Below are 72,089 nucleotides of genomic sequence, written 5' to 3'. Positions count from 1 at the left end.
TACTGTACATGTAATAGTGTGATGAAGAAGAGAGAAAAAAATACTTTTTATTTTGAAAATAGAAAGGTTAGCGACCGATTTTGCAATGACAAATTTAGTTTCTTAGATATACCAAGATAGGTCATTCGGATTTTAAATATTTTATTTTAAATAAATACTTATAATTTAGCAACCGATTTAGTGATGAATATTAGTCGACAGTTTGATCCCCATTAATGAAGGTAACCAATATGATAGCGATTGAATAATTGTATATTAGCGATCGAAGAGTTTAGTCACAACTTAGCTACAGAGATCATTTTGATTGTTAAAGGGCTTAGAGACTAGACTTTTAACGATTGATGAGTATTTGTTGCTAAGCCTTTTTGCGACTAATTTACTTAATTTAGCAACCAAATTTAATGGTTGCTAAATGATTTTTTTAGCGTTGTTAGGGAGAAGATTTGTGGTGTATTTCAATCAAAAGAGTTTGCGTCATTTACTATAGCAAATGATCACCACATCTGACCAACAATGTTGGATGGCCAATCTCTTTGGATACCACTTTGATATTGTTTACAAGCCTAGTCTTGAAAACAAAGCAGTCAATGCTTTGTCATGAATGTATAAGGAGGAACAACTGGGGGATATTAATTCAACCCCATTATGGGTTCAAGATCAAGAAGTGAAGAAGGAAGTGCAAAATAATTCCTTCTTAAATATGTCATTGTTGATTTACTCCAAGATCCCAATTCTAGACTGAATTTTGGTTGGTAGTAGGGCACTCTACTTTATAAGAATAGTTTGGTCTTGTCATTTAACTTTTTTTTACATTCCCTTGCTTTTAGAAGAATTTCACTCATCAACAATGGGGGACACTCTAGATTCTTGAGAACTTATAGAAAAATTGTTGCAATTTATATTGGTTGAGTATAAAGAGAACTATTCAAGATTTTGTGTGAGTATGTGATGTTTTCAAAATACAAAAAAAAATATTCAGCTTCTTCCCCTATTGGACTGTTATAACCTTTGTCGATTCTAAATCAAATTTGGGAAGACATTTTCTTAGATTTTATCACTAATTCACCTAAGTCAAAGAGGTACGAGGTTATTATGGTAGTGGTGGATCAATTGTCCAAATATGGTCATTTCATTTCCTTAAACAACCTTACACAACAAGGAAAATATCATAGGTGTTTTGTAACACCTTATTTTTTAATTATTTATCTATATAATTTATGTAAATTATTATATGTTTTATTGTAATAAATATGAAATAAATAATATGTGAGTTTATTATGAATAAAATATATGTAGTCAACATTTTTTTTTAATTTAGTAATATGTATTTTATTGTCAAATCTAACTGTTTTTCAGACAATGTTGTGAGCACGTTATAAAAAAATGGGAAATTAGGTTAAAAAAATTTAAGTAATTTGTAACCTAAATGATAATTTATTGAGTATGGATTAAGAATATATACAATTAAGGAAGGAAGTCTCTAAATTAGAATTTATAGAAATTTCATAAGAATTTAACTTAGGAAATTTATTTAACTAAAATAATAAGCTAGAAAATTATGGAAAAATGTTCAATAAGATCTAAAGAATTTTATCATAATTATTGTATGATTAGAATAATTAATAAAAATGTCTAGTCAGGTTAAACTAAAATACAAGTCTCAACCAATCAAATTATGATACATAAGAAAAATTTAATTAATTAACATAATATTAATTAACATAATCAAGTGATGATCAAGAGACCCAAATTATATATTATTGGTGGTGAAGATTCTAATGATGATATTAACTTCTCAAAATTATAATTTATTTGTAAGATACTTTAATAATTCTACAATGTTCTAGAAAGTTCTATAAAACTCTCGAAAATAGATATCTAATTACTAAATGATTAAATGGGCTGGAAGCTTGACTATTGAGATGCTTAAGTAATTTTAGAAATTTCTATAAAATTCTACAAATGAAAATCTAGAATAGATTGGTAGCTTAACCATTAAAATATTTAAATAATTTTACAAAATTTTAGGATGTTCTATAAAATTTAGAACAACTCCAATGGGAGTTGCTTGTCCCATGAAACAACTCAAGCTCCGGTTTCTTGCCATTGGAGGACTCTGATGTGGCAACATGAGTTGCTTAAAGAAGAGAGAGAGTTACTTCCTCAAGCAACCGTTCCTTACCAGATTTCAAGCAGATTTTATTGAATATATTTGGGAATATTTCAGAAATAATAATGATGAAAATTAATTTCGTATAATGTTTATGTATTTACTATTGCTTTATTTTATTTTTAATATCTACTTATTGTGTATTTTTTCTCGTAATTTATTTTCTTTCATTGTAATGCAATTATCCTTTTTAATAAAAATTTAAATTTGGTTCATAAATGATTAGAAAAATAATTCTAAAATTTGAATTTCTTAAAGTTTCTTACTATTGGAGTAAATTTGTGTTTGAGTTGCTTAATGCTGACATGACACACTAGGGACCACTTATTTCATTTTTCAATGCATGAAGCAACTCAAATGAGATGCTTCCATTGTAGATGCCCTAAAAAAAGGACACCTAATCACCATGTGATTAAAATTAATTCAAAGCTTAACAATTAAGATAACTAAATAACTCTAAAAAATTCTAGAAAGTGGACACCTTATCACTATGTGATTAAATAGATTGAAAGCTTAACCATTAAGATACTTAAATAATTTTTTAAAAAAATTATAGAAAGTCCTATAAATATCTACAACATAGACCTAATCACCATGTGATTAATATATCTTAAGAAATATCTACAAATTTAGAAGATTTGAGAATGGAGGTGGAGACTAGTATAAATAGGAGAAGCCACACCAAAAAAACCCACCAACAACCTTAAACAACAAGATATAAACCAAGCCAAAGAAACATTAAAAAAATACTCCTCTTTTCTAACACAAAGGAGGAAAACAAGGAGTAAACAACTAAAATTTCAAGAATAAAGGAAGAAGATAGGAGGAAGAAAAAGAAGTAAGAAAAAAAATAAATCAAGGAAATTGAAAGAAAACTAGCAAGCTTGGAGAAATAAGTATGAGTTGGATGTTTAATTTTATTCATGTCTATATAGTTGTAGAGTAAATCTTGATCATTATTTATAAATTTTGATGCATGTAACGGTAGGTTAGTTGATATGGGTTTTGATTGTACTAATCGATAAATTTGATGTTTTTAGGTTGAATCTTGAAGTGTTTGATTGTTTATGATTGGATGTTGCTATTGAAATTATTTGAATCGTATTTAAAAGTTTGATTGAGAATGATTTTTTAAGCAATAAATTAATAGTAATGCATGTTACATATTGCATAATGTGATTTTTGAGTCAAAAGATTTTTTGGAGAAAATTTTAAAAAAATATTCGAGAAATGACTTTTATATCAAAGATAGTTGATAGAAAAAAAAAAGAATTTTGAAATGATGCTTTTTACTATGAATTATTTTCTTTATATTTGTTATTTGAGACATTGGTGACAAGAGATTGATTGTGATAGTGAGTATTATATATCAAGGGTAGTCGACAGTACAAGATAGAAAAAGAAAAAGAAAATAGTGTGAGAGCTTGATATGGTTGTGAAAGTTTAACTAATGAATTAGTTTTATGTTACTAATGTCAAAAGATAGTAAATGAGACTTAAGTAGAATGGGTAAGACGAGACCTTAGGTCTAGGGAGTGTTTATGCATGTGTAACCTCATAGAAGACTAGTCTTTATTTAATTTTGTGTCGTGATAGCCTGTTGGATGCACCGATACTTTGACTATTGTCTACTTTTTCACGTTTAGTGGGATATTACCGAACCACTAGACATAATGATGTTAAGCTTTAGTTTCACTAAACACTCAAGAAAAAAAAAATCTCCATGGAGTATTGAGTCAAAATTTGCATATCATGAGCATATTGTATTATTTGGACTATTATTGATGAAATATCTAATTAAGTTGTTGTGTGTATTAATAATTGTATGAGCATTTTATATGATTGTATAATTTGTTTGTGAGAGACGTGGATGAAATTAAATGTCTAACTCATAAATACTTTTAAACTTAAATACTAGAGATCTCATGATGGAGAAAAATTGGATGTGCAATTAGAAGTTCAGATGCAAAAATTCAAAGCATAGGATAATGACTTATTTTATTAATTTATGATATTTGTATAAAAAAATGTTTTGTAATATTTAATGATTTTTATAATATAACTTTATTTATAAATTATTCGTTTATTTTAAGATATTTTCTACTTATTATCCATAATAATATAAATATTAGCATTTTACATAATTAGTTCAAATTAATATATGTAATTTAGAAAAAGGATTACATGTCTGATAAAGAGATAGTTCGTCTTAATGGAGTTCTTGCACCATTATTAGTGATTGCAACCTGCCTGCTTTTCATAGTCCTTTTTTGGAGAGAGTTATTTTGGTTACAAGGTACATTATCCTATCACCCAGAGATGAACCACCAAACTGAAGTCATTAATTACTATTTGGATTCGTACTTGAGATGTTTTCCTTCTAATCAGCCAAAAAATTGGTCATACTTGTATAATACCACTTTCCATATATAAATTCTTACAAGGTGAAACTAAAGTAAAGGCAATGGTGTTGGAGTTATTGGATTAGGATAGGGCTTTGAAGCAATTAAAGTATATCAGTCCAAGACTCGAGAACAAATGAAGGAATGTGGTGTTCTCAGTCGGAGAATGGGTTTTTTTTCTCAAACTTAAGCCTCATAAACAATAAACAATAGCAAAAAGGATCAATCAAAAGTTAGCTCCTCTTGGCCCTTTTCCAATCTTGGAGAAAATGTGAGTAGTATCTTACAAGTTAGACATTTCCAAGTCATCCAAAATTCATTTTGTGTTCCATGTATCCCAACTTAAAAAGGCTATTGACAATTGTTGTAAAATGTAATTAGGACAGATTTGTGACAGATTTGTTCTATAATAATTAGGAGATTTGTTCCAGATTTTTTCTATAATAATTAAGAGATTTGTTCCAGATTTGTTCTATAATAATTAGGAGATTTGTTCTGTAATTAGGACAGATTTGGCTGATTTGATTTGTACAGATTTTATTTGAATATTTCCTTAATTAGGAGACTAGTAGTCTATATAAATATATTTTGTACAGACTCTCAATAATCAAGCAATTCAAATATTATTCAAATAATATTCTGTTCATTTTTTCAAGTTGGTATCAGAGCTCCCGATCCAGGGGGCTCTGCTTCCGCATCGTCTAGGCAGCCTTCATTGCTGCAAATTGAATCTGTTCACTTTTAGCACCTTCCTAACCGCTGTTCTTTGACCGAGCCACCACAGACTTGGTCGTCGACTATTCCTGAATCGGTCCCAGGGGTAGCTTTAAACGCAGTTACTGTTCACCAGACTCCTATTTCTGCATTTTATCATTCTCCCAGTATGTCTGAAGACAAGACAGCCCCTGTTTTGAGTACCAACGATTTACAGGTTCTGCAAAGCCCTTATCGCCTTGATGGGCGAAATTATTTACAGTGGGCTCAATTGATTCGCACAACCCTCAAGGGACGAAAGAAGTTGAATCACATTGAAGGAGACCCTCCAGCCAAAACAAACCCAAAATATGAAGCTTGGGATGATGAAGACTCTCTAATCATGACCTGGCTGTGGCATTCTATGACACCGGAGATCAGCCAGAATTGCATGTTTTTCTCCAATGCGAAGGAAATTTGGGAGAACCTTAGAAAGACATATTCTATGAAGAAGGATACTGCAGCGTGTTATGAAATAGAGAGCGAGATCTTTAATACCAAGCAAGGGAGTCTTTCAGTAACAGATTACTACGGAACATTGAATGGTTTGTGGATTGAGTTGAATCAATATCAGAATTTGAAAATGAAGTGTACAGCTGATTCAGACACACTAACAGAATTCCTAGAAAGGGTGCGAGTCTTTAAGTTCCTACATGGACTAAACTCAGAGTTTGATCCGATTCGGGTTCAGATTTTGGGTAAGAATAAACTTCCTTCTCTCTCGGAGGTGTTCCACATTGTACGAGGTGAAGAAACTCGGAGGTCAGTTATGTTGGAAGAAGGCAGTTCCATTGATGGTTCAGCCTTGGCTACGAGTAAGGGTCCTCTAGATGGTTCAGCCTTAGCTAGTGGCAAGGGTCCTGTAAAAGGCTCTTCATCTGGAAGGCCACCAATAAAAGCTGGTCGTGATGATCGGTGGTGTAGTTATTGCAGGAAGATGGTCCATACTAAGGAGACATGTTATAGGCTCCATGGGAAGGAGAAGGTCCTTGAGCGAACTGGAGGGTTCAAAGGGCTTACACAACGACGTGCTAATCAAGTAACATCTGACCATGAAAGTGCCCCATCTATCCCACTAGCAGAAAATGAGGTACTAGCTCTCAGCAAAGCAGAGTTAGAACGCCTAAGGGCTCTTATGGACTCTCTTAGTAAGACATCTAGTTCTTGTTCCTTAACCATGAATGGTAAAAGTTCTAGCTTCTTATCCTTTAATGCTTCTAATACTGAGAATATATGGATTATAGACTCTGGTGCTACTGATCATATGACACCTCATTCTCCTTATTTTTCATCCTATACCACTTCATCTGGTAACCAACATATCACTGTTGCTAATGGTTCTCATACCCCTGTTATTGGTTGTGGCAACATTCAACTTCAATCTTCCCTCCTTTTAAAAAATGTGCTTCATGTTCCACAACTATCTAACAACCTCTTGTCTATTCATAAGATCACCCAAGACTTAAACTATGCAGTCACTTTTTTCCACTCCCATTGTGTTTTTCAGGATCTTGCCACGGGGAGGACGATTGGAATTGCTAAAGAGCAGGACGGGTTATATTACTTGCAACATGAAGATAGTAAAGAGTGCACCAAACAAAAGGGACTCACATCCAGTCATCAGATGAGTTCAGAATCTTGGTCTTCCTCCCAGATATGGCTTCAACACAAGCGTCTTGGGCATCCTCCTTTTAGTGTCCTTAAGTCATTATTCCCTTTTTTGTTTACAAAAGTGTCGATTGAGTCCTTTCATTGTGATGTCTGTCAATTTGCTAAACATCATCGAACAGTTTTTCTTCCCAGTAATAATAAAAGTTCAAAACCTTTTGATCTTGTTCATTCAGATGTGTGGGGGGCCTGCATCTACTTCTAATATTTCTGGTGCCAAGTGGTTTGTTTCTTTTATTGATGACTGTACACGAGTTACTTGGATTTTCCTCATGAAAGATAAGTCTGAAGTTTTCCAACTGTTTGTTAATTTTTACCAAATGGTCCAAATACAGTTTGGAAGTCCTATTAAGAGATTGCATTCTGATAATGGGAGAGAGTATGTAAATCAAAATCTCTCCAATTTCCTTAAATAAAAAGGAGTTATTCATGAGTTAACCTGTGTAGACACCCCCCAACAAAATGGGGTTGCAGAAAGGAAAAATTGTCATCTCCTTGAGGTTACTAGAGCATTACTCTTTCAAATGTCTGTCCCTAAGTCTTACTGGGGGGAAGCTGTTCTCACTGCCAAATATTTAATCAATAGATTGCCCTCTCGTGTTCTTGATGGTGTTAGCCTTGTTCAAGTCATGACCCCATTCTATCCTTCTATACCCATTATGACTAGCCTTCAAAGTCGTGTCTTTGGTTGCTCTGTTTTTGTCCATGTTCATAGCACTCATCGAGGAAAGTTAGATCCTCGGGCTATCAAATGTGTCTTCATAGGTTATGCCTCAAACAAAAAGGGATACAAATGTTATCACCCCCAAAGTCGTCGTTTCTATGTCTCCAAGGATGTCACATTTCATGAAACAGAATCTTTCTTCAGTAGTACTTAGCGTCAGGGGGAGAGTAATCTAGAAGAAGCTAAGTTCCTTGAGTTGTCATCTATTCCTTTGTTGCAAGATTCCACTCTTATGGAGGATGACAAAGACCCTGAACCAATGCAGAATAATGAAGTTAGACGTTTTGGGATTCAATATCAGCGAAGAGAAAAACCCGACTTGCTCGAACAGCAACTTCAATTGTCCGAACCAGAGGTAAGAACTCATGATCTTGAAGACACCTTAAATATCTCTTGTGATCTTAACCCAGATAATTTACCAATTGCCTTAAGAAAAGGAAAAAGATCTTGTGCTAGATATCCTATATCCCAATTTGTGTCTACTAAAAATCTTTCTATGCAGCACCAAAGTTTTATTTCAGCTATTGATTCTATCATAATCCCTACATCAATACAAGAAGCCTTAAAGGATAAGAACTGGGTTCAAGCCATGAACGATGAAATGGGTGCATTGGAAAGGAATGAGACTTGGGAGATTGTAGATAGACCAAAGGATAAGAAAGCAGTGGGTTGTCGGTGGATATACACAGTTAAGTATCGCTCTGATGGCTCACTAGACAGGTATAAAGCGAGGCTGGTTGCAAAATGATACACCCAAACCTATGGGATTGATTATGACGAGACTTTTGCTCCAGTGGCAAAAATGAATATAGTCAGAATTATCCTCTCCTTGGTAGCACACTTTGGTTGGGAGATGCATCAGTTTGATGTTAAAAATGCCTTCCTGCATGGAATCTTAGATGAAGAAGTATACATGAAACTTCCACCTGGATATGGTGTTGCTGGTGGAGGGAGTAAGGTTTGCAAATTAAAAAAAGCCTTGTATGGCCTTAAACAGTCACCTCGGGCCTAGTTTGGGAGGTTCACTCAGGCCATGGTATCTTTGGGGTACAAACAAAGCCAAGGTGACCATACTCTCTTCATAAAACATTCACAAGACGGAAAACTCACTCTACTTTTAGTCTATGTGGATGATATGATTATTGCAGGTGACAATGAGAAGGAAAAACAGAATCTGAGGGAGAAGTTGGTTGCTCAATTTGAAATGAAGGATCTCGGTAAGCTAAAGTACTTCCTTGGGATAGAAGTTGCATACTCCAAACAAGGTATCTTTATTTCTCAAAGGAAATACATTCTTGATCTTCTTAAAGAGACTGGTAAGTTGGGCTGTAAGACCACTAGAGCACCCATAGAGCAAAATCATAGGATTGGGAATGATGAGGAAAGCCCGAAGGTGGATAAGACACAGTACCAGAGACTTGTGGGAAAGCTCATCTATTTATCCCACACCAGACCAGACATAGCCTATGCGGTTAGTGTGGTTAGTCAGTTCATGCATGATCCAAAAGAAAGACACTTGCAAGCAGTAAATAGAATTATTCAGTACTTGAAGGCTTCTCCGGGGAAAGGATTGCTATTTAAAAAGGAGGGGAACTTATCCATGGAAGTGCATATTGATGCTGACTATGCAGGATCAGTTGTTGATAGGAGGTCCACCACAGGATATTGCATGTTCTTGGGTGGAAATTTGGTGACATGGAGGAGCAAGAAGCAAAATGTGGTTGCAAGATCAAGTGCAGAGGCAGAATTTAGAGCTATGGCACAAGGGGTTTGTGAAGTGTTATGGATGAAGATAATACTTGATGACCTCAAAATAAAGTATGAAGCTCCTATGAGATTGGTTTGTGATAATAAATCAGCCATCAGCATTGCGCACAATCCAGTTCAACATGATCGGACAAAGCACATAGAGATAGACCGACATTTCATTAAGTAAAAATTGGACAGCGGTCTTATAGCCACCGAGTACATTCCTTCAAGACTGCAGTTGGGAGACATGTTCACTAAGGGACTTCCAACAGAGCAGTTTAAAAATCTTACTTGCAAGCTGGGAATGATAGATATACATTCACCAGCTTGAGGGGGAGCGTTGTAAAATGTAATTAGGACAGATTTGTGACAGATTTGTTCTATAATAATTAGGAGATTTGTTCCAGATTTGTTCTATAATAATTAAGAGATTTGTTCCAGATTTGTTCTATAATAATTAGGAGATTTGTTCTGTAATTAGGACAGATTTGGCTGATTTGATTTATACAGATTTTATTTGAATATTTCCTTAATTAGGAGACTAGTAGTCTATATAAATATATTTTGTACAGACTCTCAATAATCAAGCAATTCAAATATTATTCAAATAATATTCTGTTCCTTTTTTCAAGTACAATTATTCTGCAAAAGTTTCATTACCTGAAAGAATCAAAGTAGAATTGATTGAAAATGAAGAACCAGAGATTGTTCTTGCTAGTAAAGAACTTACGAGGGTGAAGCATACCTTCAAGTAGTGTTTGATCAAATGACAGGACAGGACACTTGAAGACATTACTTGAAAATATGAGTTTGTGCTAAGATGTCAGTTTTCCTCACTTCAACCTTGAGGACAAAGGTTGCTATTACAGGAGAAGGCAATTATAGGATCCACAAATCAATATTGACCTCGAGAAGAATGAGAACAAGATGTTGGACTTGAATTCTAAGAAATCCATTGCGTAGAGAGTTTATTTTAGAAGAAAAAAAGTGGGTCAGGAGAGGACAATCAGTTAGTGAGCTAGCAATAATATCATAGTAGGAGAACTTTGTTAGAATCTCTGGAGGAGTCATAGACTCTAGTTATTTTCTTTGCTTATTATACAAGTTATTTTTAACTTCTTCCTTATTTCAATAATACAAATACACCAGATTTTTAAGAGTTTCTATCATTGAGTAATTAGAAGGGGAAGCATTTTTCTATTATTGGTTATCGACAAAGGGCATATTGGGTGTTTTACCTTCATATACAATGTAAACAATATGGTTCTTTACATGCCTTTGCGATGAGATTGACAAGAAATGTAGGGGACATCTTATGGGGAGATTTAGAGGAGCATCATAAAATGCATATGGTGTCCTGGGAAAATGTTTGCCAACCTAGAAAGGAAGGAGGATTAGGCATTAGACATGCAAAACAAGTAAACAAGTTATGTATGATGAAGAATTGTAGACAGGTTTGTACTAAGCCAAATAATTTGCAGGTCTAGATTGTTAAATCTAAATACAAGTGTGGACATGATTTCTTACCTCAAATTAATCCATGGCCAAACAACTCAAATTTTTGGCTTGGAGTTTGGACAGTTTCAAAGGACGTTTTCACCAATTTAAAATGGAATGTGGATAGTTTACAAACTAGGTTCTAGCTTGATTTCTGGTTGTCACTTGCCAAATTATCCACCTTTGCTGGATATAACGCTTCATCCGATTCCCATGGAAGAAATCTAGTAAACTGTTGCATAGTATAATACTTATGTTGAAACATGGGTCATTGACAATATCAGAAAGTTGCTACCTGCTGCAATTATTAATATTATTAGGAGAATTCCCACTCCGTCCAAATATATTATTAGAAAGTTGCAAAACTAATAGAGATTTTTCTATGAAAAGAGTGTATAATGTTATACGTCAGCATCCTATATGTTCTCATAGTTTTTTCATGTTTGACACCAGAAAGGGTTTAGAAGAATCAAAATGTTCATGTGGAGAGTGATTGTGATAGTGAATACTATCAAGGATAGTCGACAGTACGAGATAAAAAAAGAAAAAGAAAATAGTGTGAGAGCTTGATATGGTTGTGAAAGTTTAACTAATGAATTAGTTTTATGTTACTAATGTCAAAAGATAGTAAATGAGACTTAAGTAGAATGGGTAAGACGAGACCTTAGGTCTAGGGAGTGTTTAGGCATGTGTAACCTCATAGAAGACTAGTCTTTATTTAATTTTGTGTCGTGATAGCGTGTTGGATGCACCGATACTTTGACTATTGTCTACTTTTTCACGTTTAGTGGGATATTACCGAACCACTAGACATAATGATGTTAAGCTCTAGCTTCACTAAACACTCAAGAAAAAAATCTCCATGGAGTATTGAGTCAAAATTTGCATATCATGAGCATATTGTATTATTTGGACTATTATTGATGAAATATCTAATTAAGTTGTTGTGTGTATTAATAATTGTATGAACATTTTATGTGATTGTATAATTTGTTTGTGAGAGACGTGGATGAAATTAAATGTCTAGCTCATAAATATTTTTAAACTTAAATACTGGAGATCTCGTGATGGAGAAAAATTGGATGTGCAATTAGAAGTTCAGATGCAAAAATTCAAAGCATAGGATGATGAATTATTTTATTAAGTTATGATATTTGTATAAAAAAATGTTTTGTAATATTTAATGATTTTTATAATATAACTTTATTTATAAATTATTCGTTTATTTTAAGATATTTTCTACTTATTATCCATAATAATATAAATATTAGCATTTTACATAATTAGTTCAAATTAATATATGTAATTTAGAAAAGGGATTACATGTTTGATAAAGAGATAGTTCGTCTTAATGGAGGTCTAGCACCATTATTAGTGATTGCAACCTGCTTTTCATAGTCCTTTCTAGAGAGAGTTATTTTGGTTACAAGGTACATTATCCTATCACCCAGAGATGAACCACCAAACTGAAGTCATTAATTACTATTTGGATTCGTACTTGAGATGTTTTGCTTCCAATCAGCCAAAAAATTGGTCATACTTGTATAATACCACTTTCCATATATAAATTCTTACAAGGTGAAACTAAAGTAAAGGCAATGGTGTTGGAGTTATTGGATTAGGATAGGGCTTTGAAGCAAGTAAAGTATATCAGTCCAAGACTCGAGAACAAATGAAGGAATGTGGTGTTCTCAGTCGGAGAATGGGTTTTTTCTCAAACTTAAGCCTCATAAACAATAAACAATAGCAAAAAGGATCAATCAAAAGTTAGCTCCTCTTGGCCCTTTTCCAATCTTGGAGAAAATGTGAGTAGTATCTTACAAATTAGACATTTCCAAGTCATCCAAAATTCATTTTGTGTTCCATGTATCCCAACTTAAAAAAGCTATTAACAATTATTCTGCAAAAGTTTCATTACCTGAAAGAATCGAAGTAGAATTGATTGACAATGAAGAACCAGAGATTGTTCTTGCTAGTAAAGAACTTACGAAGGTGAAGCGTACCTTCAAGTAGTGATTGATCAAATGAAAGGACAGGAGACTTGAAGACATTACTTGAAAATATGAGTTTGTGCTAAGATGTTAGTTTTCCTCACTTCAACCTTGAGAACAAAGGTTTATATTACAGGAGAAGGCAATGATAGGATCCACAAATCAATATTGACCTCGAGAAGAATGAGAACAAGATGTTGGACTTGAATTCTAAGAAATCCATTACATGGAGAGTTTATTTTAGAAGAAAAAAAGTGGGTCAGGAAAGGACAATCAGTTAGTGAGCTAGCAGTAATATCATAGTAGGGGAATTTTGTTAGAATCTCTGGAGGAGTCATAGACTCTAGTTATTTTCTTTGCTTATTATACAAGTTGTTTTTAACTTCTTCCTTATCTCAATAATACAAATACACCATATTTTTAAGAGTTTCTATCATTGAGTAATTAGAAGGGGAAGCATTTTTCTATTATTGGTTATCGACAAAGGGCATATTGGGTGTTTTACCTTCATATACAATGTAAACAATATGTTTCTTTACATGCCTTTGCAATGAGATTGACAAGAAATGTAGGGGACATCTTATGGGGAGATTTAGAGGAGCATCATAAAATGCATATGGTGTCCTGGGAAAATGTTTGACAACCTAGAAAGGAAGGAGGATTAGGCATTAAGTAAACAAGTTATGTATGATGAAGAATTGCAGACAGGTTTGTACTAAGCCAAATACAAGTATGGACATGATCTCTTACCTCAAATTAATCCAAGGCCAAATAACTCAAATTTTTGGCTTGGAGTTTGGACAGTTTCAAAGGACATTTTCACAAATTTAAAATGGAATGTGGATAGTCTACAAACTAGGTTCTAGCTTGATTTCTGGTTGTCACTTGCCAAATTATCCACCTTTGTCGGATATAACGCTTCATCCAATTCCCATGGAAGAAATCTAGTAAACTGTTGCAGAGTATAATACTTATGTTGAAACATGGGTCATTGACAATATCATAAAGTTGCTACCTGCTGCAATTATTAATATTATTAGGAGAATTTCCACTCCGTCCAAATATATTATTAGAAAGTTGCAAAACTAATAGAGATTTTTCTATGAAAAGAGTGTATAATGTTATACGTCAATATCCTATATGTTCTCATAGTTTTTTCATATTTGACACCAGAAAGGGTTTAGAAGAATCAAAATGTTCATGTGGAGAGTGACGAGGAATAGTCTTTTAACAAATAAAGATAGGGTTATAATACACCTTCGTAATGATACTTGTTTATTATGCAAGCATAAGGATGATGAAATTTTGCATGCTCATATAGTAGTTTGATAATTGTTCTATTGTAAATGATACACGTTAAACTATATAATTAGTTGAAATTTTAATGTCACTTGTTAGAAGAAAAAAAATGAAAAATACAAAATTAAATAATTATTCTCTCCTCGACTAAAGAAGAAAATCCATGGAAATACACCAAATTTATGAGCTTAAGAGCATTGTTAGGATATCCATATAGCATATCTTATTTTGGTTCCTTGTGAAATACAACATACATATTTTTTTGATAAATAAGGTAATGAAATAATAAAACATTATTATTATTTTTTAAGAGTAAAGGAAAGTGTTGTGATTGGGTGGTGTAAGGTGTGTGAGATGGGACCCATTCAGCTAATGCACAGATCTCAAAACGACAATGAGAAGGAGACAGTATAAGTGCATTCCACCTTACGCAGCTAACACTTGCCGGCGTTAGACCTCTTCCCAATCACGTGTCTTCACCCCCACATTAACTTCATCTACAGCCCTCTGATCATGATCACACGCTCACAATTCAAGCACGCTTTCACCCCTTCAACTTTTTCCATTTCTGTTTGGGACTCAAACCCAGTTATTATCAACCCCAACTGGTTCAGAAGTAAGGGTTGATCCAAACTTAAGTAAGGTCAGAGATTCGAATTTTACCTTGTGTATGCAATCACGTTAAATCTTAGGACCAACTATCCTACAAAGAAAAAAATAAAATAAAAAACTCAGTTATTATCTTGGTTATTAAAATAGTAACATGTTACCCTTTTTCTTTAGTTATGCCCATATTATCATATTTATTCGTTGTTACTTTTTTTTTTTATAATTGATTTCCTATATTTCTTTCTTTTTCTTTGTCTTCTCCCCCCTTTACTGTTTTATTCTTCCTCCTTTATTTGTTTTTGTCAATATCACTAATTTTTTAAAGGAAGATAACTATAGCATATACGAGGAATGGTAGTTTAGGAAACAAGATGGAGGGGGTGGAGCTACTTTTTATATATTTTATATATGTATATAAAATAACTTAGAAGTCATTAAAAAAAACTTATATGTGATCTGGTTATTATGTAACTAAAAAAATTATATAGAACCATGGTAAAAAATTGTGTAAACAATTTTACTTTTTGGAAGAATGTAACTTTTCCTTTCATGTTTTTCAACATGAATGCAACTACAATAGAATAATGAAATAGTTACATTTCATTCTTGTAACTAGATAAGTAATTAGATAATATATGAGATAAATTTTTTAATCAACTCATAATATTATTAAGATATAATTTTAAAAAGTATATAATAATTACTATATATAAATACCATATAATATATCAGTAATGTTAAATTATCATATGAAAGGCAATCAAATTTTATTTTTGATTATTCAAAAAATAATGAAAGCCAGGATATACTACTTTTGTCTCTCACCACATAGATTATGAACTTAATCAACTAAAAAAAAAAAGAGAGAGAAAAAGTACTTCCAATAGTAGATGAATTAAACTAAAGTCAAATGTTAAATTATATACTATTTTGAAAAGGATGAAATGAAAGAAGAACAAATAAAAATGAAATTTGTCAAAAATAAAAAATAAAAAATAAAACAATGAGTAAAAAACATAAGCCTCAAGTTTACCTCTGTCAAGAAGGATAATATATAAGGCATAACATAAAAACCTGGTGATAAAATGGACAAAAGAAAAATGGAAAAAAAAATGAACAAAAAATTTGTTAACACAAACCCAAAAAACTAAAAGAAAAATGTTTTTAGGTAAGGAGAAAATATAGGAAGAGAATAATACTCATATATCTTCTCCTAGTCATGCATATTTCTTTAACACTTGATTAGTCTCATCATCATTAATCCACAACACAACAGATAAAAGGATTCAAATATTTTAGAGACTTAATTTCACAACAAAAAAAATGACAGAAATAGTAAAAAAAAAAATTATGAGATTAAACAAGAGAAATTTGACAACAAAAGAAAAAAAATGAATCAAAATTAATTTTTGAATTGATCCTAAAAACTCGTGTGTACACTAGATAAAATAGGAGGTCTTATGTGAATGACATATAAAGAGTTGTTTATGATTACTAAAAGTTGTTATTGAAAGGACAACAAATAAATTCTTTTCTCATTAGTGATGAGAAAATATCAAAAAGACAAATAAAAAAGTATATGATTGTTTTAGATTCAATAATAAATATATGATTTGTACGAGAAAAATTGTGGGAAAAAATTATTGCATAATCAATAAGGTTATACGATAAAACTTATTTAAAAAGTATATTAATATTAGAAAAATAATAATAATTTCAAACTAATAAATACAATACAATTATAAAATATATAGTTATGTGACAAACATGATTATATTAGCATACTAGTTTATAGTGAATAAAATATGATAAATAAAAATAAAATTATGTACTTATTTAAACTTTTATCTACATGTATTTTAAAACGGTCTAAAATTAATAATTAATATTTTATGTCTTTACGATTTTCTCTTAAGATAATTTTTAATATTAATTAATGTTCATTGTAATACTATTTATAATTAAAATATTTTTAAATTTTATAGAAATAGTATTTTTGTTGACAAATTTTGTCAGAATATTAAGATAACAATTTTTTACGTGAATTTTGTTTAAGTGGATTTAAAAAAAAAATAGTATAATTTTTTTGTTTATATTTATTTTAAAATTTTCTATAATTAATATTTTCTTATATAAGTTTCTATTTTCTATAATTAATGTTTTTTTTCCAAATAAATCTCAAAGGAAAATAATACTACTTTAAAAAATTATTTGTTTAGAGAGAAATAATACTTCAGAAGTTGTTTACATGGATTTTGTGAAAAACATTTTAATGTATTTTTTATATTTATTTGAAAATTTTCCATAGTGTTTTTTATACCAAAATTTTCATAGTTAATAATTATATAATTAATATTTTATTATATCATTGTAGCTTTAGTTTTCTATATTAATTTGTTTTTTGGAAAATCTCGAAGGAATATAATACTACTTCAAAAATTATTTGTTTGGAGGAAAATATTACTTCAAAAGTTTTTTTTTATTACAATATTACTTCAAAAGTTTTTTTTTTTGAAGAGCAATATTACTTCAAAAGTTAATCATTAATCTTGTTTATTTATTTTTATTTATTTTAAAACTTCACATAATTAATATAGTTAATGTTTTATTTTACTATATCGTTACGGTTTCGATTTTCTACGATCACTTTTTTATTGTAAAAATTCTCATGGAAAAATAATACGAAGCTACGTTACCCTTTTTTTATTATTCATATTTATATTAAAATTGACTATAATTAATAAAATTAATGTTTTATTATACTATTATTGTTTCAATTTCTCATAAATGAATTATTTTACGTGAATTTTCATTATAATTTCCTGTTAATTCTGTGAAATAAAATTTAGCATACTTTTTCTTATTTATATTACATAAAAAATTAGATGAATTTTTGTTACAATTTTCTATATGTGAAATATTCTTTACTGAAGTTTTGTAAAAGAATTTTTAGCGTAATTTTATTATTTATATTAATTTTAAAACTGTTCGTAATCAATAATTAATATAATTAATATTTTATCATGTCATTACAGTTTCAATTTGTTGTAACTAATTTTTTTTTTGTTTGAAAAATCTCCTTATTGCATAGAAAATTTATGGCGAAATTGTTTCGCTTCATTATACATGAATTTTGTGAAAGAAATTTTAGCATAATTTTTTTTATTTATACTTATTTTAAAATTGTTCATAATTAATAATTAATATTTTATTATGTGATTATAATTTCAATTTGTTAAATTAATGTTTTGTTGTGAGAAAGTTCGTGAGAAATAATATTATAAAAAATTATTTAACGTACATAATATAGAAAATGATAAATTATTACTTAAAAAAATTATAGAAAAATTGTTAGCTTTTGTTATAAATAGGATAAGATAAGATAAGATAAATAATTTTTCATGTTTTTTAAATAATAGACAAACTTTGTCTTAGAAAATACAAAAAAAAAAAAAGTTTGAAATTAAGAAATGGAGACACGTTTGTACAATAAGTAAAATAAAGGATCAGTTTCCTTAGATATATAGGAAATCAAGATTCAAGTGTCTCTTGGAAGAAGTGCTCAATATCTTATTATGTCTCAAATAAGATTATGTAAAAAAATAATAATTGTAAAAAACAAATAGATAATTAAAATAAACAATCTTGCAAATCATATGAAAGTTATAAACACTAATTTGTTTCATAATGAGTCTACTTGTGCATGTATAGAGAGATGGGGAGGAGATTGTTAAATTCTATAATAGCCAAATACGTAATGTGAAAAAAAAAATTAGAAAGACTTTGAGTCTTTGAGATCTTTTATTTTTAAAGTTAATTATTTATACAATGTCAATGTAAAATTTTTTTTTATACTAAAAATTAATTATATCTCTTAATTGTGTCATGTTATTGTTAAAAGTTTACAGTAACATAACACAATTAAGAGATATAATTGATTGTCACCTAAATTAACATGATAAATCATATTTATACAAAAGAACCACATATATATATATATATATATATATATATATATATATATATATATATATTAATTAATTACAAGAGAGGAAAAAAAAACAAGTAGTGTAATTGAGAGAAAAAAAAAAGTAAGTAGTTAAACCATAGTTTTAAAAATCGGACCGGTCATCGAACCGGTTAAGGTATTGGGTCAGTGGGTCAAAGGTTGAACCGGTGGGTCACTGGTTGAACCGCATGACTCGATTTTTATTTATTTTTATTAAAAAATATTCATATTAAATATATTTATACTTATAAATTTTAATAAATTCATATCTTATTTTAAATTTAAATTTTTCTCTTATTTAAATTTATTTTTATTTTTATTTTGTAAAAAAATACATAAAAAATTACATGTTAAACGGTATATTAATAAAAATTAAAAATATAAATAATATGTACATATATAATATGCTTGCAATTAATATCACAAAATAATATATGTAATATTTACATATATATTGAATTATTAAATATATAATTTAAAATTAATAATATATTATAAAAGTTATTTAAGTTGTATATATTGCAAACAAATATATTAGAACAAGTAGTCATTGTTATATTTAATAGAACAAGTAGTCATTGTTATATTTAATAAGACTCCTTACTTTTTCATTAAGAGATTCAATTTTCATTATTATTTTTGTGATTTATAGTCCCTTTAAATTTTTTTTTAAAAAAAAAAAAGTGGTTGAACCGGTTTGACCCACCGGTTCACCGGTTGAACCGGAAAATTGACCGGTTCAATCTAGTTTGAAACGAGTCGACTGCATAACCGATCCAACTTCAGATTCGGACCGGTTGGACCACCGGTTCCCAGTCCAACCAGTCCGACCGGCCGGGTCGGTCCGGGTTTTAAAACACTGAGTTAAACTCTTAACTTTTTTTTTTTGGTATTGTCAGCAATTATTGACGCATTATATGCTATTAAACCTACGCTATAAAAGCATTCAATTCGAGATTCTTTTATTCCAATGCTAAATTATGAAGGTCAAAAGCGTTTTAATGGGAAAAAGAATTTATACTTTCCGGATTGTGAAGCAATGAAATATGAAACCAATATATATAAATAACAAGCAATAAAAAATTTTATAAAAATGTAATAAAGAACCATAACCTCTAGAGAAATTAACCAAAAAATAAAAACAATAAATACTTGATTTAATATATGACTTACGTTACCAACCATTGATGAATGGGGATCTCACACTTTATTGCCATTTGAAAGAGACATAGTAATATGTTTTCTTTTTTCTTAAACATTTTTTAGACAAAAGCAACATAATAATAGGTTTGATAAGAGGGAAGGCCTACCAAATTATTTAGAAACAAGTCTATTACAGAAGCAAACAACACACTTTAGATAATTACAAATTTTAGAAACAAAAATATTAATAGCCTGCTACAAATACAATCTTAATAATTTAATAAATATTTTATGTTTTGTTTGGTTAATTTGTGAATTTTGTCGTTTAACATAGGACGGTGCCGGTGTGGCACTGTTACGAACCAAACAACTTTCCTAAAAATCACAAATTAAAAATCAAGCTTCGTAGGGGCAGTTTCGTCATTGCACTCGTCGCTCCAACTTCAACCATACATAAGAATATAAGATGCTATGTATGCATTGAATTTTCGTGTCAAAATTCAAAATCGGTTGGCACTTGATAAAAAGAAAAGGTCCACAAATTTTAAATGCCACAAAAATTCCTTAAATATAAGATAACATCTTTTATAATTCCTCAACTTGCCTTTTCCTCAATTCTTTTATTATAATTCTTCTAATATTTTATTTTCTTGTCATGCAAGGTAGATATATTTAATTAATTTTTTTCGTTTCTATTAGTCATTCAATTTCTCTTATGTTAAACTTGTATTATAGATAAGTTAGGTGGTTTATAATTTATTGAAAATTGTTAAAATTGTTGATTGATTCTAACTTTACATAAGAATGTGTCTTATTTTGATATAATTTTTTTTCTTAGCTAGTAGTTGTATTTTACATTCTACATTTTCTAGTACAAAAACTATTTCACTTAATTGTTTTGTTGCAAACTATTTTTTTTAGTTATATAATTGATTTTGTTAATTTTAGAACCACAATAAGAGATTAAACTCTTCTTTTAAATATTTACTATAATTATATATGGAAGATTTACGTTACATGTTATTTAAAACAATGTCTTGTGTCACAACTTAAATAATCCATATAATATGTAACAAAACTCCTCTAAAAAAATTACAAAAAAATATTCATATAAATTTAAAATATTTATTTATTATAAGATTTAATTAGAATATAATTTATATATTTAAAACTTTATCTTTTAATCTTTGTAGTTTTAATGCTTCATCTTATTCTTTATACATGTCATTTTTTGATTTTTCTTTAGTTTTTATCATCTATTCTTGTATAAGCTGAAAAGTAAGATTTATGAAATTATAAAAATTAAAAAACAAAAAAAATATACTTAGAAAGTAAAATGAAATATTTTTATCAATAGAAACTAAAAAATAAAATGTAAAGAATAAAAAGAATAATTAATTTTTTTATAAACCTAAATATCATTTACAATTAAGGTGTCGATTTCGAGTTTTTAAATTCGAAATAGAAATCCGAACAAGATTTTCCAATAAAAAATACTTCCTACTAAAAAACAATAATAAATTTAGAAAACTTAGTTACTATTTTAACCACACCACATTGGACTGTTTTTTATAGTCAAAAAGGAAAGTTCTATATTAATAATAATAATAATAAGTAGTTTATTTATTTATTCTTCTTACTTTATCCACTTTTTATTTATTTATAATATATAATCATGTATAATTAAAAAAAAACAAAATTTAAATATAATTATAATTATATATATATATATATATATATTATTCTTTAATGACAATTAAAATATTAATACATATTTAGACATCTATGAAGATAAAATAAAACTATAATTTTGGACGTATAAGAAAGTATAATTAAGTTGTATTATTTTCATTGAAAAAAGCAAAGCAAAGTGTAAAGAAAGCAGAAAAGCTGGTTCATCTCCACACGGCGTGGATGGTTGCCAAATAATTTTAGTTTTCTCGGAAACCAAAATATTAAAGACATCCCTTTTGTCAGACTCTTCTTTGCTCTTCTCCATTCCGCAAGATCTTCACTTCTCTTATTCACGCGCTTCTTTTGCTTTACTTAATCGCTTCCAGACCATCAAAATCCTTAAATCAATTCGCAATTGTTACGTTGAGTGAAGCATTTGAGTTCGTTTTCGATTTTCTGTGTTTTGCTGCTTTGGATTGTAAAAGTAAGCGTTCCGATTTTTGGTTTTTCTTTTTTTTTTTTTAATTTGTTTTTATCAGCGGTTCGTGTTTATGAAAATCGGAGGATCTGTTGGTGCAACTGTTGCAGCAGCATTTTTAGTTTTAAAATTTTGAATTTTTCATGTTTGAAGCATGGATGTGGTTTTGAAGTTTGAAAGGTGTTTGAGTGGCAGATCGGGAAGGTTTTAGGTTCGGTTAAATTGAAGGTTTAGCTTTATCAGATTGATGGTTTTGGATTTTACAGCTTAGGTGTTTGGATGAGGGTGAGAGTGTGAATGATAACTTTTAAGGGAGGAGCACAACACACCACAACACTAGAGAGTAGAGTCTGTGTCTTGAGCTATGGTCCCCTCCATTATGTTATGTATGTTTATGTGATATAGCCATTCAATGGGGCCTTGTTGAAAAGCTTCAGAGGCACTTTTGGTTGAAAAGGGAACCCTTCTTTATTTGAAAAAAAATTCTATCTATTTGTTTGCCCCGGCAATTGTTGTTGGTAACTAAGCTTGGTTGTGTTGTGGGCTTGTGGCAGAGCTGTTTCAGCGAAAATGTCTGTGACATCCAAGCTCCTTCCTGCTCTCCACTCTATCAAATCGTTGCCTCCTGAGTTCAAGCTTACTTCTGATCTAATGGATGACAGTGGAGAAGCGAAATCGAGAAGCGATGATGTGATTGGATCAGGTAGTCCAGAAAATGAAGTTCTGAATGGGGAGGTTTCTGAGGAGGCTCAGAACCGTGCTGGTGACATGGGTCTTTACGATGAGGACTTGGCATATAGCAGAAAAGGTGTATCCTTGGAAGACAGGTCATCAATTGCTGATGAAGACTTAGAATCTGTTCCTTTGCCCTTCCCATCAACTTCCATGTCCTCTAGGGAACGCAGGTGGAGTGATACAACACCTTATGCTACAAAAAAGGTACTTGTGGCTTCAACTTTCGATTTAATCTCATGTTGGAATTTATTTTTTGATTAGTTGAGATTACAACGGCACCAGAGTTCGAACTTTATATCCTATGCATACCACCCCAATTCTCTCACCTCATTTGGATTTTGAAAGTGCTTAAGCATATTTGTCATAATAACTTGATTGTCCTAGAAGAATGTTCAAGATGTTGATGTATTTCTCTAAAATCTTTGTATTTGGAAATTTGGACATTAAATTTTTTAATTTTGTCTGGGTTTGTGGTAGGTTGGTATTTATATCGTGTATTTTGGAAGTTCGGACATTAAATTTTTTAATTTTGTCTGGGTTTGTGGTAGGTTGTTATTTATAACGTTGTTTATTATTATTATTATTATTATTATTATTATTATTATTATTATTATTATTATTATTATTATTACATTGTCTTTTACAATTGCGTTCAGGAGCTTCAGAGTACCCATATCTTTGTGAAGTAATTTCTTTAGTATAGATGTACCTTTACCGCCACAGAGTGCGCTTGCAAAGTCATGAGTGTTGGCTCGCAACAATAGCAGAACATCTTACTGAAATTTGGGGTTAGTTTGTAAGAGATACTTTATATAGACTATCTAAGATGGAGAGACAATAATAGGAGAGTTCATATTCTGTAGTTCAAGTTTTGGTTGGGCCATGGGTGTAAGATTTGGAATTTTGGACCATGATCAAAATCAATTGAATTTTGAAATTACATCTTACAAAGGCAGGTCAAAAGGAAGGAATTAAAGATAGCGCTAGATATTGATCTAGGCGTCTAGCAGAGAACTGACAATCCATGGGTACCAGGAAACAAAAAAATCCTAATAACACACTAATCCTACTGGAGGCACCTTTATTTATAGTAAAACCTCTAAATAATTCCCTATGAAATCAAATCATATGAAGGTTCTATACAATAGTCTATAACTCAAAAGTATCGTTACTAAATTATTGTCTAATGCTAATTGTATCATTCTCTTCTCCCTTGTTATCATTGATTGGGAAAAAAGCAGTTTCAAAGTTTGGTTCATCAAGAGACAACTTGGCCAATTCAAGAAGTCTAACACAAACCTAGTCTCTCCTTTTTTTATACCCTTCATCTTTCATAGATGAAAGTTGAAGGTTGAAATGCACATAAACCAAATCTTCTACCCTTTTGGATCCATTTTATTTTTCTTCAAAGAATGAATAAAGGTGTATTTTCTGTGTATTTTGTTTCACTGAGGCATGCCATGTCTATCGGTGCTTTCACTAAATTAATTTTTTTTTTTCTCAAAACAGTGAATGGCATTCAAACAATTGAAGGCAATTTGAGTTATTGATGATTACTATATAGTTTAAAATTTGTTTTGTCTCTCCCTTACTGCTGAAGTTCACTATTTCAGAAGCTTCAGTCTTGGTTTCAACTTCCAAATGGGAATTGGGAGCTGGGGAAGATAATAAAAACTTCTGGAAATGAATCCATCATTTCACTCCCGGACGGGAAGGTAATATAAATTATAATATTTCTCAAGAGTGGTGCTCTCGTTTTTGACTTTACTAACTATGCTGTCTGCCCGCACTTGTTGGCCTAATTATAGGTTTTGAAAGTGAAAGAGGAAAGTTTAGTACCAGCAAATCCTGATATCCTTGATGGGGTGGATGACCTCATGCAACTTAGTTATTTAAACGAACCGTCAGTTTTGTACAACCTGCAATATAGATACAACCAAAACATGATTTATGTAAGTCTTATGTCTAAAGTTTTTCTAATCAATTTGTTTCTAGATCATAACTTCTAATGTCTTATGTGTATAACTATGTACAATTCAGACAAAAGCAGGGCCTGTTTTAGTTGCTATAAATCCCTTTAAGAAAGTTCCTCTATATGGTAATGATTATATTGAAGCCTACAAGCGTAAAGCAATTGAAAGCCCTCATGTATATGCAATAACAGACACAGCCATCCGAGAAATGATACGAGGTAACTTTTTATTTCCTTATATGTACATTTATGATTGAAGTTTTGGAGTTTAAAATCATTTCCATTTATTTGAAGCAAGAATTGCTTACTCTGACTCTTGCTCTGTTTTCCAGATGAAGTTAATCAATCCATAATTATAAGGTCAGTAATTTTTGTTGAATTCTTTTTTTTTGAGCAGCTGGTAAAACAAACTGACGCTATTTTTTTTCTTTTCCTTTTCTATAAGCTTCTGTAATTTTAACTTTTAAAATTACATCTATTGTATGAATACTGGTCTGAAGTTTCACTCTTATATTAAAATTGTGAACTGAAATTTGTCACATTAGTTGCATTTTTGTCTACAGTTCTTTTCTGGAGAATTAACCGGGTATATTCTTTTATAAAAGCTATTCTGAATCTTGGATTGATAATTTCCTGTTTCAAACTTAGAAAATGTGTGGGTAAACCTGTGCTCTCCTTTAGAAAATTCTCATTTAAATAGTATTGATACAATCTAATAACCTACAACTAGGCTAATTAATTACATAATTACAGCTATACAATCATGCAAGATATTTTGGTTTACAAAGACTAACACATTTGCTCAATTAATGATAAACTAGGAGTGCCCGTGCAGTGCATGGGACGATGTTGTCACGAAAATTATTTGAGCTTTTTTATAGTATAACAATTTCTAGAATGAGAATAAAATACCTGCACAATTAATTAAATGGAAACATTAATAATAGAATTTATGTTATAAAAAGTTGTGTTAGGTGTAAAATTTAGAAAATAAATGAATGTTATTAATAGGATTTATGTTATAAAATAGAAATGAAGAGTTTAGAAAAAAAAAAAAAAATTGGAAACACTATAGTGCAAAAATAATGTAGACAAACAAAAGAATAAACATTACAATTTATTTAGAAAAATACTAAATTAATCACTAAAGATTTATTTATATGAAATAAGTGTTCCAAAAATTAAAAAAAAAAAAGTTTTAAAAAAATTATTGAATATTTCAAAATTTTAAAATATTATTTTACTTATGCTTTATGATTATTAATTTTTATGTTATAATTCATTTGTCTAATTTTGATATTTCTTTTATGATTACAATGACATATATTTTTTTTCATCTTTTAGTAGCTTTACAATATACTTCATGTTAATATTGATAGTTTATTTTAAAATATTATAATATGATACTTGTATTAATATAATATTAGTATTAGTATTTAATTCTGAATATTTTTATATATAATATTAATTTATTACAATCTCTATAATTTTGTTTATAACTTTTTAATTATCATTTTTCTAGACTTGTGTTTTATTTTATTACATGATAAGAACAAAATATATTATAACATTTGTATTATAATTTATAAGAATGTTTATAATATTATGCAACAACTATTTTATTCAATTTTTTTGAGATATTGATTGTTATGTTATCGTGGTATTTAGTTTTCTTCCTGATGGCAATTGTTCTGTACACGGTATACCATGATCATATTTTTTTTTATTGACATTACTGTAAAATGATTTTCAGGCTTATATATACTATAGATAATCTGCCAACAAATATGCACAACTAAAGATAAATAATCTGCCAACAAATTTGCCCAATTAATGATAAATAATCTGCCAACAAATATGCACAAATAATGATAAATAATCTGCCAACAAATATGCACATGGGTGTGTTCGGAAAAACTGTGAAAAATTAGATTATCTCAATTATTGATTATATGTATAATTGATTATTGCTACAATCGATTATAAGCAAAATAAATTTTAGTTTGGTTAAATTTGTTGAAGAGTGATTGAGATATTAGATTTCATTTGAATACAACAAAAAAATCAGTTTTTATGTAGTAAATTAGCTTGAGAAGAAAACAAGTTTATCATCAGCTCCAAATTTTCAGATTCAAGAAAACAACTTTTTTTAAAAATAAGTTTGCAAATTTAAGCTGTTGTCCCAAACAATCAGCTTATTTCACAAACAACTTTTTTTTCTTCATTAAGACAGCTGAAATGGGTGGGAATAATATTTTCCAAACACACTATTAATGATAAATAATCTGCCTAATTTCATTGACACCCAGTAAGTTTTTCTGGACCAAGTAGGCCCCCAAATTTGTAGGGAACATGTAAAAAAGGAAATTTTTGTAAAAATATTTCCAACTCTTTAGCAACAATTAACTACCATGTCAGTTAGCAATGATTAAAGAGTGGTTAATAAGTAACCACTTGAGTAGTTAATTGTTTTATTTCCATTTTTTTAATCTTCATTTATCCCAAAAGTTTATCTGTCCATATTAAATAATATTCTAGTTTCCATGTAGAAAGAGAAGAAAACAAAAAGAAACAAGTGATGAGAACCTAACAATCCCTAGTTGTTCATAGATTGAATTTGACATTTATGGCATTCTCTCTTATTTTTCTTTTAACCTCTTGGTTTTCCTTAATTGTTTGTTGTGTTTGAATTGGACCTATAATAATGGTTATCATGTACATAATCAGTGGTGAGAGTGGAGCAGGGAAGACTGAGACAGCAAAAATAGCAATGCAGTACTTGGCTGCCCTTGGTGGTGGAAGTGGAATAGAGTATGAGATTTTAAAGACTAATCCAATACTAGAAGCCTTTGGTAATGCAAAAACATTGAGAAATGACAACTCAAGTCGTTTTGTAAGAATCCTGACTGATGTTATTAATTCTTGAAGTTGCCACTCTTTTGAACTGCTGATACACTCCCTCATTTTCAGTCACAAACAGTAAATATATGTGAATGTGTGTAGTATTATTCTAGTATGATAATGATAAAAGAGAGCATGGATAATCCTCAGAAGATAAAAATTCCCCCCAAAACCTAAGCTTCATGCAGAGACACTCTTTTGGCACGATTTAACAGAATGAATTCATACCCCATCCCTATCAGTTTTTCCCCTATAAATACCTCACCTCAATTCTATCTCCTACATGTCTAACTGGTTAGCACTCTCCCACATCCTTCACTTACTTCTGCCCCTTCTGTTTGGCCAAATACCTCTAGCACTTTTTACTCTTTCCCATACTTATACCGAGGCCAATTACCTACTTTGGTTGTTGATGTTTAATCCATTTAGTAATGTGGGTTGCTGACAGTTTCTAGTTGTGATTCTCTTATATTAACCTGTGATCCCATATTCTTTTGATGCTAAAAGTTCTCATAATTTGGTTGAATGTGTGACAGGGAAAGCTCATTGAGATTCACTTCAGTGAAACCGGAAAAATCTCTGGTGCAAATATTCAAACATGTAAGTTTTATTCTATTTAATGGTAGAAACCATGTGTTCTTGCTCCCACCAAAAGTTTGCAACTAACCAGAAAGTTAAATGTTTGCATCTGTGTTGAAACTACGTGATGCTCCTGGCACGACCGTAAACAGTTTTGCTTGAAAAGGTAATCATTCTTTTCCAGAGCTAATTTTTGTCATGCATCAACTATCCCAAAAGCCTAATATCTTAAGTGGAGGCACATGAATGATTTTATATTACATTTCTAACTGTTTTATGTAGATTGTGTTCATGACTTCATGTTATTGTTACATCAGTTGGCACTAATTTTATTTGGTATGTGAACAGTCTAGAGTAGTTCAATGCAATGAAGGGGAAAGATCGTATCATATATTTTATCAGCTATGTGCTGGTGCACCTCCATCTCTCAGGGGTAATTACTGGCTTATAACCTACTATTTCACTTCTGCCAGTATATTTGTTACATATTATGGATAATTGTTTTGTGACTTTAGTCTCTATATTGTCATTGGAGAAATCATGTATTTCTTTGGGGCTCATGCAACTAGCTTTTATGAACTCTGAAAATCTTCTAATTGCCTGCAATGGCAGATTTTAGTTACTATAAGGCTAACATCATTCGAAGCCCAAAAAAGTTCTCTTTTGCCATTAATTTGTTTGATAAGAATCATTTTATAATAAACTCTTTTACCACCAAACACAAACAGTACCTAGTTCCCTATTGCTTAATTGTTAATTCAATAACTTTTATGTTTTCAATTAGGGGTTATGATCTCTTAGTTATGAGAATACTGATAATGTAAACTAACAAATTAATCAAAATACTTGGAAATTAGAACATAGCTTTACATAAGCTTTGTATACTCGTGTTTGTTTACTCTGTAACATTTCAAGTTCCGTGTTCTTGTTTTTATTTGACTTTCTATTTCATTGTCTGTTTCATTTATAATTCAGGGAAGCTAAACCTACAAAATGCAGAAGACTATAAATATCTGAGGCAGAGCAATTGCTATTCAATTACTGGTGTTAACGATGCAGAAGAATTTCGCACAGTCATGGTACACTATCTTTGTAGTTTAAAGATGATCTGCCTCCATACACTCTTAATGATTTCTCTTGCTTCTGCCTGATCCATTTTGAAATGATAGTTTAACACAAATATGAAAATACTATTGCCGACTTCCAGGAAGCTCTTGATGTTGTCCACATTAGTAAAGAAGACCAGGAGAACGTATTTGCTATGCTTGCTGCAGTACTATGGTTAGGAAACATATCATTTGATGTGATTGATAATGAAAATCATGTTCAAGCCGTAGAAGATGAGGGTAAGATATTTCCAGAGCCTTTACTGAACACATCTACACTATAGCACTTTTGAAATGCAACAGGCTGCAGACTACAACAGGAACACCTGTTTTGACATTAGTAACTATGGATATTTTGGTGCAATTTACTGCATGCAAATTTAAATCTTATTCGTTTATGTTCTGAAATGCTTAAACTTATTCAAATCAGAGTACCAATAATGATAAATTGAAGTGTCAAGATCCAATTTTTCTAAAATATTACTTATCCCAGTTTTTAAGGATTTATAAACTAATCACTTTAATATGTGGAGAGAGGTAAAAGAAAAAGTGGGATAAAAAGAGATAAGCAGTGGGAATGACAATAATAATAAAGTTCTATCCCTCTAAGTATTAGAAAAAACCTAAGTCCTATGTCGATTAGAGATTAGATAAACAAAGAGTATATAGGTGAGGGGCAACTCTCACTTGCTATCAATTATAACTAAAACTAGAGTAGTTTTACTAGCTGTAACTTCTCCTGCACTGAGGCTTCTACTATAAAATATAAATACCCTGGCGTGTACAGCTCAGTGTCAATTGTAATTCTCACTTTTCAGTAATAACAAACATTTATTTTCTCTCTGTTTTCAATGTGGTATTAGAGCTATCATAAGTCCAATCTAAAAAGACCATCAACCATTTATACACGCACCAAGTCCAATGGTACTGGGCATGAGGGAGTGTATTGGAAAAAATCTAAGTCTCGCTTATCCTAGATCATTAAAAGATTCCGTACCATTTATCTATGCACCAAGCAGTATAGTATTAGGTGTGAGGAGAGTGTATTGGAAAAAGTCCAAGTCCCACATTGCCTAGAGATAAAGCAAACAAAGAGTATATAAGTGAGGGATAATCCTTATGTTAAAAGTCGATTTTGTAGAGTTGAGTTAAATTCAAATCCACAATCTAAGACTATATGAGTTTAGCTGCCAGAAATGATCACCACCTTGGGGCTTATTGAAAACCTTATTTTCAGAAAACCATTTAGAGCAAGGTGTTGTAATGGTTTTACCCATCATTTTCTTAGCTCTTCCCTCTAACCTCTAATCTCATTAGCATAATTTGCTAATTACTAACATTTTCCGTTCCAAAAAAAAAAAAAAACCTTCCATATCAGTGGAGTCTATTGGTCTTCTCGTCCATGTTATTTGTATGCTTCTCCTGTATGCAAGGTTGTCAATCTCGAGAGTTTACGTAATCTCGTGGAGGCTCCGTAAACTCGTATCGTAAACTCGTCTCGTAAACTCGTAAGAGATTACTCAATAATAAATAAATAAATAAATAAATAAAAATAACATAATAATTGAACATTTTAACTCCCAAATAGCAAATTACATTAATAATAAATGTTCTTAACACAAATTTAAGATCAAAAGTTGACACAAATGGCAAAACACAAGTTCTTAAAAATAGACAAATAAAAAACTAAGACATCACATGAGTAATATCTTCAAATATCCATGTCTAATCCTCTAATAATATCATCTCCAACTCCAAGGTCTTCATCATCATTTCCATCATCACCATCAACATTTTCCTCGGATGAATGTTCACTAAGATCATCATCAAAAACCAATTTGTCAAGATGAAATTCATCCAAAGTTGGATTACTTGAGCTTGAACCTCCACCATCCAATTGCACATTAACACCATCACCTCCACCTTCACCTTCACCTTGAGGTTGCTCAACATCAACATTCTCTTCACCACCATCAACATTGTCTCTTTCTTCAACTATCCATTCATCATCTGATTGAATATCATCAAATGGAAGAGTAATTGCTTTTCTTATTACTTTACTTTTTAACTTCAAGTTGTACATCACATACACCAAGTCATTCATCTTTTTTTGATGCAAGCGGTTTCTCCTTTTTGTATGAACCTAAAAAATAATATACAAAAATATTATGATCAATTGATCATTTAATTTAAGTCTAAAACTAAAGAAATAAAATTGAAAAACCATAAAAAGGTCATGAACTTCAATTACCATTTCAAATGAGCTCCAATTACGCTCACATCCAGAAGAACTACAAGTCAAGCTTAAAACACGAATGGCAAACCTTTTCAATTCTGGACAATGATCCCCAAACATCTCCCACCATTCTGCAGGAAGCATTTCCTTCCTGCATTCCTTTGCATCATCTAAGCCAAAAAGCCCTCTAGCATAATGAAACTCAAGAAACTGCATATTAATTTTTTTTCTTGTTGCAGGATCCTTTACCAATCTTTTCATACAATCTAACAACCCATGCTTCACCTCATGATCATCATTTCTAAAATTAGCTTCATAATGTAATTGAGGATTAAGATAATACCCAGCAGCATGCAAAGGCCTATGAAGTTGACTATCCCACCTCTTATCAATAATTTCCCATATAGGTTCATAGCTACACAAATACCAAATGTAGTATATTAGAAATAAATCAAATAACTACACATAAATAACCTAATTAAATTTTAAATGAAACAAACTTTAGAATTCTTACCTTTTTTTTACATTATTAAAGTTGCTCCGAATTCTTTCTTTTGCACAATCCATCTCCTCATATATAAAACCCATGGCGGGTTTTATATCAGAATCCACCAATCGAAGGACTACCATAAGAGGGGCAGCAGCTTTGAGACAAATGGTTACATTCTTCCAATATCGACTATCTAAAATTGTATTTTCAATTTTTCTTCCCTCTTGTGAAGTTCCAAACTTACTTTCCTTCCACTCTTCAGAGCTAAACATGGTCATCAATGATGGTTTCATTTCATGGAGACAAGACAAAGTCAAATAAGCTGTTGCAAATCTAGTCATGCCAGGCCTAATCAAATCTCTTCCTTTTGTAAACTTTTTTAGCATGCTAATGAGCATGCTTCTACCATATATGTAGGTAGTGATCCTCCTCCCCTTCTTTATAGTAGTTTGATGAACCTTCAGGTGTTTCTCAAAATCCTCAAATATCAAATCAATGCAATGGGCAGCACATGGGGTCCAATACAAGTTTTGTCGAGTCCTCATCAACAATTCTCCTGCTGCCTTGTAATTTGCAGCATTATCAGTAACCACTTGCACTACATTTTCTTCTCCAACATATGTCACTACATCATCCAACATCTTAAAAACTTTGTCAGTAGTTTTTGAGATATCAGAAGTATCCAATGAATATAAAAATACAGTCCCTTTTGGACTATTCACCAAAAAATTACAAATAGATCTCCTTTTTCTGTCTGTCCACCCATCAGACATAATTGAGCAGCCAGTTCTCTTCCACTCCTCCTTATATTCTTCAAGTAATGCATCGGTGTTCTGGACTGCTTGTTTCAAGAGCTTCTCTCTAATATCATGGTAGGATGGAGGTTTATAGCCAATCCCATATTTTCCAATCATCTCACACATTTTTGCAAATGCTGGATTTTTAATAACATTGAATGGAATGGCACTTGTGTAAAAAAATTCAGCAACTTGAGCATCAACTTCTTCTTTATATCCCTTTTTCATCATTTGATTTATAGTTGCTTGAACTCCTCCTCCACTACCAGTAAGAACTTTTCCTTTTCCTTTGCACCACAACTTCCTTTGATTATTTGTCTCCAAGGCCACCCCCTGACTTTGTTGTTCCTCAACTTCTTCTTCATCAATACTATTCAATCTTCTTTTCTTCAATGATGCCTCTTTAGCCTCCACAACAACTTTTAACATAAGTAACTTAATTTCTTCGGGCACTGAAGCACAAGGCTCTGAATCTTCTCTAGTCCCTGCAAGATGATGCTTGAATCTAGAAATTCCTCCACTCACAATCTTTGAGCAATAATTACATTTCACTTTTCTTGCATTGCCCTGAACATCTGTCCCATGCTTCCACCCAATATCTGACCTGTTTCCTGGGGCATTTTTATTTCTAGCAACAGAAGAGGCTGCTGATCCACTACCACTACCAGAATTTGATCCACTCCCAGACATGATTATAGTAGAAATTACTATAGACAGAATCAGAAATGATAGTCGGACGGAGTTGCGCAATCAGAAATGATTATAGTAGAAATTAACAATGATTCAATGAATCACAAAAAAAAGTAAAAATGTAAAATTTAAAAACCTGTGTCGCGGGCGCGAAGGAGTCGCGCGGACCAGGTGATGCGCTCGCGGAGGAGTCGCGCGGAGAGGAGAGGAGACGCGCCGGAGGTGAGGCGCGCCGGAGGAGGTGAGACGCGCCGGAGGAGTCGCGCGGAGAGGAGGTGAGGCGCACGGAGGCGGTGAGACGCACGGACGAGGTGTGGCGCACGGAGGAGGTGAGGCGCACGGAGGAGGTGAGACGCGCCGGAGGAGTCGCGCGGGGAGGAGGTGTCGCGCGGAGAGGAGGTGTCGCGCGGAGAGGAGGTGTCGCGCAGAGGAGTTCCACGAAGGAGGTGAGGCGCGCAGAGGAGTTCCGCGAAGGAGGTGAGGCGCGCGGACGCTCGGAGGAGGTGAGGCGCGCGGACGCTCGGAGGAGGTGAGGCGTGGGTTGATGATCTGAAGAGCCGTGGAGGTGAGGCGTGGGTTTTGTGCCCTAACACAAAAAAACACAAAACGTGCGTTTTGTGTAAGTGGAAAAAAAAATGGTGAACTCTTAAAAACGGAGGTAGTCTCGCGAGTTCACCGAGATTGCTCCGAGTTCACCGAGATTGCTCCGAGTTCACTAAAAAACGAGTTTACCTCCGAGTTGTACAGGTAAGCTCTGGTAAACTCGTAAACTCGTACGAGTTTACGAGTTATCACTAGAGATTGACAACCATGCCTGTATGTAATTGGTAGAAGGCTGTATGGAGGGGGTATATACGTCTATGAATAATAGAAATATATGTGTGTATGTCTGGTCAAATTCAAAGTAAGGGAGGTTGCTTAGTAATTTCCAAAACTAGAGGGGAATGCTCTATAATTAGTACAAATGAAAAGAATACAAAGAATGACTGAAATGGTCATATGACAAGCAGGAAAAATGGACTTTATAAGGTTAAAATATGAAACAAAGGGTTTACTTTGATTGGTATGTACAAAAATAAATTTATATATACAAGTTTCAGACAAAAAATGGAAGAGATATTGTGATCTATCCTCAATTTGACATTTTATCTTCAAACACAACAAAATTAGCATCATTCATAAATAATTTATACAAATATATTATAAATTTCATTTTTCATTTCACACTTGTTAGTATTTTTTTTAATGTATATTTCAAGTAATCTTAGTATGTGTTTAATTACATTTATTTAAGAGCTGTGTTTTTATTTTAAGAGAATTTTAAAAGATAAATGGTTATTTGTTTAAATTTATGTTGAGTCAAGCATATTAATAATTAGTATTTTTTATTTTCTAATTTATTTTTATTTTATGTAAAGATTATAAATTTTAAATATTTAAGAATTTAATTAAAGTATTGGTAATGTAAAAGAATTTACATTGTTATCTGGCCACATGTTGATTTTTATAATAATTACTTTAAACTCATTCATGAAATATTGTTTGATTGACAGTTTTTTATATATATATTTTTTATAAATTATACTCTCATTTTAAATATCCAGTCCAAAATTTATATTTATAATGTTACAAATAACATTTGTTTGATATTACAATTATGTCCTATTAGCTATTAAATATGAATGAATCCATCAAATTAGAACACCAAATAATATACTATTGAACATGTAAATCAACTTGCATAGGATTGTTCTAATTGACCTAGTGATTTTGAGTTTGAGTTTTGGGTATGTTGCTATATTAAATACTTGGAGAGAGAGCTTTGTCATCCATATTAGTCCTATCTGTCTCAAACAAAATTGTTTCCAGTAAATAATACATGTGGTCTAAAGCAAAAAATAACTACTAATAATATTTCAAATTGGAATCAAGTTGAGTCACCAATTTATGTACTTTATATTAAGTTATAGTGTATGAAAGAAAGTAGTAAATAATCACACGTTTATCATTGTTCAAACTGCTATAAATGATGTAAAAGTATATATACAACATGCCACCATGGTGAAAGAATTGCACTTGATACTCTAGTGAAAATGCACCATGCCACCATGAATTAAAGGGCTCAGAATCTGCAAAACTATACTAACCTTTGTGTTTCTAAATAATCATAATAAGTTGATTAGCTTATAAAGTATAAGATTAGTTTATGTAAATATATTTTTGGATAGGTAGAAAAAAAAGAAGAAGCAGCTTTTGTGTGTCAGACTGCTGTTTCTAGTTTATAGGGAGAATTGTCTCTACGGAAAATAAGACATGTTTTGAAAAGGGAAACCATTGTGTATGGAAGTGGGATACTTTTATATTGGAGTTATAGATTCCTCATTATCTCTTAGGAATGGTTTCCCTTTCACATTTTGTTTCCCAAATTAGTTAGGATTATGATTAATATAAATAAGGGTTAGTGTTATAGGTTTTATGAACATATTATTGAACACACCAAGATATCAACATATTGACATACATCGTAGTTAATATCAATTTGGTGTTTCGTTATCTTTTGTGTCTCTTCCTCTCTCTATACCGATTAGATTTCCTAGTAAGGGAGAAAAGAGTGTTGAGACAGAAAAGTGCATTATTATTTAAAGATTTGAATTACACCGATAATACAAGAGTATATAAAGGAAAAATTCAAGTGTTCAGTTGTTACTGAACCATAACAGAAATGTAAAAGATTAAGAGCTTTTGAATACAAATTAGAAGTGCTTTTAAGAGCTTCTCTATTGGAAATAAAGAGTATTTTTCAGTAGAGAAGTTTTCAAAAGCGCTTTTAAAATTATATTCAATTAGACTCTAACAAATAAAGGAAAATAATTCAATACAGCAGGCTCAGAACAAGAGCCTGCATACCCACTCCTATTTCATTAAAAACGTTATTCTAAAAATTCCTATAACCCCATACCTATATCAATAAGATATTGTTGCACTATCAATTTGATATCTTACTTTTTAGAGTCTCTATTTTCTCATTTCTTCCTGACCTAAAATCATATGATTTTAATGTAGTATCAGAGAGTCAACTCTTATTCTTGTAAATAATATTTGAATTTCAGCACAAGATAAGGTGGATTTCTTCATTATCCATGCTTCTAGCCTGAAGAGTTATGCATGAGGGAGTATGTTAGATATAAGTTATAAAGCAACCCCTGATCCTTTTGTTACCTTACATCTTAAGGTTTTAGGAGGATTGGTCCTTCACACTGAACTTACAATTTAAAAATCTTGAAATTGTGACTTGTTTTCATTTTCATCTGATCACTTTTATTTGCATGTGGTGTGTTTGATGTCTAATTTTTGGTACATGTGTTTCAAACATGTTTTAGATGCTTTCACGTGTTTCAAGTTATTCAATTCCTTATTTAAACATAAATATTTTTCTGGCTTCATAAAGGTCTGTTCCATGTAGCCAAGTTAATTGGCTGTGACATTGAAGATCTCAAGTTGACTCTATCAACTCGCAAAATGAAAGTCGGTAATGATAATATAGTCCAGAAGTTGACACTATCACAGGTAAAATGACCACTATGTTAAAATTTACATTGGTCTAAAATTATGAATGGAAAACTTGCAACTTCATATTAACTATAAATCTTGGGAGTTGGGAACATGAGGGTTTACTGCATTCCTCAGTGGGCATATGCCTATTTGTTTAATGTTATTTGAAGGAAAAAGAAATAAAAAGAAGGTTGTTGGTGATGAACATTATCTTGTTTTATTTTTCTTCTTGGGAATTCTATTTTAAATGCGGGCAATTCATGCTTACACGGGGCCATTAGTCTTGTTATGATGAAGAACATTGATTACTCGAAACATTTTGAAGATCATGTTTAGGGTCTTGGTATGATGATTGCTCCCGACTCCTGTGCATTTGCACCACTTTGTAAATAGTGATTTCATTCTAGAGTCTGTAGGTTCAATATCTTGAATGATTTGGAAATTAGCTGTTTATACTTAACAAAAGATAAGAAAAAGGATAATGTCTACTTCTGAGAGACTAAATACTGAACTGCATACCGTCAAATATATTCTTTGGGGGTTGAGGGTATATTTGATGTCAAGACACCACATAAATCATAATGCTCAACAGATTGATTTGACCACCTTTGATTTGTAAGGTGCATGATGACATGGGATCTTTCTTTCTCAATATCTTAAATAGCACCTTTTTTTTGTCTTGCAGGGAATTGATGCAAGAGATGCTTTGGCAAAGTCAATATATGCATGTCTGTTTGATTGGTTGGTCGAACAGATAAATAAATCACTTGCTGTTGGCAAAAGACGTACTGGCAGATCAATCAGTATTCTAGATATCTATGGATTTGAATCATTCAATGTGTGTTTATATTAAACCTTATCTACCTCCTTTATATTTATGATTTATCTCACCATCCCGTTTGCATATTAAAATATTTTGGCTCTATTAATGCTATGCTGCAGAGGAACAGTTTTGAGCAGTTCTGCATAAATTATGCAAATGAGAGATTACAGCAACACTTCAATCGTCATTTATTCAAGTTAGAACAGGAGGTATGGATTCTACAGAGTCTGAATGCTTAAACAAGTATTAAATGTCCTTGTATCTTAAATTAAAGAAAATATTGAATACCTCTGAAACCTAAATATCTGCTTATGCTCGATGATTGTTTTCAGGAATATATTCAAGATGGCATTGACTGGGCTAAAGTTGAATTTGAAGACAACCAAGACTGCCTTAATCTTTTTGAGAAGGTACAAAATTTCTTTATTCCCACCTGACCCGTTTTCTGCATAATTTCTAGTGTGTTTGTTAATTGAATGATTTCAGTGGGAAAATGTTAGCTAATCGGTTAAGCCCTAGTAGGATTTGTAGTGCTTATATACCCGATGTGATTTTTGTCTTTTTGTCATGTATGTTTCAACATTATACAGTGTAAAAGAAACACAACTTTGGGTTTCCAAAGGGGGAGAAATATGATTATTTTTCATTCATTGGTTTTTAATAAGCTCTATCTATTTATTCTGAAGCTTGATTGAAAATTCCTTTATGTCAAATAGATAACTATTGATTGGTAAATTTGTGACAAATTGGTAAAGGAGTTCTTAGATGACTGTATCATTGTATTAATTATTCTGTAATTATAAATACACGTACTTTATAGATACCCCATTGCCAAAACCTAATATGGTATCAATATTCAATTGTCTGAGCCATTTTTTGAGCCAACAGAAGCCTCTTTATTTTTTTCTGCTAGAACAGTGCTAGCACCTTCCTTGGCCTGTTTCTCCTTTACAGTTGCGCCCTTTCCAGTGTGACCCCATGACCAGGAGTGCCCTTCTTGTTGTTGCAACTACACTTTTATTGCTTGCTGTTGATATTCTGACTTTCATGATTAGAAATTAGGATTTTTTGTGACTTAAACTTAACTTCTGATATATTTGCAGAGGCCACTGGGTTTATTATCCCTGTTAGATGAAGAGTCCACTTTCCCAAACGGCACAGATTTAACATTTGCTAACAAGCTTAAACAGCATTTGAATTTAAATCCGTGTTTCAAAGGAGAAAGAGACCAAGCCTTTACTGTACACCATTATGCCGGGCAGGTATTAATCTGATCATGTTCTACTGGAATTAGAAATGCTAGCGAGTAGTAACTTACTCCTTGATGCACACTTGTCAACACTCTCTACTATAGGTTGAAATTCACACGTAGTCCTGTTCCAACTTAATGGGTCCCACTAGAATGACAATGTCAACCAATATTAAAGAATGTGTTAAAGAGTAGGTTGTTAGCATTCCTCTTAATATATTGGTTCATATCTCTATCCAAATCCAAATTGATTGTTAATTGCCATAGGATTTAAAATCTGTTGAATATTTAGTATTTACAGTGGCATTCAATTTGACTTATGCTATGATCTTTATAATGTGACATGACTAGGTTTTAAGGAGGATATTAGTAGAAAGACACAAGACACTATTCCACCAAATTTGAATAGCCATTGCTTTTATCAAAATTTCACACTTAATATTTATGAACTCCCAAATGTTATCTTTGTCCTTAGAGAAGAGGGCTACTCATTTCTTAATTCTTATTAGTAATAATTTGCTCACCTGACCTGACTGTTTGATAGTTCTACTTTTTCCTCCACTCAGGTAACCTATGATACAACTGGATTTCTGGAGAAGAACAGGGACCTATTGCACTTGGATTCCATCCAACTTCTATCCTCTTGCTCATGTCCTCTTCCTCAGATATTTGCATCTCATATGCTCACTCAGTCTGATAAACTGGTAGTTGGTCCCTTGCACAAGTCAGGCGGGGCAGATTCCCAAAAGCTAAGTGTTGCAACAAAATTCAAGGTACATGAGCTTAATCATAAAGTGGTACAAAACTTCATTTATAACAAAGGGATCCAACTGGTGTGATCTGCAAGTATATTGGATTGCAAAATGTAATATAGAGATGGGTATCATTCACACGAGGATTGTAACTCAAATACCAAGTTCACAAATGGATCGCCATTCAAACTAACTAACAAAATCAGAAGAGTATCCACCAAGTGAGAAACTAAAATTACCAATGAACAATGAGATAATTCACAAAAACAAGTGAAGTTCCAAAAACAGGGTAAAATTCACTGTAGGGTCCAATTCATCTCAATCTTACCTCATGCAATCAATCCCGTTCTTAATTCAGATTTCAATTCCCAATTGATGATCAAATTCACAAAATTAGTTCAATTCCAATTACTTGGTAATTATAACTATTCCTTGATCAGAAGTCCTAATTCCTTAGGTGAGTTCAATTGAAACATGCATTAGCTTTAGGAATTCATAACATCACATATCAATCAAGCGTAATCCTTTGATAATCAATTAGTGTTGTTTACTTCAGATTCGAACAATTCCTCAATTTCAATTCTGAAAAAATTCCTAAAATCTCTATGAATGGCCAAAATGAGAAACAAAGCAAACAATCAAATTGAATGTGAAAAACTGTAGATTGGAATGGGAAGAATCTGATTACATGGGTTCAACATCAAATTGGGAATCCTCTTTCCTTAAACCTAAGAATTTAGCAAAAATAGAAAAAGGAGAAAAATTAAGAGAAGAGAAGTGGAAACCCAAGACATGAAATTGTGGTAAAATTTCTTATTTCGTTAAGGTCTCAGCCCCAAAATCAGAGAGAATGAGTCTCTAGATTCCTGTCCAAAAAAATGACAAAGGGGCCATAATTTGGTTGAGACATTATAGGCACTAGGTATGTACACTGATACAACTGTAACTAAACTTCATGATTCATGATTGTTGTGTACACAGTGAAGAAAAGGCGTGTTAATGCTATTACTCCAATGTTTACCTTTATTTAATTGGGACATGCAGACAACAAATAATCATTGTCTACACAGGTAAATCCTTTAGAAACAACTCCATCGTGGGCACATAAGATTATTGGTGTGCTCATGCTATTGCTCCAAGATGGAAAATAAGCTGCCACTTCTAAATATCAATGAGCTTATTACTGATGTGGCCTCTCAACCAAGACATTTCAAAATATTTCTCTTAATTGTTATAAATGAATAATAATTAATTAATGCTGCATGTTTTACTGAATGAACAGTGCTTGTAACATGGTTTAACTGAAGTTAGATACAAATATTGTAATTTTGTAGGAGGAAAAATGTAAGTGGGGTGGGGAATAGAATAAAAATTCCAGTGTATTATTAAACCTTGTCTTATCTGAAAGGTGGATAAATGAACTTTCCCCTCTACTATGAAAGGTGCATAAATATTCCCTTTTAGAGGTAAATACCACGCTTTAGTTGATATTAAAATGATTTCCTTTGTTGGTTTCCAGGGCCAATTGTTCCAACTGATGCAACGATTAGAGAGCACTACACCACATTTTATTCGCTGCGTTAAACCCAATAATCTTCAATCACCTGAATCATATGAGCAAGGGCTTGTATTGCAACAGCTGAGATGCTGTGGGGTTCTGGAAGTAGTTAGAATATCGAGATCAGGCTTTCCAACAAGAATGACTCATCAAAAGTTTGCCAGAAGGTATAATAACAGAAAGAAACTGATGATTTATATCCTTTCAATTACTATCACCTTCCACATTCCTTTTGCCTGGTGTTTTTGCATGTGTCTAACCTTGTTCTTATCGGCTTGGGTGGTTGAATCAGATATGGCTTTCTCCTCCTTGATAATGTTGCATCTCAGGATCCACTTAGTGTTTCAGTTGCAATTCTTCATCAGTTTAATATTTTGCCCGAGATGTATCAAGTTGGCTACACAAAACTATTTTTCCGAACAGGGCAGGTAATATATGTTCATTTTTTGAATTTTTATAGAATTTTTTTTGCTTACATCCCCCAAAATCTTTCATTATCTCCATGTACTTTTTAAACTAAGAAGTTTTGAGCTTTAGTTATTTGGGATTAGGATGAATTAGAATTTCTAGTTTTTAATTCTATTTATATCTGCTATTGGTTTCCTTTATGAAAGGTGCAGGAGCATAAATTATTTTTATTTTTAAAGATATTCCAATTTTGGTGCTTTTACAACATTACAGATTGGTGTGCTTGAAGATACTAGAAATCGTACCCTCCACGGCATTTTACGTGTCCAAAGTTGTTTCAGGGGTTACCAAGCTCGTCGATCTCTGAAGGAGCTTCAAGGAGGCATCACTGCTTTGCAGTCATGTATATCTTTTTCCACAACCTTATTTGTTCCTTCAACCTTATATATTTTCTGCAGAAAAGTATAACAAAATGGAAACATCTTACCCATTCATGCAGTTATTAGGGGAGACAAAACCAGAAAGGCATATTCAGCTTTACTTAAGAGGCATAGAGCTGCTGTTATTATACAGAAGCGGATGAAAGCAGTATTTGCAAGAAACAGAATGAGGACTATTAGTGACGCTGCAATAGTCATACAAGCAGGTAATATTTTATACTTTATCAATTCTATGATTATATGATACCAATTTTTTGTTATATGAAATATAGATGTTCAAATTAAAGACTGAAAACCATTTTTTTTCTTCAAGATGACGGGCCCCTATTTATGTCTTCTTTAGACAGATGAATTAACATTCTACTTAATTTATGCAAATCAACGATGAATACAAGTTAGCATAGATGTTGCACCAAGTATTTTTCATTCTAAATTCTTAAAGTTTACTGTATGAATGCAGCACAAGATAAGTATACATAAAAAGTGCTAATGTGGACACCTGCCTTTTCAATGGTGTATTGTCAATAAATCTTCACAATTTTATTTGAGCTACGCTACCTTTTGCAGTTATTCGTGGTTGGTTGGTCAGAAGATGCTCTGGAGATTTTGGATTTTTGAAATCTGGAGACACGAAGGTATTCTCTTTCGCATGGTTTCCAAACTTTAATATCTGGCCACTTTTGCCTTTATATCAGTTCTTATATTCTGCTTGTAAAGACGCCATATTTTTGTGATACTTACAATCGTGAACTCCAAAACAGATGAAAGAGTCAGATGAGGTTCTGGTTAAGTCATCTTTCCTGGCTGAATTACAGCGACGGGTACTCAGGGCAGAAGCTGCCCTTAGAGAGAAAGAAGAGGAAAATGACATCCTTCATCAACGTCTCCAACAATATGAGAGCAGATGGTCTGAGTATGAATTGAAGATGAAATCCATGGAAGAAGTGTGGCAGAAACAAATGAGATCCCTACAATCTAGCCTCTCCATTGCAAAGAAGAGCCTTGCTATTGATGATTCTGAAAGAAATTCAGATGCATCTGTTAATGCAAGTGATGAGCGGGATCATAGCTGGGATGTTAGTGGTAATCACAAGCGCCAAGAAAGCAATGGGCCAAGATCAACAAGTGCTGGTTTAAGTGTTATAAGTCGGCTGGCCGAAGAATTCGAGCATAGGAGTCAAGTATTTGGTGATGATGCCAAGTTTTTGGTTGAGGTAAAATCTGGTCAGGCAGAAGCAAGTTTGAACCCAGATCAAGAGCTTAGAAGGTTAAAACAAATGTTTGAAGCTTGGAAAAAGGATTATGGGGCAAGACTGCGGGAAACAAAGGTCATTTTAAATAAACTTGGAAGTGAAGATGGCGCACTTGAGAAAATGAAGAAAAAGTGGTGGGGAAGACGGAACAGTACAAGGATAAATTGATTTTTTTTCAAAATTTTAATTTCTTTTATTTTATTTTTTGGGTTCGGCTTTGGTCTATGCTGTTGTTTCAAGAGCATTGCCAACTATATATCCGAAAGTGAGGAAAATAGTATAGGAAAGATAAAAAAAATTAGTAGTGATAGGAAGAGTTGAAGGATGAATGAATTTACTGTAGTTGGGTTAGTTGTTGCTAGCCGCTTTTCTTTATTAGTTATTTCTGCATGAATTGTTAAGTAAGATGTATACTACAAACCTTAGTGATTCCATGCTTTTTCTGGTATGTTAATTGCCTGTCAAATTTGTTGCGGAGGCCCAAAATGTAATATAAAGTATGCAAATTGTTGGCCTTGCAAAAATCGTTGTAAAATACTGATATTTATAGAAATTTAAAAATTGATATTCATGTGAATGTTGAGAACCCGTTGCTTGCTGAACTGAAATGTTTATCTATGTTGGCTTTGATGCGTTGGGGATAATGTAAACAAAATAGTTGGTTATTTTCTATATCATTGTAGTATTTAAGGATATTTGAAAATCTTTGTATTTATGACTATATAATATAACCAGTGTGTAATTCAAATGTACTCTTCATCTTCAATGGTCTCGGTTTTCTTTTCCTTCTTAAAATGGTATTATACTTGATAGCTAGTGAGAACAAAGGCAAACATGTCATCGAATGTGTACAATGTAATCTGATGATGATAGAGAGCAATAGTTATTTTCACTACTAGAATTTATCACTAAAAGTTCACAAGAAAACTATAAAGAAAGAAGATAAATATAAATTCATTTCTATTGATGTTCATAAGTTAAAAGAAATACAAATTTATAACTTATTAATTATTATGGATGATTGTACAAGAGACATCATCTTATTGTAGAAAATTAAAATAAAAAACATTAAAATATAAATACAACAATATTTAAACTACATCTTATAAAATCTTTTAACTATTTAATTTATTTTTTGGGTCTCTCTAGATTCACTCTAATAAAATCTTTTAACCATTTAATTTATGTTTTGGTTCTATCTAGATTCACTCTATCATTATCATATTGTTCTCAATGGTGTGATGCATGATAATAGTTACACGGATAGACAGATAGAAGGAGAGATGTGGGATTGTTGAAAAAAAGTTGTTAATTGTAGAAAAATTAAACGGTGGCTAGGTGGAGGGGATTGCCCGGGAGGATAACTAAATGAATAAAAAAGTGTGTACGTGGGTTCTTGGTGGGGAGTGCATACATATTGTTTTATTTGAGAAGATTTGAGATTTCAAAGGATATTGATCTCACTCTTGTATTTTGTAACTATCCATATGTGACGTCCATTGTGCACAGATCCTAGCTGATTTTGTGAATGAGTTGCACCCAATTGGATAGTTCGATTCATGTCAATGGGTCTTCTAATTGTTGAGGAAGGGCCCAACAGTTTAGTCCTTAACTTTAAGCAATCACTTTGTATTGTCTTCAAGGCTTCCAACAATCAGACCGGAAACGAAGCTCTGCGGCTGTTCTTCAGTTGGCAAACAAAATGAGTTAAGTCGTTTACCAGAGTGATTCGTAGGTAGCATCTGAACAAGTTAACAACACCATGCATTTATTACTTCTCTTTATTTGCAACCTATTACCTAACAGGGTAATCAAAGATAGAAGTTCAAAGATCTATGTCACTACGATTAGTATAAATAGAGTTACGTAGACACAATTCATGCATTTGTATAAATAGAGTTACGTAGAACAAATTCATGCATTTATTGTTTCTTTTTATTACTATCATTCAAAATCTTATTTGAACGTCGAAAGTGTCTCCACATATATTTCACACTTTTGGAGATATTGACAACTGAAAACTTGTTTGGATTTTAAGTTCATCTCAGGAAATTACTTAAGTACTCTTGAGTAAGTATAGAAAATATAATTTTACTTTTTCCAAAAATTACTTTTAAAAAATATATTTCTAAATTCTAGAAATTACTTTACAGTAATAATAAGAAAAATTATTTTACAGTAATAATAAAAAAAATGTTATTTCTAATTGATCATTCATCCTAAAATCAACTAGTGGTATCTTTTAAATCAAAACAATAACTTTTTAGTTGACAAAAATTAGGATTTAAAGAATAATAAAAATACGTGAATTTCTTGATTGGTGGAGAGAAAAAATTGAGAAAGAAAGTTAAATAGAAGAATAAACTAAGAGTATTTAAAGAGAGATAAAGTAGTGAAAGAAAATAAGTAAAGGGAGAAGGGTATATAAAAAAAAATAGATTTTGAAAATAAAATTTATCTAAAAAAGGAAATAAATTAAAAGAATATTTAGAAATTCAACAAAAAAGAGAAAAGAGACATATTCTTAAAAAGAGGTGTATATATCATTTGTCTTTCTTAAATAATAGAATTAAAAGCTCATAATACTAACTTTTCTCCAAGTTTGTTGTTTATTTAAATTCATTAAGAAAAGGCTAATTTTAGAAAAATAATTTTATTTTAAGATTTTTTTTAGTCTAACTTCTCCTTTTTTAAAAACAAATTAATCCAAAAACTACTTTATTTCTTGTCTGTATATTAAAAATCTAGAGGGTTATAATAAAAAAAACCCTATATTATGTGGTATAAATTATAACGTTTTACAAATTTAATTATATACACTACTGAGTAGCATTAAAGAGCATGTTTTATCTTCACCAAAACTCAATTTAGGGTGGTAACTTGTCAAAGTGTCATATATGATTAGTCTGGAAAAACTTTGAATAAATAGGGTCTTATCCCATCGCTTGAATGGGCAACTGGCCGTGCTTGAAAATGATAAACCATGTTCATCAGAAGCAACCTAAAATAGCTTTTACATAGTTAATCTTTGGACGATTTGTGTCCCAAAATTCACCGCCTATCCCTTTGCCCAATACACCAAAAGAGACTAATATTAATATCAAGTAATTCCCAAAATACAAATGGCGTTACTTGAACTATAATTCTTTGGCTGATTGATCAAAGGCACTTTTCCAAACTATTTATGTAAATAGGGTTATTTTCAAATTATATACACTTCTAGGGTATTTTATAACGATGTTACTTTGGGTCATAACGACACCATTAACACGTGAAATTTTTAACCAAACAAAGTCGTTATATGTTGGAGTGATTTTCTTAAAGTTGTTATAGGCTACATCACCACACAAAAAATAAAATTAATATATTTTTTATTATTAAAAAAAATGAATTATCTAAAGGTGCTATGGGCCATAGCGACATAATGTCGTTATGGACCACAGCGACACAATGTCGTTTTGTATATTATTTTTTTTGCAAATATTTACATTTTATTTTAAAATTTTTGTTTTTATATTTTAATTAAAACTACACAAATTAAAAAATTAAATTAAATTTATATTTTCAGTATTTTGTTTAATATAATTAAATTTATATTTTCATTAATTTTTTTATAAATTTAAATAAAAATAATTAATTTTGTAGTTTAAATAAAATTTTTTGTTTAAGTCTATTAATAATTTTTTGATATGTTAATTTAAAAAAAAATTGGGCAAAAAATAAGTAATTAAAATAAAAAAGAAAAAAAAAGGAAAAATAAGTGTTTATGGGCAGCGACACCATTTTTGTATATTATTTATTTTGTAAATATTTAAATTTTATTTTAAAAAATTCTTTTTTATATTTTTAATTAAATAACTATAGAAATAAAAAAATTTAATTAAATTTATATTTTCAGTATTTTGTTTAATATAATTAAATTTATATTTTTAGTAATTTTTTTATAAATTTAATTAAAAATAATTAATTGTGTAGTTTAAATAAAGTTTTTGTTTAAGTCTATTAATTTTTTTATATGTTAATTTAAAAAAAAAAACTGGAAAAAAATAAGTAATTAAAATAAAATATAAAAAAAGGAAAAATAGGTGTCGCTACGGGCAGCACACCTTTTTTGTTGAATTCTGACTCTTTTATTGAAAAATTGTTGAATGCGAATCGAATTGACAAATGTGAATTGCAGAGTGGAAAATGATATTCATACTCACTAGCTAGTAGCTACTCATTAAGTGAAATCGGAAACAAATAGTTTACCTGTTCTTATTTTTTACTTTCTTGATTATTTTTTTCTTTTTATGTATTTAAATATTTAAATAAGTGACGTTATAACCTATAGCGACACAATGTCGCTATAGGCTATAGCAACCTTATTTTTTTCATTTTTTTTTTCTAATTATTTACTTAATTTCTTAATTTATAATTTTATTTTATATTATGAATTTAATATAAATTTAAATTTATAATTCTGTTTTATATATTTATTTTTTTTGTAATTTATTTATTTATATATTTTATTTTATATATTTAAATTATTTCTTTCAGTTTATTTTTTTTATGTATTCAAATATTAAAATAAGTGACGTTATGGTCTATAGTGACCTCTTTTTTTTTTTAATTATTTACTTATTTTTTTATTCCCTTTCTATTTTTATCAAATTTTATTTTTTTACTTTTGTGAAATTTTAATTTTTATAAAATTCCAATGTAATTACATGTATATTATAATTATTTAGTTTTCTTTTTTTAAAAAAAATTAGAATACCAGAGTCACTATAGCCTGTAGCGACCTTGTGGCGCTATAGGCCATAGCGGCATAGCTTTTTTTTTTAATTTTTTTCTAATTTATTTTAATCCATTTTTATTTTACAATTTTTTTCTTGCAAATTATCTTTTTTTACAATTTTATGATTTTTCTTTTGCGTTATTTTAATATTTTTTTTTAACTTAAGTTTATTTATTTATTTATATTTTATATTTTTTAAAATGTTTTAACTTAATGCTATTTCTATTTATATAAATAATTTGTTTTGCTAAAAATATTTATTGTTTTTTAAATTATATTTATACACTATACAAAAAATTTATAATTAATTACATTTGTTCAAAAAATTTATATACGAAAATTTTAAGTAAATTATTTTTAAAAAAAATATTTAATTGGTTGAGCTGTAGCCTACAACGACTTCTTTGAAGCCTGTGTCGTTATAGCTTATAACGACTTTGTTGAAGGTGCTACTGGCTGTAGCGACTTTAACAATATGGCGTTCATGACTTCTAAAAATTAAAAAAAGGACATGTGACACTGGTGTCGCTATGGCCCCATAGCGACACTATTGTAAAGTACCCCAAAGGCTTAAATAGTTTTGAAACAACCCCATTTAGGTAATTAGTTTCTCAAACTGTCCTACAATGGTCAATCAGCCTAATTCTTTTCTAGCAAAACTTACCCAATTTTATTCCATTTTTGTTGAAAGAAATCGTTTAAAATCAACCCTAAACCAACATAGTTAAAGGTGAACCAGATGTTCTGTACATGATCCAATCCTTTACCTGTCTCAGTAATCAAATGAATGGTCGCAATGACTCGTCAGCGTGAGATGGTAAGAGGGAGAAGGGTTTGTGTGCGGAGTTGGGTGGGGGCAGATCAGAGGTTGATGTGTAAATGGGATAGAAAAGCTACAAATAATTTTATATAAGCTAATTCAGATATTAGCTATACATCTGATATTGAGAGTCAATTTTTGTGAAAACAATATCCAAAGAAGCCAAATCTATGTCAAAACCATAACTCTGTCCTCCATACTGCACATATAGATGTTCTTTGGGTGATATGGGAGGAGGGAGAATTTCAGAGATTTCTGGTAACTCTGGTGTAGGTGGAGGCGAAGTTTCTATCTTCTTAGTGTAGTATATATCAGCTAAGAGAAGCCACACAAGATCAGGATCAATAGATGCAAGTCCATGGAGGGCATTCAGAGAAGCATCTCGAAGTCCAACAACACTGCTACAAGCTATCCCCACAACCAGACCACTTACCTTCTTCAGAACAAGTTCTAATGCAGAGGCACTGCTCTTATTACGGCATAAATCAGCAATCATGTTTAGCACTGCAATCTGAACCTTAAGATAGGACGTCTCTGCCAATGAATCCTCTGAACTCACGGGACTGCGTCTGTAAGGTAGTTGTAAAGGGGCCTTCTCATCTTTGAAATATGACATTTTATGAAATGGGGACGTGGTCAGAAGTTTCCAAAAGTGTGTTCCATCAGTGTGGAAACGACGTGTGAAGAAATCTCCTCCACAAACTGGCACTACATTGCTGATCACATTCAAACATCTCCGGATAGCCTGCCATCACGAGTTAGATTCATAAAGTATCTCTTAAACAATCAACCATAAGTCAAAACACAACATTAAGTTGACTTAAGGTGATGAAGGAAATTCCACAAGGGAATTCCTACAATCACCAAAGTGAGCGAGTTTAAGTTATTATTTATATCCAACTATGGAAAATATCATTGAAAATCCAATCTTAAAGCAAGAAATGACCACTAAAGAGGTATTGCTCACCACTGGGTTCCTGTTCTGAATACAAGTAACCAGGAATGGCCATATTTTATTCATTGCCGGAAGCAGCCTGTTCTCATCAGCCCCTTCTTCATTAACATCCAAAGTATCCTTCAGCTGATACAATGATAGTGATTGCAGCACTTCTTCTGTTGCTTCCTTAATTTCTCTTTCATGTTTATAAGCTGATTCTACTTTTGCCAATGCCAACGTGCCACTCTAAAACCAGAAATAATCCAAAAAACAATGAGAAATACAAAATAAATCTAATGTGAAAGATGATTTAGATTCATACTCAAACTGGCAGAGAAATTAAATTTATTTCACACAATAGATATCATTATCTATTTTCAGCAGCTTGATACCTAAAATCACAATGGTTATCTTATTTCTCTGTTTATTTTCAAATTTACACTGTTTATTCAGAATGTCTGAAGAAATCCATACTGATAAAGAATATATTCTTCTCATATTTACATCAATGGCTAAAATGTTTTGGAGTAAAAGCATTTGAACCAAAAGATACCTCAATTATATCCAGGGCAGCCAAACATATCTCTTGCTTGAATGATGCTAGAAGTGGAATTGCAGCAGTAATACATGAACCAGCAATAGAACCAACTGTTCGTCTATATCTTCTAGAATCATTTAACATGAATAAAATGTCCTCCCACTGGTCTACAAGCAAAACATTTCACTTAGTAAGAATTGACAAATCATCATTACCACAAGAACAGGTATGACATAATCTGTTTAATGCAAAAGCACTGATATAAGTCGTACTATACTGTTGTATAACAACACACTCGAGGAAAAAATAACAGTATTAGTAATACAATTACGGGTGTGAACCTAGTAAACTCTTAGGAGACCTAGCACACAGCCAGCAAGATCCTAATAACATGAACATATAAATGATTGATATACTATGTAGAATCAAGGTAAGAGTTGTCTAATTTCTTACTAATTATTTTCATTTGTTAGGATCCAATTGCAAGGTATGGAACCTGAGGATCGAGTCCCACATTGGATGTACGTGGTTCTACTCTATCACACTATTTTAAACATACCCTTTCTCATTGGTTGAAATTTATTTAAAAATGCAAAATTTGGTGGGTCTCACCCTATTTAATGACTCTCACCAGATTTTGACTTTCAATAAATTCTAACCAATAAAAGTGTGTGAAGAAGAGTGTTAAAGAATGTGTTTCTACTTTCTAGCACTCTTGCAAAGCATGGGATATAGTTGTCAATATGGTTTTGGCTAGTGAGCCAACCTGGATCACAAGAAGTTCGAGTTGGGTTGGGTTGGAAAAAAATTGGTTCAACTGTGTGTATTGTAGGTCAAATCATTAACGCCTTAAATCATTGGAAAAAAATTGGTTCAACTGTGTGTATTGTAGTTTGAGTTGGGTTAGGATCCATTGATACTATTCAATCAAATTAGTGAAATGACACACTCAAAATTTTTTTATAGATTGTAAATTTAACCAACCCAATTGTTGTGTTTGATGATATTACACTCATGATCATGCATATCAAATTTCAAATGATTTGGACTCTTCTAGATATGTATTTGATAATAGATATTTACATGTGTTTTAAATATCATTTTATACATTAAAATAAAGTGATATGATGAACTATCAAATAATTTTAGAATTATATGCAATTTAATATACTTGATCTAATTAGTAATATCATCAAATACAACACCATGATATCAACAAATCTTGACTCATATTTTAGGTGAGTCAACCCTTATAACCCACCAACCCCTGATGGGTTGAGCAGTTGAACTAGATCGACTATTTTCAAGCTTGCCAAAAGTAAGACAGGTTGGGTTGGCTCACTTTCTGGCCAGCCCATGGTGGATCAACCTGAGTGAGCTGGGTTGGCTCACTATGAAACTTGAGTCTCACATTGGAAGTATGGGATTTTAGTGTGGGGTTTAAAAGACTTTGGGCTCTCCAACTACAATAGCTAGCTTTGGTGGTGTAGTTATCCCAATGTTCTTTAACACACATTAACATTATACTATTATTTACATAAGTCTTAAGAATTAGAAGATAGTTGTTGATAATTCTTAATGGCTAAGAGTCAATTTTATTGTTAATTTCATTGATTTTAAAAATCTCAACATGTTGTGATAAGTAAAAATTTATGGATCCTAATATAGTAACATAAAACTGTTCTGACAATTAATTGCTCCATAATGGATCAAATGTGCTCTCTTGAAGACTAATGTAAACCTTTATCAGCCATTTTCTAGCTATTTAAATGGAACTAGTACTACAAAATAGTTCTCTTGAAGACTAATGCAAACCTTAAGTCCTTAATTAATCATTCATGGATTAGAAATTTTATGCAATTTTCTTTTTAAGTTTATACATGAAGCAAGAAATCCTCTTCTTACATATATAAATTAGAATAATTTTTTTGAACAAGAGTTTCTTGGAGACCATTCTTCAATGAGTGTTTTTAACTATTTTCTCAATGAAAGCGTTTTTTAAGAATTTTTCTTAGCATATTATCTCTTTTAATCTATCATTTTTTTAAAATACAATTAATAGTTAAAAATAATCTTGTATGTGTTAAAATTATTCATTTATTACAAACTTTAATTATAATATAATTTATATATTCAAAAATATTTATTTATTGTAAATTTTGGTTATATAAAATAAAAATGTATTTTGTGCATTGCACAAGATAAAATACTAGTTCTAGAAAATCTGGATACTCTCGATATATGCAAGGACAAATAGTTTTTTCTTCTTTCTCTCTGCCTCTCTTTTTGGAGGGAATTTTCATAATCTTAAAAATAAAATATTGTAGTTGGGTATCGAGTTATGTCCATCTATAGGCTTATAGGGGCATAGATTGTTGCTTTCCCATAGTGAGTTATTTGAGCATTTTATTCATGTTCAGTAGTAGTTAGTAACTGGCTGACATGATTTTTTCATCAGCCATCGATTAATTTGAGCAAAATAGGTTTTGGTTGGACTTCTTGAAAGTCCATGTTTTGATCACTAGTTCTACGTACGGGATATCTCTTGTCATCAATTGATCAAGAATTCAATTTAAAGAATGACTTTGAAGTTACCACTAGTCAGTGAAGGGATACTTAACTCTCAACAGCTTACGTTACTTTGATCAAGGCAGTGTAAAAAGATTAGTAGGACGAATGACAGTAAAGATGGATGAGAATGGTTGGAGACCAAAGATGCTAGTGTTAGTTGTGCGAATGTCAGATAAAATGTCATGTAGAGCAGCTGGAATGAACATCGAGGTGCTAGCTGATGTACAATCATTTAAGGCAGTAACTAGGAATTAGAATAAATGGAACATTGAACATTTGTTTCATTGACATAATATTTGAATTGTCAAGGTGGTAGCTGGTATACAATCATTTAAGGCAGTAACTAGGAATTAGAATCAAGGGAAGATGGAACACTTGTTTCATTGACATAATATTTGAATTTTTCTCTTACAAATTTTGCATTAATAACATTACAAATGTTTGTAGGCCTTGTGTGGAACCCATGGTGTAGATCTTATGAAAGAAGCTTTGCTGATTCTACAACAGCTGCATCCACTTCAATTTTTTGTGGTGGAACTTCCAAAATCTATAATCCACTTCAAGACCTCTTATTGTCAAGAGATAATTTTTTTAATATCTAAATTCAACAACGAAGTAGATGGCCAGATACAGCCTAAGGAATATCTCCACTGAATTTATCTTAAAATCAAGCTTATCATCAGTCAAATTTTGAAGTAGGAAGAATGTCAGAAAGTTGCCTTAATTGTGGTCACCACTCACCACTAGCCCACCTTAGTTGCAGCCTCTTTGGAGGTTACCTTAATACAGCTTCAAGGGTGGTGTTTTAATCATGCATTGGCCAGAGATATGGTTTAAGTAAAGCTTGTTAAGTTTGGGTGCTCCTTACCTTACAAACCGATTTTGTGGGATTGAATTGAATCCTAAGACCAAATTCTAAGATAATATCATAACATATCCTAGATTCATTGATGGGTCACCTGCATTTGCCACGCTCCAGGCCAATAGTCCTGGGATGGAGGGGGAGTGTTGGAAAGCCACCTAAACTCGGTCACCCCTAGCCCACCTTAACTGCAGACTTTAGGGGACTGGCTTAATTGTAGCCTCCAAGGTGGTGGTTTAGTCCCACTTTGACTAGAGATATGGCTTAAGTAAAGCTTATAAACTTGGGTAATTCTAACCTTACAAGTCAGGTTTGTGGAGTTAAGTTCGGTCCTAAAGACCAAATTATGAGAAAGCATATCATTGCAGGGTCATGAATAAGCTGCATGGTGTACTCACGCACCCAAAAAGCTAAATAGGTTTAAGAAGTCACCGTGGGAGAAGGAAGCTAATAAACAAGTGTAACTGAAAGGTGAACTCTGCTAGAGAATGCTACAAATTGAAGAAAAGTCAATGATGCAAGATTCAAGTTTCCAGGAGAACTAAAAAAAACAAAACTCTAAGAGGTGGACTGCAATTCAAAACCTTGTGTTGTTTCTTCCGAATTGGAGATTATAGACCTGACATCTCTGGTAAACGACTCAGCCTGCTGGGGCAACAGGAAAGCTTCATGTTTTGATGCCTTCACAATTTCTGCTACTGCCTGCAATCAACCAATTTACACAGCACTAACTGATATTAGAATTAAGTATATTTTTTGAGACCTAAAGCCCTTCTAAGATGCATGAAATAGGAAATGAATTGCAAAAAGAATACCCATAACTGCCTGTAAATAATATAAAAAAAAATGGTAAATATGTCAAGTTGTAAATATTTAGAAAGAGCTGTCCCAAATGTGGCTTCAAGGATAGCATAAGAGGATTTTCTATTACAAGATGAAAGAAGTATATTAAGAGATGGCTTGATTAAAAACCGTCAGAATATTGGGGTTATTTGTCCTAGTGTTTGTGGTGGGCTTGGCTTATTTAACCCGTGCTTAGTAAGACTAGTAATTGACATAATAGTATAACCAGGAGTTTAGGTTAAGATATCACATTAACATTTGTCAAACATTTTCAGTATATTATTGTACTATTAGTCACTGGCTCACTGCCATCTTCTCTATTCCTTTTTTTTACCTATACGGCTATACTCCTATAATTTCAACAAAAACAAAACACCAATAATCTGAATCAAAAATCAAAAATCCGTACACATAAAAATCCATAATCAACAGCTCATGTTTACCTAAATTCTACGGGAAACAAGAATCCCAATTTTGATTGTCAAGTAATCTCACTCCATCAAAGAATATTCCTATGATCATTTTTATTCAAGTAATCTAATTTTTACCCTTGAAATCCCATCAAATTATTTTTTCCGAGGGGTTGAGGTTTCCTCTCATTTTCACAACTTAACCAACTTATAAAGCGAGGATTGTCCTTCACTTATATACTTTATTTTGACCTTAGTTTTAGTCGATGTCGGACTTGAATTTTTCTTAACACAACCTCATATCAAATAGTATTGGGCTTGGTGCATAGATCAATAATGGGTGGTTCTTTCTAATAGATTTAAGATAACTCTGATATCATCTTAAAATGTGAATTTGATCTTAACTTAATCCTACAAAACCGTCTTGTATGAAGAGAGTTACCCTCTACTTGTATACTCTATCTCTGGCCTATCACTAGTTGAAGGACTTGGTTTTTCCCAATATCTCAGAGCAACACACCCACACCACCTTCTCTCTGTTCTGCACACTCCAGACACCATTCTCCTGTAGAATTTCCAGTGACACCCTATCCTAACACCCGTCCTCTCTATTCATAACTCCGAAGCACACCCTTCTCTGTTTCTGTGCGACATTCTGATTCCTGAAGCCACTAGCCATGGTTCTAAAATTTATAATAAATAGATACTTTTCCGTATAAAAATCATTTCATAATTGAAATAATAATAAATAAATATTCTATATTATGATAGAGTTATTATTAATCATTGAGAATTTATTTTTTAAAATATTGAAATTTAATTTTGAAATAAAAATAAAAAGTGACAGATTAAAAAACATTATATTTAAAAAAAAATCCCCAAAAATGTTCTTGTTGAAGGAAAATAGCTAAAAACACTCTTATTAAAAAAATCTTGGGACATTTTATGTACAAAGGATTTACTTGTTACTAATATAATCTAACCTGTGTTCTTCTTTAGATCCACTTTTTTTAACTCCGATAATATAAAAAATCGAAGAAATGCATAAGAAATGAATGCAATTTCATACTATGTAAGTTTAGTGAAATACATAAGATATAATTCAGATTATACCACATCACTTATTTTAGTGGATCTTACGGAGCCTGCTCATCCAAAATAAAATAGAGTTTGATCATTGAATAATAGTTCCCAAAAAATTCTTGTTCAAGATAATTATTTTAATTATACATAGAGGATTATTAAAATATAAAAAAATAGTTGTAAAAGTGTATTAAATAAAAAATTACTTTTTTAATTTTTTTTTAAAATTTCAAAAATCGGTTTTAAATATAACCGGTTATATAACCAAATTTAGTTATAACTGGTTTTGAAAATATAACCAGTTAATTAAAAATTTTAACAGGCTTTATCAAATCAAAATTGGTTGTGTAAAATCAGCTATGATTGAACATAATAACCACATTCATAAATGGTTATTAAATGGTTATAGTTAGGTTATTTACGAACACCCCAAATCATGATGATACTGATTCTGACTAGGGAATTGCTTTTATTGAATGTTGAAGATACTAAGTTTTCCAAATTTCAAATGCATTGTTGTGAAAACAGAAAATGACTGGTGTATTTTGATTACCAATTATGAAATATGAATATCCTTAATTTTGGGCATGTCTAAACTTTTGATTATTTTTACATTCAAGCTTTTGTATCTAATACTATCATTTCTCTATAGCAGCCCATCCTGCTATAGCATTTCTGGGGCTGACTACTACTATATGTCGTTATCCAGGATTGACAAGTAAATTACTAGTCATAAAATGAATAAATTAAATATAAAAACATAGGCATTTGAAACCTTCAATTTTGAAAATTTTCAAACAATTTAATTGATAGATTGTTTCATTTCTGAGAAGATATTGCATTAAGCTTAATGTTGATTGAAGAAAATTTCAGAAATGATGAAAGACAACAGCTTTTTTTTTTTTTGAATGGGAAACTAATTAAAGAGGAAAATTATTAATTTGATTAAATATGGCAGCTGAAAAGAAGTGATACAATATGAGAAAGCAAGTGTCAAAATATTTAATCATGTCTTATAATATCTTTAGATTATTCTTTAGGATTAGTTTCCCTATTTCCTCATTATCTCCTAGGATTGGTTAGTTGATGGTTACCATTCTTTTTTTATCTTATCATAATTTGTTTGATTGTTTCCCTAATTAACTAGATTATGACTAGTATAAACAAGGGTTAGTGCTCTATATTTAATGAACACAACAAACATGTTAATACATGTAATACATCTCATTTAATTTCGATTTGTGTTTTATTCTTTTGTCCCTGTCTCCCAAAATACATAAAACACCATAATTTCATTTAACAAGTTATATGGACGGCTGTGGCCTGTCCCGTCACTACTCTGCTGCATAGCTCCTTAAAATTTGGAGTTCCTCTTTCCTGTTGGAACCAGATCAACTATGACAACCTGGTTGCGTGCAGATGCACATTTAAAAATTATCATATTTTCAAGAATAAGGACTTGAACTAGAATGATAAGATTCAATATGATATTTTCTTATATTTCTTCACTTTTGGAAATAGATGCATTGGCTACAACTAGGATATAGAACTTGGAGTATTTAAATAATATTAAATAGTTAGGCAACCATTATCCTCCCTCTTTTAAACCCTAACAGGATCATATGATGGTAGTATTTAGAAAAACCTGAGATAGCACGATATCACTTTTTAATCACTTTTTGGGGCTCTACCCATGGTTTTCTTTCAGGTGGATCTCCATGTCAGATAATGAGCTTGTTTATTTACTATGTTCTTACTTAATCCCTTTGAATATGGTTGCTTGAATTTACCTACCAATCCTCATAACTACAGCATACTTTCTAAATAAAATCCACTCAATAAGGCAGTGGAATCACAATTTTAGATTGAGCAGATAAAATGTGTGCACACTGCACACACACAGAAAGAAAGTAAGGAGGGGGTAGCTTGTGACAGACCTTTAAGAATGGAACTGTTAGATCAGGATGTTGATGTCTACCCAGTATTTCAAGTTCCGCTGACACAGATCGCATCTGTTCAATTGCATCGTTAGACCATAAGACTTTAACCAATAAAGTGTAAGCATTTTGGAAGGTAATTATTTGCTTTGTATATACACAATGTAATCCAAGGCAATAAAGTTTAGAAAATGACCAAATGAATGCAACTATTAAACGGACAATACCCATACAAATTGAGCATTATTAAGAAAATCAACCCTTCTATGGTTTTTGAAAAACACATTAGGAACATATATCCCAAACTACTAAAGCCCATCAAAAGACGAATTATTACAATATAGCCTAAAAATGAGAAAGTTACCCTAAAATGGCAATAAAAGGATATGGTCATACCGGTTCCTCAAGTAGAGGCAATATCTTGTGAGCCACTCCAATGTAGGAGAGCATGGATGCTAGCACATTTGGCACATGATGATTAAGGTCCAAATGACGTAATTGCCGACATATTGAATCAATCACATAGTCTGCATTTTCCAAAACTAACTGTCCAACCTACATTAATGCACATATGATAACAGTTAATACTCATGGAAAAATAAATAAATAAATAAATGAAGCTAATGACCAACAAACTAACTGTTGGGCAGCCAGATGTAGTGGAAAGTATATGCAAGACAGAATCTGCTGCTTTTCTAACTCGGTAATTTGAAGAACTAAGATTCTCCAGCAATAAATAAAGTGAAGAATGAAGAAATCCACTTGAAACAAAATCTCTTCCAAGGCATAGATTAAAGATTCCTACTCCATCAATAATAACCTGTTTTACAATAAGGAAGCCATTGTTGATGTCATGTCAAACTTTAGAGATAAATTGAGAAAGAAACAAAATTACAATGAACAAACAGCCATGTCAACTTATGAAAACAGTATCTTTCCTCACGTAGCATTGCAGCATCTTGGAAAAAGTATAGACTAATATCTTCTTCAACTGCAGCAATAAGCTGCAAGTCAGCAATTCTGCGATCAATTGGAACATTCCAAACCTCAGCAGATAAATACTCGTGTAAGATCCCACCAATGCACTCAACTAAATAACTCTTTACACCTTTATCATTGGGCATCTTCCAGAAAGATGGTTGAAATGCACAATCATGTTTGTTAGACTCAACCCGAACTCCTCTGCTTACACTAGAACTATGAAATATTCCAGCAAAATCATTAGTTGCTTGATCTGATAGACCAAATATCATTTCATTTAGCATGCATGCAGCTGTGCTAGCTTGCCGCAATAACTGTCCAGAACCATTCCTGTCATACCAAGACTGCCAGCTTTCTTTATTGTATTCTTTTAAACGAAGCTCGGAAACCAATTTACGGAAGTAACCAAGAAGGGTCTCAATCACATGCGACAGAAGCCCTTCACTTATATGATCTAGCAATGACAAAGGTAACGATTTCAGGATAAAGACAAACACTCTGAGAGCTATTGAAAAAAGAAAATTGAATTGGAAATCACCTGCCACTAAAGATAAACCCACAAATCGAAGAATCCTTGCAAGAGGCTGGTATAACTTATGACTACCAACATAATTAAACCAAGGGGGCATGCGAGGAACCTCATAGTTATTTTGAGCAGTTTTTACAGGTTCTTCTATACTTTTTTCCTCAATAAGCCTGTGCTTAGGAACATCACATAAACTATAATTTATAAGAGGGAAGCCATGATTCAAGAAATTAGCTCCAGATTTCAACTCAGCTATGGAGGGAAGATATCCCAGGGTTGATGCTCGATCTGTTGAAGTGATTTTTTCAAGCGAACCAGAAAACACTGAATTATGGCTTAGACATGAAGCAAACAAATCCAGGAATCTAGCAGCTTCAACCTAATAATTTTCAAGCATCAGAACGGAAGTCTGTGGAAGTAAATCTGAAAAGGTTCTCTTAATGCTTAATGCATAAAATATGTACACAAAAGAGATGTGACCCATGTTTTACTACAAGAGTGTGAGAAGCCATATTTCATCGCATAGAATGTAGGGAGTAGGGAAGCAGGATTAATAAGGACCTTTTATGATTAACATATCAGTTCTAGATTGAATACGGAGTATTAAAGGCATATCATCTTGGTATGTATTGAATGATATTGGGCCAGGCTTTTACTAGTCGTACTATAGTCTCTAATTTTTCAGATTAAATAGGTACACAGGGAGCATTACTCCCAATCCTAATTAATAAAGACAAAAGAATCTTGAAATATAATGAAATATGGACTCCTAAAACTACATCTAAAACATTCCAACTTCCAATACAAAATAAGAATATTAGATATTTTATAGAAATTCATTCTAACCCTCAACCTCAAGCTAAAGCTTACTAAGCTTTAAGCTTGTTATAATTGAACACACTAAGAAAAATAAACTAAAAATGTGACAGCATTCAGGATTAAAGACCTCTAATCCAAATTAAACATGGAAGCAAATAATGAAGTATAATGAAATTAGGAAACCACTTCTAAGAGGTAAAATAAGCCTAAATTTTCTAAAAATTACAACCATATTTTCTTGATATTCTAGCAATAACAATCATATTTTTTCCATATAATATAGATGCCATGTCATTGAGATGCAATTGGTGTTATATTTAAATTCAAGAATATTTTGGACGTACACCTTAACTAGTTGGGAAGTTTGCTATAGACCCAAAATGGAGGAGGTTTGGGTCTTGGTAATTTGGTCTCTAAAAGCATTGCCTTCACATCTCAATAGCTTTTCCTAGCCTTTATCATCTCTCTTTATTGCACAATGCTCCTGTTATTCAGTTTTATTCTTTAACTCACTAAACAGTTTCTGAGAATTTTCACTTTTGATAGGGAATTTTCTGAATGTCAGACTAAGAGTAGTTGGATTCAACCTCTCTCTCACCTAATCCAGAAAAGAGGATTTATCCCTACTACCCTAGACAGTTCAGGTTTATTTTCCTGCAAATCATCCTATCAATTTCTGATGTCAGCTCCCACTAATAATTCCTTTCCTCTGGAATAGGAGTATTTGCAAATCCCATGCTCCTTCAAAGGTCAAAACCTTTAGACTGTGGACCCTTGATAAGATTAATACAAATTATTTACTACAAATTAGAACACGGTCAATTTTATCTCCTGATTTCTGTGTGATGTACAAATAATTTATGAATCTTGTTCTCATTTGTTCCTGTGTTTGCCTATCAGCATCATATCCTTGGAATAACTTGTTTGGTGTTTTTGGTGAATACTGGGTCTGTTCCAATGACCTTCAGAGTCTTCAGCAGTTTCAATGTGCTAATTTCAGAGTAATTGACTATATAGCAGAGACTTTGAAAAGCTTTGGTGGTGTTCTCAAACTGCAGTTCTTTGTTGTATTTGGTTGAAAAAAAATGTAAGAATCTTCTCCTAACATTAATCTCCTATCAAGTTTATTTGGGATCAAGTAGTTTTGCTTGCTTCTTCATGGTGTTCTGCTCATGGTCATTTTAGAGGGGTGTCCTACTTAGAACTCCAGAGAAATTGGCATGCTGTGTTGCATGTTCATGATTTATGCTTTCTTTTTATCCATTTATTTTAGGCTGTCACTTTAGTCCTTGTGGATTTTTTTATCCTACTTTTGTATCTTCCTTTTCTATCTTAATAAATTATTTTCTTATCAAAGAAAAAAAAATACAATATACTCAAATTTCTCCCATATGATTAATATTATTAATTAGTTTCTTCCATGATCACCAAACAAAAATATTTTCTTCCATGATCACCAAAAAAAATTAGTTTCTTCCATTATTCCATATCAAGACAAGCATATCTAAGGAAACAGATAAAATCATTATTGCAAAACATACAGGAAAATTTATTATAGATGTACAGCAAGAATATGTGAAATTATTATAGAAGCACATACAGGAGACTGAAGATGATCCACTAATAGACGAGGACCGGAATAAAATATTATTGTTAGTAGTTGCTGAGCATGTAATACAGCAAGTGACTCCTCATGGCCAAGCACCACTCTAGGAAGCTTTTCAAGGTGCCTGAATTTGAAAGAGGAAATATTTCTATCAAGAAAAAAACCAAAGGGAAAATCAACCTTAATGAGTAATTTGAGAACAAATTAAAAGATGAACCTGATAAATATCTCAGCAGCATTGCGTTTGACAACATGTTTCAAATTTTGTGAGAACAAGCACTCAAGGAAATCTTGTGCAGTTGAAGAAACATCATTAGATGCATCAACAACCAAGGCGCATAAGCACTCCTGAATCATTAGCAAATGATTTAAAACATATAAAATAATTAACAAGAGAAGACAACATGACAGAAGATAAATATACACTAACTAAAAAAATAAAAAAGTAAAATAAAATGAAATACTCCATAACAGTAAATTTTTTTAACAAATTTTTTATAAGGAGTTCAATTTTCAGTCAGTATAAAGATTCTCACACTTTCAACCAATTAGAACCTAACAAAAATCATATCAAGTAGTTATTATTAAAGCCAATAAACTTACCATATATGATTGGATGGCTATGTAAAAAAACATTTACACCGTCAGTGCATTTGCAATCTAATTAAATTCTTTCATAAATAAGGCCATTAACTTTAAAATGATTAATCTTTGCTCTAAATTACATAACATTTTAATGGAGAAATAAAAACAAACAATAAGACTCTTAGAATTTGGGCATAGGGTCAAACTCAACTCCACAATACTAGCTTGTATGCCGAGGATTGAACAAGTTTTATAGACACTACTTAGGCCTTATCTTTAGCCAATGTAAGATCTCAACTCCGTAAGAACTGACGTCTCAACAAGTGCACACTATAATGGTTTATTCAGCCGCTTTTCGAGACATTGGAAACCTAAGGCTATGGAACTAGTGTGTGGGAACGCAAGTGGTCCTTTTAGGATAGACTCTAATATCATCTTATAGTTTAGGCTTAGAGCCTAATTCAACCCCGCAAAAACCAGCTTATATAATAGTGAGGATTGCCCAAGGTTCATACGCATTACTTAGGCCTTATCTTTAGTTGATATGGGATCTCAACCCCCTAAGAGCCAACATCTCAGTGGCTACACACTACAATACTTCACTTAGCCTCCCTGGTCAGCCCCTACATAGGTAGCCCTTTCCGAAACATTGAGCAACCAACTTTGATATGCTACAACTAAGATGGGCTAGGGATGACGGTCATTAAGGCATTTATCCAACAATCTTACAATGTGTGAACAAGGTACATTATCTTGCAATGTTCTAGACTTTAGTACTTATAGGATCCGTAAGAACAGCAACTTCCTAATGCATTTTAAAATATCTCATTCAAAATTTTCAGTTTACAGTTATTAGGTCCCTGCCCCTAAGCCACTGTTTGCATAATAAATGAAATAGAGTGAAAAGAAAAACAAAATGATAGAAATAAAAGAGAAATAGAACAGAAAAAGTTATTATTTGAATCGGTTGAAATAAGGAAAAAAAGTGAAGAAATTTCTATCTGCCTGTTTGGATAAGAGGATGAAAATAAATAATTAAATTGATAAATTAAATAAAAACTTTTTATACTAACTAAAAAGTTAAAAATTAAATGTTTTACTATGTTATTTTTTTCTTAACAAAATTATGAATTTTTTTATGTTAAAAAAATTTAAAATTAGTAAAACAAAATAACTAATGATGCACTTCTTTCCCCCCAATTTCATGCCTCATTAGGGAAAATATAATGTATATGTGGGAGACCCACAACATATACTTCTTATTCTCCTCTCAAAAAAATAGTGAAAAACTGTTATTTCTATCCTATCTCCTCTTCATTCCCTTCTCCCTGAATAAACCATTAAGAGCTAGGGAAGGAATGTAGAACAGAAAGCTGAGTACAGAAACTCATAAGGATACAACCCAGTATTAAGTGCTTGCTAGGGATTAGTTTTCACTAAGCTACAAAACCATTAGCAATTTTTCATTATATGACATCATATCATCAACCACAGTAAAGCTGAGTACAGAAACTCATAAGGACACAACCCGGTATTAAGTGCTTGCTAGGGATTAGTTTTCACTAAGCTACAAAACCATTAGCAATTTTTCATTATATGACATCATATCATCAACCACAGTAAAGCATACAATGGTTATGGCACAAACCTAACATTATTCCCAGTTAACCAGTTCAGAGCTCACCAAAAGCATCAGTCTACTTTCCCCCAGGATATAGAAGCACTCTGACAAGAGTCCTTTTACGGCATCAACAAGTCCTTTTCTCACCTTTGATGAAGGGTGAATACAGATCTGAAATTCAATGATTTTACTGATCACATAAAGTGTTACATTGCAAAATTAAAATATACCAAAGACAGCAAAAAAAAAAAAAAAAGACAAAGAAATTAACGTCATTAAACATACATGTGGAAATGTTGCACTCAACAACTTATTTACATGTGCTGACGTCCTCTGCATCCAACCTTTTGTTCGATTCACATAGAATGACAAGTTCTCTCTGTCAGGATCAGTATTCCCTATTTCTTGGAGTTGAGTTTGGGAACCAGAGATTTTTTCTGACTCAACATCTATATATTCAGAAGCCTTTGTTTTATCAAAATTTTTAACCTGCAAGTGACGAAGCTCCTCCAAAAGAGAAAGTGTAGAATTACACTCATTTGAATCAAAGTCTGAAGATGCTTCAATATCCAGGGCAGGTGCATTAGCATCATCCTGGAGGACTATCATAAGAAACTCTGCCAAAGCTCTGATTGCATGGTCAATAGATTCCACATTACCAGCAGCCCCACTTATCATTGTTTTTGTATTGTGCAAAACTTTAGCTAACTGACTAACAATGCCAGGTAAAAAGAAGGCTAATGCATCTGCAGAACCAACCTGCAAAAGTAAAAGCAACACAATCAATTGATTCAATACCATTTAGATAAAAGAATCCATCAATTATATATATATATATAGGGAAGGGATACACTTACTCCAAAAATAAGTCTTGGTAGACTTAATCCACTTAATAACTCATGTTCTATATCAAATTTCAATGATTCAATCCTTATATTAAATGTTTATAATGTATAAATTAAGCCTGCAAATTTTTTAAAAATTTGAAAATCATATAATACTTTGTTAAATTGATTCAAATTAATGGTTATTCACAAGAGTATATTATGCGTTAATTTGAATTAATGTAACCAAATGTCAAATGATTTTCAAATTCTGTAAAAATTTATAAAGTTAACCTATTCATTAAGAACTCTTAATTCAATGATTAAATCATCAAAATTTAATGTAGATCACGAGTAGTTGAGTGGAGTAAGTCTACTTAGACTTACTCTACTCAATAACTTATGTTCTATACTGAATTTTCAACGATTTAACCGTTAAATTAAAAGTTCTTCATGGCATAGATCAAGTATGCAAAGTTATAAAAAATTTGAAAATTATTTGATACTCTGTTTTGTTAATTCAAATTAATGTAAAAAATATTTTTATGATTGCCCGTCAATTTGAATTAACGAAATGAAGTATCAAATAACTTTCAATTTTTTTAAAACTTTGCAGATTTGATCTATATATTAAAAAATTTTAATTTAACAGTAGGATTGTTAAAATTTGATGTAGAACTCAAGTTATTGAGTGGAGCAAGATTATGTATACTTACTCTTTGAGTAAATGGATCCCGTCTCTCTCTTTATATATATATATATATATATATATATGAGAGAGAGATTATAATTACACCGGTGTAACTTTTACCAAGTATTACACCACTCAATAACTTTATATTAATTGTGAATTTTGTAAATTCAACCGTTAGATGGAAAGTTCATATCACTTTATACGTGTATATTAAATTTTGTTAAAATAGAACAATAACTTGAAGGTAATCAAAGTGTTCATATTTTAGTGTATTTTGAAATGAATATATTACGTTAATTTTGTTTTATAAAAATAAAGTATCAAATCATCTTGAATTAATATAAAATTTTGTATATATGATCTAAGAGATATGAACATTCAATCTAACGATTAGATTTACAAAATTCACATTTAATATTGAACAGTATAATACTTAGTAAAAGTTACACCAGTATTATTATAACCCCCTTCTATCTATCTATATATATATATATATATATATATGGGAGCATATCAAGTGAGTGGGAATTTATTATGAGAGATGAGAGGGTTAAAATATAACCCTTAGATTAATCAAGTGAGAGAAAATTTGGGGTTTAATCAAGTGAGAGGAAATTAATCAAAGGGTTATATTTTAACCCTCTCATCTCTCATAATAAATTCCCTCCCACTTGATATGCTCCCATATATATATATATATATATATATACGGGAGCATATCAAGTGAGAGGAAATTTATTATGAGAGATGAGAGGGTTAAAATCATAGTAGTCAATCCCGGATAGCGGCGTGGAGCGGCCAACCCTAAAACTGGGATAGCGGGATGACGCGGAGCGGGATAACCGCTATTTAAATATTAATTTATATATATTAAATAATTAATAATATATATATAAAAGCTAAAAAAACAAAAAAATAACTCTAAATTCATGCATTAAACATTTTTAATAATTAAAAGTTCATAATACTCAAACAATACATAATATAAAATGTCTCCAAAACAAAGTGTTAAAGCTCTAAGTAAGTAAAAATTTGTTGAACATTTTTGTGTGCTGAATTAAATTTAATCAGAATTTAAAAATAAAATTTGTTGAATTAAATTTAATCAGAATTTAAAAATAAAATTTGTTCAATTAAATTTAATCAGAAATTAAAAAAAAAATCAGTTGAAATAATTTAATAAATAATTAAAAAAAATATGTTGCATGCATAAAAGACATAATAAGTAGAATAGAAGACAAACGCGCGTCGGAGGAAGGAGAATAGAAGACGGAGCTTGCGGCCACGTCGGAGCTGCGTTGGACCTGCGTCGGACCTGGAGGCGCGTCGGAGCTGCGCGTCGGCGATGGAGGAGCGTCGGAGCCGGAGTTCGTCAGAGCTGCACGCGTTCGCCAGAGAAGAAGAAACAATGAGAGGGAGAGACGAGAGGAGGGGTTTGGTTTGGATGATCTGAAATCGCGAGAGGGAAAGGGATGATTAGGGCAAAAAAAGCCCATCGAAAAGACTGACTTACCCATAATGAAGGGTAAGTCTGAAATCGCGCCGCGATTCCGCGTTTTGGGCCGCTCCGCTCCGCCTCCGACGCGGCCGCTCCAGCCGCTACAGAAATCCGCCACGCGACAGCAGCCACGTTGCGGGGTGAGGCCGCTCCGCTCCGGAGCGCCGCGATAGCGGCCGCTCCGGCCGCTATTGACTACTATGGTTAAAATATAACCCTTAGATTAATCAAATGAGAGAAAATTTGGGATTTAATCAAGTGAGAGGAAATTAATCTAAAGGTTATATTTTAACCCTCTCATCTCTCATAATAAATTCTCTCTCACTTGATATGCTCCCTATATATATATATATATATATATATATATATATATATATATATATACACACACATGACAAAGTCTTTCACCGCATGTATTTTAATTCAAGACTTGGGCTCTTCCAATTTCCACTTTAAAACCAAAATCCAAAACTATATTTTATGCAGTGCAAGAAAATAGTAAGACTTCAGACGATTTCAAAGATGCAATAAAAGGTAATCCTGTTTGCCCAGTTATTTGATGTATTTTGTTGGAGAGGAATGCTTAAATTTTCCAAAGTGCTTCATTCTTGTAGTGGGATAGAAAAAGCTTTTTTACCTTTGGTTCTCTTCCCATGGCTTCTTTTTTGAAAACAGAGGATTTCAAAGACGCAATAAAAGGTAATCCTGTTTGGTTATTTGATGTATTTTGTTGGAGAGGAATACTCAAATTTTCCAGAGTGCTTTATAGTTGTAACAGGAAAGAAAAAGTTTTTTTACCTTTGGGTCTCTTCCCATGGCTTCTTTTTAGAAAACTTCAATCAAACACACAGGGAGATGAGAAATTTATTGCCTGGATGAACTTCTTGTGATTTTTATATTCCTTTTTTTATCTTTTCTCAGGAAGATATCTTAACTTCCTTTCTACTCATACATTAACCATTTCAGCTCTATAAATACTTCTCTTTCCTTTGCAAAAACTCCTTAAAAATGAATAGGCAGGTTTTACATCTATTTCTCGTTTCTTGTTTATATTTTCTGTTTTCACTTTTAATTACAATATTTGTCATCTTGTTTTCAATTTGTTTCCTGTTTCATTGTGAAAACAAAATATGAAAGCAAAAAACATTTTCTCAAAGTAAACAGCTACTAACTGTTACAACCTTTTCAAAAAGCATATACATAACATTACCTTTGCAACAAGCACCCTCAGAGTTTTGAATGCTTCAATTCGAATTCTTGCAGAACCCCGTTGTCCCCTAGCTGCCTCTGTATCTGCAGTCTTTTCATAAGACCAGATTGGTATTATAAATTCATATAATGTCATAACCAACTTACAAAAAAGAAATAAGGGGGAATTACGTTTAGGTCTCGTTTAATAGAAAGATCTCTGTCTTGATTAGAAGTTATCTTTTGGTATAATGGAATGTGCCTATATACTTTAAATAAAATTTTGTTATTCTGTTATAAAATGTGATTAAGAACCAGTCACCCCCCTCCCTCAACCACACACCCACCCAAAAAATTAATAAAAACATAACTGAATTGGAATTTCTACAAGAAATTCAACAACATACTTTGAGAAGAAGTGATAGCCAGTGTCCAACAGCAGCTAACGCAAATTGAGACTGGAGATATGCAAGTAAACATTCTTCTGATTCCGAATCATTCTTGAAAGTTTTATGAAGCCTATTATTATAAATTCCATCCGAAAGTGCAGGCAAACCAGATATTTTTTTACACAAGCAAGACACGTCAGAACAGGGATATAAACTCAAAAATAGTGCCTTGACACACAATAAAATTCCTTCACGAAACTCCTCTGAAGCCTCAGTGGGTGATAACATGGCTCCGTATGTTAACTTTTTTAGCAGCACAACCATCTGTTAAAGAACATCACAGTTCAGTACATTTGTTTTTATCTCGTAGCAAACAAAATTCTGTCTAGACTGCTGATCAAGGCTAGTGAGGGATATGTACTCTAAAGCATCCATGTGTTAATACAGCCATGGTGCATATATATGCCAACAAGGCACTAATAATTCACTTTGGCTCAGAAAAAACATGTGCCATAATAGAAAAATAAAATAAAAACCTCAACAAACACCATTCCAAAACTAATTCACTGTGACACCAAATTATCAAGGGGAAAGAAAGCTTAGATTACATTAAAGAACACCTATAATGGATGAGCTAAACAATTACAAACCATGAGCATAAACCAAAGGGAGGCAAAATGAACACAAGCTAACTGAGTATAATTGCATCAAATAATATTGCAAAATATATCTACATTCGTTCTATGTTTCACACTAAAAAAATATTTAGATGGCACAGTGCTTCAGGTATTCTTATGTTTTTGCATATTCATTCCAGTCTCCCCAAATCCACAAGTCCCTAGATTCTTTTTGTTCTTTATATGTTTCTTTGGTTCATTATCATTCCCTAGATGAAAGAAGCATAGTTCTCAACTCATAACTCATCCAGCACACTTAACAATGCCGGTTTTATTTTACTCAACTACTAAACAACAAGCAACTAAAATTCCGAAGTAATACTTCACAATTTGCACAGAATCCAGAGAAAATGTCAAAGGCATATATATACATATCAATCAGCACACCTGATCAACAGAACTCAAATGACACTTCCTCAGAAGCTCCTCCAAACAATTAACCACTCCTTCAGCAACGCCATCACTCACTTGAACAGGTGTTTTCGGAACATCAGGCATAGTATACTTTTCCTCAGATTCAAGTTTCTGCGTTGTTCTGCACTGAATCGCTCCATCGAGGAGCAGAAGCAACGGAAACAGAGTGTAGCTGGAAAACAAAAATCACATGTTACAGTTTAAATATTAAAATTCGCATGAGAAAAGGAGGGAAAATATAGCTGAATCGACGTGTTATATCTTCCTTTCTGCTTATTATTAAAATCAAATTGGACATGAGAATTAAAAACTTTGAATCGATTATAAACTGTTCTACATTAGGGTTTGTAGAAAGTGTAAAGTAGTGATAGGAAGAGTTTGCTTACTCGAAGAAAGGTTGCAAAGTAGAGGGCGAAGAATTGCGAAGGAAACGAAGGAGTTGGGGGATTACGGTGACAGAAGAGTGCTTCTGATTCTCAATGTGAGGGTTCTGCAAAAGGTCGAGAAGGTGCAAGGAGAACGACTTTAATCGTTGGAAGGTGGTGCTTCTGAGTTGCTCAGTTCCGAGTTCTTCTTCTTCTTCGCTGAGGTTGTCCATTTCAAACGTTGAGGACTGAGGGCGTTTCGAATAGATTGTACAACCCAACGCAAGTTCGCGATTAAATATATGGAGTTTGTAACGACGTGTTTGGGTATTTGCCGCTGAAAGCAAACGTGGTAACTCTTCTTGACTTGAGTAGCTCTAAGCGCTGCGAAACGGAGATTACTGCATTCTTGGTGACTGAATTCTCGGAGCCTCAAGTCAGTGCAAGGGATGGCAACGGGCGGGTCGAGTTATGATACCTGTCCGCTGCACAAACTCATCCCCGTACTCTTACCTACACCCGTATTATGTGAATTTCATCCTCATTCATGTCTCTATCGGGTATTGGATATATCCGTACCCATACTCGTACCAGTAAAAAATTATTTTTTTTTCTTACAAAAAAAATATATAATATTTTTAAATTATTTTTCTATTATATTATAATTATAATTAAATTATTTCTTTATCTCATATTTTATTCAAAAGATTTCTTAATAATTACACGACTATAAATATTTCACATTATAATAAATAATTATACATAATAAAATATTAAATTTTTTTAATATAATTAAATCGAGTACAGGTACGGGTACGGGGCGGGTATGTATACCCATACCCGTATCCGTACCCAGTTTAATTTATCAAATTTTACCCGTAGCCGGTCAAATTAGGTATTTCCCATCAAAGTCAGGACGAATTCAAGTATTACCACGGGTACGGGTTTATTTGTCATCCCGCAACTGAAAACAAACAAACACCGCTCTCAAAACGCGGCAATGCCTACGGGTTTTATGTTGGGTATATGATTTTCATCCTCATTTCCGTCCCCGTCGAGTATCGGGTATACTCGTACCCGTATCCGTACCCGTCAATTTTTTTTTATTTTTAATAAAAAAATATGATATTTTTAAATTATTTTTTTATTATATTATAATTATAATTAAGTTATTTTTCTATTTTATATTATAATAAATAATCACACATAAAAAAATATTAAAATTCTTTAATATAATTAAATTAAAAGTGAATATTAAATTAAAAATAAGAACGGGTACGGGTACGGTACGAGTAAATACGTACTCGTACCGTACCTATACCCGATTTAATAAACGGGTCAAAAAACCCACATATCCAATCATCCTGATCCGAAGTCAAAATATTCGGTTCTGTGTGAAACTCGGAATGATAAG

General features: G+C 31.8%; 2 protein-coding genes and 1 non-coding gene across 4 annotated transcripts; 1 reads left to right on the top strand and 2 right to left on the bottom strand.

Moving 5' to 3' along the window:
- Window positions 1–21,868: 21,868 nt before the first annotated feature.
- LOC109818633 (myosin-1) lies at window positions 21,869–44,284 on the top strand. Its single transcript, XM_020384163.3, has 24 exons — window positions 21,869–22,172; window positions 22,721–23,105; window positions 24,515–24,616; window positions 24,710–24,853; window positions 24,942–25,092; window positions 25,206–25,233; window positions 27,601–27,766; window positions 28,311–28,374; window positions 28,506–28,519; window positions 28,702–28,786; window positions 29,329–29,432; window positions 29,561–29,699; window positions 37,121–37,239; window positions 37,910–38,062; window positions 38,167–38,256; window positions 38,380–38,457; window positions 39,151–39,309; window positions 39,863–40,069; window positions 41,568–41,773; window positions 41,899–42,034; window positions 42,288–42,417; window positions 42,514–42,660; window positions 43,022–43,089; window positions 43,216–44,284. The coding sequence occupies exons 2-24, from the start codon at window positions 22,737–22,739 to the stop codon at window positions 43,873–43,875; spliced, it is 3,519 nt and encodes a 1,172-aa protein (XP_020239752.1). The 5' UTR covers window positions 21,869–22,172; window positions 22,721–22,736; the 3' UTR covers window positions 43,876–44,284.
- Window positions 31,962–34,516, bottom strand: LOC109807828 (uncharacterized). Its single transcript, XR_014430675.1, has one exon. It is a non-coding gene; the product is annotated as an uncharacterized LOC109807828 (transcript).
- Window positions 44,285–49,367: 5,083 nt separating the features above from the next.
- LOC109818627 (ARM repeat superfamily protein) lies at window positions 49,368–71,188 on the bottom strand. Of its 2 annotated transcripts, XM_083066291.1 has the most exons (17): window positions 70,697–71,188; window positions 70,284–70,482; window positions 69,238–69,543; window positions 68,853–68,942; window positions 64,912–65,385; window positions 64,690–64,797; window positions 62,638–62,768; window positions 62,415–62,544; window positions 60,008–60,374; window positions 59,429–59,923; window positions 59,129–59,310; window positions 58,885–59,043; window positions 58,489–58,563; window positions 54,800–54,917; window positions 50,798–50,949; window positions 50,275–50,490; window positions 49,368–50,052 (listed from the first exon to the last, which is right to left on the bottom strand). In XM_083066291.1, the coding sequence occupies exons 1-17, from the start codon at window positions 70,906–70,908 to the stop codon at window positions 49,414–49,416; spliced, it is 4,053 nt and encodes a 1,350-aa protein (XP_082922417.1). In that variant the 5' UTR covers window positions 70,909–71,188; the 3' UTR covers window positions 49,368–49,413. The 2 variants fall into 2 exon arrangements, with proteins under 2 accessions (XP_082922417.1, XP_082922418.1); XM_083066292.1 differs by lacking the exons at window positions 70,284–70,482; window positions 70,697–71,188 and having other exon boundaries at window positions 68,853–68,935; window positions 69,238–69,454.
- Window positions 71,189–72,089: the final 901 nt, after the last annotated feature.

This window comes from Cajanus cajan, chromosome 11 (genome assembly GCF_000230855.2).
Source record: "Cajanus cajan strain Asha chromosome 11, NIPB_CcT2T_4, whole genome shotgun sequence".
Lineage (NCBI taxonomy): Eukaryota > Viridiplantae > Streptophyta > Magnoliopsida > Fabales > Fabaceae > Cajanus > Cajanus cajan.
The sequence above is the reverse complement of the archived record's forward strand: the minus strand, read 5'-3'. Positions and strand labels throughout refer to the sequence as shown.

Bases quoted from the DNA above. Each gene is read 5' to 3' on its own strand.
- LOC109818627 (XM_083066291.1), bottom strand. From the start codon at position 70,908: ATGGACAACCTCAGCGAAGAAGAAGAAGAACTCGGAACTGAGCAACTC. The intron at 68,943-69,237 runs GTATGTTGTTGA...TCTTATGAAAAG, and splicing joins GGCTATCACTTCTTCTCAAA to ACTGCAGATACAGAGGCAGC. The intron at 64,798-64,911 runs GTATGTTTAATG...ATTGAATTTCAG, and splicing joins TGAGTGCAACATTTCCACAT to ATCTGTATTCACCCTTCATC.
- LOC109818633 (XM_020384163.3), top strand. From the start codon at position 22,737: ATGTCTGTGACATCCAAGCTCCTTCCTGCTCTCCACTCTATCAAATCG. The intron at 25,234-27,600 runs GTCAGTAATTTT...GTACATAATCAG, and splicing joins AATCAATCCATAATTATAAG to TGGTGAGAGTGGAGCAGGGA. The intron at 39,310-39,862 runs GTATTAATCTGA...TCCTCCACTCAG, and splicing joins TACACCATTATGCCGGGCAG to GTAACCTATGATACAACTGG.